The sequence below is a fragment of the Sciurus carolinensis genome, chromosome 4 (genome assembly GCF_902686445.1).
Source record: "Sciurus carolinensis chromosome 4, mSciCar1.2, whole genome shotgun sequence".
Taxonomy (NCBI): Eukaryota; Metazoa; Chordata; class Mammalia; order Rodentia; family Sciuridae; genus Sciurus; species Sciurus carolinensis.
The window spans coordinates 100157992-100218939 of NC_062216.1; the positions used below are offsets into that span (position 1 = coordinate 100157992).

Below are 60948 nucleotides of genomic sequence, written 5' to 3' on the forward strand. Positions count from 1 at the left end.
CCTAACAGGACATTGATGAGGGGTCCTTGCACCAGATCTCCCAGCCAGACTGGCCAAGGCTTTACCAGGCCTGTTTCAGAGTTCAACCTGTGTTCTCCTTGGGTTTTCTCCTCCCCCACTTTCTTTCACAGGTTTTTATCCCTCGTGAGCATTTCGAATCTCAGATTACATTTTAGCATCTAATTCCAGCTAACCCAATCTGCAATAGTGGAATGAGAGACAAGTGCAGAGACAAGAGAGTTGCTCCAAACCACAAAGCAGAGAGATTTAGACACTTGAGCTCCCCAAAGGAATGCCATATCTCTACTTCTTTCTCTGGTCTGAAAGATGATCTTCCTATGGTTTCATGGGACACAAAGGTTCTGCCAGTGTACAGTTCTCCCTGAATGCTATTGATGGAATCTCACAGAATTAACACACTCAGAATTTGGGAAACTATTTGAATTCAATGAATTCTGACAATTGTGTTATTCCATTTGTATCTTTTGTTTAAAAGCCTTGCAGCACCCATTTGTGTTAATAATATTGCTATTCTGTCCTATATTGCTGTCCTATATTGCAGACTGGGTAAAGCACCCTCCCACTGTTCTATCAGACTGATGGTTGTTCAGGGCCCCTGAAAATATAGTAGAGGACATTACTGCCCTCTGGTGGAAATACTGCAGACTATTCTAGAATGTCTCCCAAAGCATGGAATTTTCATAGATGGGTTCACAATTTCCACTCCTCTCTGCTTACCTGTCTTTGTCACAAACAGCGTCAGCAATCTACAGTTCTTGAACGCAATCTGCTAAGACCTGGACCTCAGCACCCAGTGTGCATAAGAACAAAGCTTTCAACCACTTTTTCTGATAAGAAATCAAACGTGCAAAAAGTGGAGCATGTTTAAAAACAAGTTTTATGGACAACTAGTTCCACTTTAACTCTTCAAACAGATTATGTTTTCTAGTGATATGTTAATAGACAAATATTTTACTTACTATTGCTTTTTCTCTTTCCTACTGGATAGTCTCATTAAAATAGGGAATATGAACAAGTGATTTATGTTTCTGTGTTAAGTAAGCGGCTCAGTGCATGCATATATTCTCTTTGTGTGTGGATGAAATAGCATCGAAGGTAATATTAGTAATTCAAGTTTTAAAAACTGTTGTTTTCTTCTGTTTAATCTGCTTTCTTCTATAAAGAGAAGAATGCTAAGGAACCATCCTTTGAGCTAAATAGAAATTGTTTGTTAAAATGGTAAAATTGGACGATAAGGTAAGGAGTCAAACTTGGTTTCAAACTTTACTGCAGTCTTTAGCTTCTCTGAGCCTCCACTTCTTCATCTGCAAAATGGGGAAAACTATACTTTAAGGAGTTGTGGTGAGGATTAGATGAGATAATATATTAGAACTTAAGCACAGTTCCTGATGTATATTAAATACAAATAAGCTAGCTATTATTGCTATTGTTATTCCTAATCAAGTAGAAAAGAAAGAAGGATTTGTTCTAAATTAGTCCCCAAATTAAACCCTCTTGCTTTCCTATTACAAGCTCCAAAATAGGTCATTTTCCATGAAGATCCCTAGCTCGCTTCAGTTCTTCTGAAAAACACTGGTGTTGCCAAGTCTCAGGGACACATGCCTATTCTTACTTTCAAGCATCATCTCAAGTTTGACCTCTCAGAAGACTTTCCTGACCTCTGCATCTCCCTTCCACTGGTCATGAACGTTGGTTTCCAACCACACCATTCACACTGTGGTCCATCTCTTTCTAACAGAAAATAGTTTCAGAGTATATAGGGTGACCATCTATTCTCAGCACCCATTGCATGAGTAAATAACATTTCCTATTAAGTTAAGATATTCCCTAAACCTGGACAACTAGGTGACAAAGCCCCCTAAAAGGTTCAAATATGAAGTTGAAGAGAACTTTGCTTCTTCTGAGTCTTAGAGCCTCCTCATTCCACAAAAGAAGGATGTATGAATGGCATGACCTCATGCAAAAATGACCAGGTAGGATACAAGTGAACCTTAAAGGGCACTACCTTTGGAACGGAGATTCATTCTCCTGAAAGTCTGAGAATTTGCCTCGCCAGATTATATACCTTGATTTACTTGAGAAAACAGCATATGTATATCACACCAATTTTATCACATGTTTACAGATGATATGGTTAGCTACAATCATCACTTCTCATAGTTTATCACCATAAGCACTGTATCAGTTTTATGACAGTTTTACTCTTCAAAGAACTAAAAATAAAATTGAATTGAATAAACATTTAAAGTACTTTATTGTGATAATAGTAATAATAAAACCATAGACTTAAAGATTTATCATTATTTAGCTTTTTAGTCATATAGACAATAGATATTTATTAGTGAAATATAGTAACCTTTCAAAGAGTTTTAGGTGACCATTTCTAGAGCACTAGTAATAACAGGGGAGAAAACTAACACAGAAGAAAAAAGTGACAAGCAAAACTGTCCTTGTTCTCTCTTCCTTTACAGAAAATAACTCTCTTAATCCCTGTTCCTTTGCTTTGTTCACATAATAAATAAAATATTTTTCCCAAATGACCTTAATGGACCGAAAGATTTTTCTTATTTATTTGTTCTAAGGAAATAAATAATCGACATAGTGCAAAACACATTTGACTCAACAGCCATAAAAGAACAGACCTACCATTTTGAGTAGTTTGTATGTGTCAAGGATTATGCCAAGAATTTTATAATTTTCTTTTATTTAATCCTGAGAACAGGATCACTACTGCTATATTCATTTCATTATATTGAGGAAGATAGCAAGGCCCAAAGCTACATCATAAGTCTTGATTTTAAATCCAATCTTTGAATTGCTAATGTAGAGTCTCCCAGAGTTCAAATATGTGCCAATCCACAAACCAAAAATAACCAACGACCAGTACTACTGCCCATTGCCGTGAGTGACTCGTTTCCAAACAACTGAAGTGTACCTTTCCCATTGCTTTAATTTGAATATTTCAGAAAGAAAAAAATTCAGAAAAGACCTAGTTAAAAAAAAAATAGAAAGAAGAAAGAAAGAAAAGTTTTTCAAGTCTCAGTTTTAATTATTTCTTGAAACAGCTTTAATTTAAGATCACCATATTTTAAAAAACAATGTTCAAGATGCAGACAAAGATGGAAATTGAAATAGAGTTCCCATATCCCCCAGATCCTACCTGAAGTCGTCAGATTTTGCAAACAAAAATATAGGTTGCCCAGTTAAATTTGAATTTCAGGTAAATGAGAAACAATTTTTAGTATCAACATGTCCTGTGCATACATACATATTTATACTAAAAAAATCATTCCTTGGTTACCTGAAATTCAAATTAAACTAGAATCCTGCATTTTACCTGGCAACCCAACTTCTATCCCCCCCTCTCCCACATCAAGTCACTCAGCCAAAATCTCCACATGTAATTAAGGTTCATTTGGCAATGTCTCACCTAATGACTCTCAGTTCTTTCCCCATCAGTGATAAAGGAGACAGTCTGAGGAATATTTACAAATATAATCTCGGTCTATTAGTTGACTCATCCAGCAGAACTAATACACGGAAAGAGGTGGGAATCCCTGTACTTCATTAATAACCACAGTAAGGAGAAAAACAATTTTTGTGGTATTCAAACCTATGTGCTCTATTGCCATATTTCATAGTAATTATAATAAAATACAGCCTATTTTTCATCTTACCAGAAAACAAAGAAAAAAACCTTTGGTGGACAGCCTAAACTACTCATATTTTTAAAAGCAGTCTTTTAAACAAAAATATCAATAAAAGTTTCTAAAACCTTTATTTGCAGTTTTTCCCTGTGCTAAAAGATGTCATTTTATTGTGCAGTAGTGAAATGGGCATCCTGAATCTTCTCTAGCTCTATTGAATAAGAACACAAAAACACTCATCAATTCTCATTTTTTCAAAATGACCAAAATTCATGATTTGTTTATTGAAGGAAAAGCAATTTTGGTTTTGGAAGACAACATTAATATAAATTTATATATATCTCTGACTGGTAAACAATTCCCAAAGGAATCAAATTTCTTAGGTAAATGTCAAGCATGCTCTCTAAAACACTATTAATCAAATTATATAACTAAATGTATGCTGTGCTTTGACATATTGAATTTTGAACCATTTTACAAGTCAAACTTTACCCTTATAGAATATGAATGAGTTAATCAGTGTGAATGCAAAATCACAAGACCATTTTAGTGTGTTTTAATGTAATTAAGAACCCTGGTCACATATCACTTTTCATGCTCATATGTGGTCCATGCTGCCTAGGAAAGGGAGCATAGTAGGAACATGGGAGAATCTGTCAGGTTCCTGTCAGCAAGTAGGCTAGGATGGTAACCATGGCAGGTCTTATATGCTCTATAATTTAAAATAATTCAGCACAAGTGATGTGATGTTCTTAGTTTAAATGGCACTCTAGGGGCAATTTGTTACCCTAATCAGGAAGTCATACTCCAGGACCGTTCAGTAAGCCTTTAATCAGAAGCATTCACACTCTGGAAGTTACTACCGCATGCTTTTCTGCTAGCATTATTGCAGATCAATATCAAAACCTAGTTAATTAGCATAATGAATGCTAGGAAAAATTCTGGTGAAAATTTGTGGGCTGTTAGTAATAGGTGTTCAAATCAGTTTTCAGTGATAAATTCAAAATAAATGAATTCAATACAATTAATTACATCTATTTAAACCTTCAAATAAATGTGAATTTCTAACAAGCTCTTCACTTTTGGAAAAGCTCTCAAAGATTGATTCTATAACAGAGCTGGGTCCAGTCACATAAAGGATTGTGGTTGCCTGATGCCGATTATAAATCTGGCATCTGCCTTCAGAATATTGTCACATTTACTTTGAGTAAATATTTCATGCTAGGTCTTGTTAGATTATACAAAAGAACAGAGATAAATTCATTAAGGGTACAAAAAGATGGTGTGTTTTGTTTTATATCTGCTTATTAATAAATGTTTGCTTAACAGATGTCTATATACATGACAGATTTGATCTGAGACTTGCTTTCTTTAAGTTGATAGGGAGATTTTGAGGTGACCACTTATAAATATTGGTAACTACCATTATTTATGAAGGAGTTGCACTTGATTAATTACTCAGGTCAAGTCATAGCAATGGACATGCACTGGGGGAGGAACTGTGGACTAGATTTTCTGGAATACAAGAATATCCTAGTCCAAACTACTGGTTTATTTCTTTCCAACAAGATCTGATTGGACTATAACTAAAATGTACCCTAGCCTCTGCTGACCTTCCCCAATGGCAAAACAAACACAAACAAAAACAGAGAGGAAAAGCAAAACACTAAACTATAAAGTCAATGTGTATTCAATTTGCCCGAAGGCAATAGAGAATGAGACAATGTAATAGGAACATGTGAAATGTTTTCATAAAAGGATCATCACTTCTTTCTGTAACTTTTTGCTTACTATTTCATAGGGTCTTGGCCTTTTCTCTCTTGTGTACATGGACTTTGTAAACTCTTTCTCTTAATATTTCTTCATATTCTGTATTTCCTTATTTTAAAAAGAATAGGCAGGAGTGGGATCAGGGAGGGGAAAACTTCAGTTGTCCAAACCAAACAGTAAGGTTTTGCTTAGTGCTATGATTTGGACATGGTGAGAGTGTATCCCCCAAGATTCATGTGTTGAAATTTAATTCCCATTGTGGGGTGTGAAGAGGGTGGAAAACTAATACAATTATGTGTTTAGAGGTGGAGTCTGTGGAAGGTGATTAGGACTAGATAAGGACATCAGGGTGGAGCCTCCCTGATGGCATACTAGTGACCTTGTAAGAAAAGGGAGAGAGACCCACACACATACTCCCTAGCTCTCAACATGTGAAGGCTGCACCACCTTGGAACTCTGCACCTAAAGAACCATGAATCAAAATGAACTTCTTTCTGTTGGAAATTACCTAGTCTGTTCTATTGGGTTACTGGCAACAGAAAATGGATTCATGCACTCAAATGAAAAGAGCAACATGATTAGGAAGAGCCTCGGCATTTTCCAGTATTCTTCTCCCAAACATCATTTCACCCTTTAGAGGACTTCCCCTTCCTGCAGTTCCCCTTTAGGGAGCTGAGGGAAAAAGGAAAATTTTACTACCAGCTCCCTTCAATCTTGTTCTTAACTGAATTATATCTGCTTGGAAAGGAATGGGCCTCTCTACCACTGTTCCATATCCCAACCCCAAGAGGAAGAAGAAAGAAGCACCCTTTGCCTTGGTCGCAGAGGACAAGGGTGGAGGGAATTCTTCTAGAATGAGTTCTCCTTTGCTTTTCTCAGTGGAATCTCAGGTGGGTGAAGAGAAGAGTATATCATAACTCTCTTCCCTTACCTAGAAGTCATAATTTATATACTGATGATTGACACGTTTAATTCTCCTGCCCCAAACCAGTTGAAGTGCAAATCACCATACCCAATTAACTGACAGACGTCTTTCCCAGCTTAGAGTCTTTCAGTGATTTCTCATGGTTCTGCATAGTATTGAGTAAAATTTGAATTCTATAGCTCATCCCTGGAATCCCTATATAACCTGGCCCCTAACTGCCATTCTGGTCCTAGACTCCATTCTACTTCCTTTTGCTTCCTCTCCCATCATAACATGGTCCTCCTTGGCCCAGCCATGATTTTTTTCAGTACCTAAAAATCATATTGATGCCGACCTCTTTGCCATCATGGATGGCTTTGTTTCCTGTTTGGAATGCCTTTGCTTTTTTATTGCCCCTTGTTTTATATAATATCTGTACAACTCCAGATAATGAACCTTTGATTCTCAACCTCGGACATTTGTAGTAACTCCAGATTTGTGGGAAATATGTAATAGCTATGTTAACTCTAATTCTTTAATCTTTATTTTACCATGTGGTTAAAAATAAGGGAATGGTTAAAAGGCGGGCACAAAGAGTCATCAAATATAGTTCATTGTCTTCCCACCTTACCCATAAATGTGAGAGAGTAAGTGTCTTTACCATCCCAGCCACCCCTTCAATGTAGCTCTATCACCACCCTAACTTCCATGAACTGTGAAATAAAATCTCAAACCCCCCTCACCTAATCAGAGGATGAGAAACTGAGAGTGGCCTTAAAGACCATCTAATCTAATTCCTTCAACTTAATTAATTTTTCCCTTAACATTGTCTTAGGGAGAAAATGCAAATTTAATAGTAAATATTGTTTTACTTGAAAGTTGGACAATCACGAAAAAAATAAAAAATTCTTGGAAATCTCATTTTCTTTGGCAAAAAGATATAATTCATTGTTTTATAAATGATACCATTTTAAAACAAAAGTTTTATCTTAGAGTTCATTACTTTCTCTTTGTCTCTCTCCCCTGATAGCACCCCTTAGGTAAAGTAGCCGAGATCAAGATCAAGTTATAGAAGTTCTTGCTATCCAGAAGGGTCATGTCATAAAGATTTTTGTTTGTTTTAAGGAGCTGTGTATAAAGAAAGATGAGCACTAAGACACACAGATACCCAGAAGGCTATACTATTCCTAGATTGTTGCTCAGGTCTTACAAATGTTCCATGTTTCCAGATATCCTTTCATTTCTAGCATCAATAGCACATTTTCAGGCAATGTTCTTTCTCTGATAAGTCTATCAGATCTAAGCGGCAGTTGATTTCCAAATTGCTGGGTGAGTATATGTTGAAGGAGGAAAGAAGAGAAAAAGAAATAATTGAACTAAGCACTCACACTGGGAAGGAATTTATATCAAGACTTTTCAGGTTATGATCAAACTAGCTGAAAATTACATTTCTCCCTTTTGAAATGAGGTCTTGCCATTTTTTATTGTGGATTATGCGATATGTTCATTAAGCACTTTTCATGGATAAAGTAAAGAACTAGTGTGTCTATGTGAGTGTGCACACACTTGCACACACGTAATGGCTACCACATGCATAAGTCACTCCTGAGTGTAAATGGTAAACTCTGGTGTACTCGGAGAGTCCCAGAACCGGGCCTCTGAGAAGGGAGGGGTGACCTAGGTAATTTACTTGTACCTGAACTCATTCAGACTTACCCATAGGGTTACAGGAACCGCCTGCTCATAAATGGCAGCAAAGAACAGGGGAAGCTTGAGAGATGGGCTTCCTTGCCACTCTGCTCACTTTCATCTCCCCACACATACACAAACACAACTACACCCTTAACACACAAGGACTTGTGAAGCAATAGGTTCCATTAGCACTCTGGACTTGGTTCTCAAAAGCTTTTTGCACATTAACATTAGAAACCGCTTCTACTTCATTCAACATTTTAACCCAGGTATCTACTACAATATCCACTAGTCAGTGAAGATTTATTGAATAAAAGAATGAGTGATTGAGGGAAAATCAGTTGCCATATCAGGTTTCTAATCCTTTGCTTTATTCCCCCTTTTTTAGGAAGCAATATTCACTAAGAATTTGTTAGTTTGAAGAGTCACTTGTATTTTTAAGCCTTGTTTTTAAAAGAATAATACACATTCATTGTAAAAAAGAAATTCAAGCAAAACAAAAAATACAAAAAAGTTCAAAAATAACTGGAAATTCCACAAACCAGGACTATTGGTGGGTATTTTCTCAGACATTTCCTTATAGAAACACATAAATGAAACACTATATATATGTATATAGATATATTTTTTCATGTCTATAAATATGTAGTATATTAATGATCATTTTTCTAAATATATTTATGATAATATATCAAATAGAATTATATTAAAGTATATAATCTTGTCTAAACATTGCTTTGTGAAAATATATAAATATGTAATATATAAAATATTTAAATATATAAATATTAAAGTTATTTTACATCAAAACATTTTATATATTTGTTACCTATTTTTCTTCCTTAACAGGATGTATTTACATGTCAGTAAATATGATTTGCATAGCATACGTTTTTAGAGCACACTTTCTACCCTAACATTTACTTGTCTGACTTACCTATGATTGATTTTAACCTCTGAGATCAAGTGTCCTCTCTAGGAAATGGGTCAATAGTAACACATATCTCATATATTTTTCTTTAATCAAGTGAGATAATTCATAAATTATCTTTAACATTATGTCTCCAAGTTTTCATCAAAAACAGTTAGCTTTCAATTTTTGAAGGAATTAGTGGCATCACAATAATCTTCCAGATTGGTTTTCAAATTGGAATTTTAATTTTTACAGATTTGAAATCTCAGTTATCAGCATTTACATGAGATAATTCAAATCTTATACCTAATAATATAACTAGAAAATAGAAAGCTTTGACAATAGTACTAAATATGATGTCATTTTGAAATTAGGATTTGAGGCTAAAAACAAGAGATGACCAATTTAAACTAGAGATAGGAAGATAAGGAAATTCTTGATTCATGTAATTTTCTTTCTTGCTTTCCCATTTATGTCTTCATTCTCAGGGAGGATGAGATAATGCGACTGGATTTAGATTATCCTTTCAGGTAACCATCCTAGTAAACAGAGGATCCAATGCAATTATGGTTATAGAACTAGTCAGAAGGAGGTGTCCAGTTAGCTTAAGTCTTCTGTCAGTCTCCTGGACTGATGTATGTGAGCACCCATAGGACAAAATCAGAGTCTAACCTAACCCATGTGAAAGGACTAGAAAGGAGGGAGAGATAGTTCCCCAAAGAGGTGTGGGCAGGCAGAAAGACACCACTTCAGGGTGTCTCCCCATTGCTACTGTACCTTAAAACTGACTGCAGCATCATGAGAATCTGAGTATACCATTTTAATAAAATTGGAAATAAAGTAGGCAAAAGCTACGTGGCACTTGCCATGTGTCTCACACTGCTCTGAGAGTTTGCTTATAGTGACTCACATCAGCTTTTCCACAACAAGAGGTAAGCTTCCGTTTCTTCAATGGGAAAACCGAACCACAAAGAGACTATAGCCAAACCAGAATTTGAATCCAGATATTCTGACTCCATAGCACATGCCCTTAACCATTATGCTCTCTATTATTCCTTCTCAGAGGTTGACAGGAAACTCTTAGATGAAATAATCCAGGGTAAAATTGAGTTAGATTGGAGTAGTAGCTGTGCTGATTCTCTTCAATTGCCACTTCAGGTAGTGGACTCTGGGTATCACCTTCTCTGCATTCCTCCCTCTCCTCCCTGCTTTTGCTCCTTCCCCCAAGAAGTCACTTCTTACCGGTGCTGGCCTCCAGACACTTTGCCATTCCTTGTGGATATCCCTAATTTTGTCCCATAGCTTTGTAGATTCCCTTTATTAAGTTCCTCAGTGCTGAGTTTATGGGACCATCTCTTTCTCATCTGTTTCCTGACTGATACAATAGACAAAATTCTGTTGTGATTTATTTGAGTCTGAAAGAGGAAATCTATTACAGAGCTCAAATATACCTTTTCTCCCTGAATGAGAAAAGAAAGGAGGAAACTAATTTTAAGAATCTAAAGATCAATTTGTCACAAGAATTATTTTACAACTTTGGAGTAGGTTCTTTGGTACTGATAAACACTTTTTTTTAAATACATAGTCTTTTCTTTCATATAGTTGCCACATGTACAAATCAATTTAAGTTATATTAATCATGATATCTAGACTTCTGATACTATTTTATGGTCATATGAAGGAATTAAATGGACTCTTGCTTCAAAATTTTGTGTTTTGGTGAACCAAAAGATAAAGACAGTTATAGGAAGAATTTGGGAAACTGACTTAAAGAAGTTGGTCATGAACAATTCTTGGGTTTGTGCAGAGTGCTCTAATTATCCACCCAAAATTTGTACTTCTCTTCCACAGAGTTATTCATTAGTGGAGGGAGTTAGTGGAGGTATTTTCTTGGCTGAAGACTACATTTGTTCAGCTCTCTGACTTTAAGTACAATCATGTAACTGAGTTTTAGTCAATGGATATAGATGGAGATAATGTTTGCCAAACCCTTAAACCACCCACATGATTCCTCTTTCTGTTCACTGGATGTTGGTGCTCAGCACAACCTTGAAAGCTATGCTTTCTAACATCTTGGGTTCCTAAATGACTGGTTATAGAGGCAGAAGTTCTCTCTCCCTCCTGTGTCTACCATTTATGTTTTCTATGAGTAAGAATAAATTTATACCATGTTACCTCACTGAAATTTCTAAGTTAATCTGTCACATCAGTTCGTATCATTAATTACCCTTAACTCATAGATGTTCCTTTTTAGAAAACAATGGTGGTTGCCTAGGAATGAACTCCTGCTTCACAACCTTGCTACTAGGATACAAGGAAAGCAAGTCTCAGACCAAATTCTGCCACAATTATTAAAACAATATTGCTCAGCAGCAGGAACAAAAACAATTGATAGAATGTTTTGTAAACTCAACAGAGTCCCAGATTTTTGACCCTACCATCTTTCTTAAAGGTTTACTCACTACGTTATGGAACAGGATTCTTTTTCTCTTAGAGTCAGCATTGATAGCCAGAAATCCTCTACACCAATGTCTGGACACAGGGCCATTTAAAGACTTCAGAATTCCTGAAGGTCTAGTTTGCAGGGCTGGTTTTACTGTATTACTACTTTCTATGCATAAGTTTAAAAAATATTTTAGCCAATCTTCAGGTCTTGAATACACTTAACTTCACTAATTTGTAGCATTTACCTTCCTAATTATCAAGTCATCAACTTCACCACTAAAAATCCATTCTGACTTTATTGTGCTAATTAGCAAAGCTTCAAAAGCTTTTGAGCAAGTTAGAAAGGACAGATCTGTTTGGGTTAACACTTCTAAGTGAGGTCTTTGAGTTGCCATGCTAGCTGATCACTCTTGGATTGAGCCTTTGCATTTTCAATGACTTATAGCTTAACCTGAGTATTCTACACTATACCCATTAGACAAATAAAAGAGTTTTGAAGTAGTGTGCTGATATCTAAACAGTAATATTATCACACCTGAAGATGGGGTGCGAGTCTGAAGTCAGGGTCTGCCCTAGATCCTCTAACACACTGTACTTACTCAACCATAATATTATAAGACTGTACTGCAATTGTTTAATTACCATTTTCCTTACCAAACTGGAAGGAAAAATACTATGTCTGTGGTGTTAATCACCATTCTTTACCAGGACATAGCATTTGAGTCACTCCACAAATACTGGTTGAATTTTTGAATGAAATTTCTATAAACTCAATTTGCACAGATATGTCTTCAGACTAAGAAAGGGAGTGTATTAGATTCCCCAGAGGAATAGAACCAAGCAAATGTATGTATAAGATGGAATTTGTTAGATTGGTTTACACAAGCAGAGGTTGACTAGTCCCACAATGGCCATCAGTAGGCTAGAGACCTGAGGAAACCAGTAGCAGTTCAGCCTAAGAAGCTGAAAGCCACATAGGGACCAATGATGTAGCTCCAGAAGAGGCTAAAGGCCTGGGAGCCCCCAGGAGAGTCAATAGTGCAAGTCCACCTTCAAAGCCTGAAGAATCTGGAGTGTGGTGTTGGTGTACGGGTGATGTCAGCAGTAGCATGCAGCCCTCTTGCCAGCAAGTTTCCCCCTTTTTCCACTTGTGGTTCTATCTCTGTCCCCAGCCTACTATTCTATGCCACCTACATTCAGAGTGGTTTACTCCCCACTCAGTTCACTGAGACTCACATACCACTTGCCTCCGGAAATACCCTCATAGACACACCCAGAAGTGGGCAATTTTCTGCACATTTCTTAATCCAGTCAAGTTGACAATCAAAACTAACCATCACAGGGGAAATCTAGGAGACCATGCACATACTTTCCCTAAAATCTCTCTTCCTTATTACTTTTCTTCTAAAAGGCAATATAGTAAAAGAAGGATTCCAGTCAATTGTCTAAGGTAAGTATTCTTGGAACGATGGAAGAATGAATGTGCAAATGTACCTGCCTCTGTATTCTGACAGCACTCCCCTTTAACCTTTACTGAAGTACAGCTGCAAATTTTACCAAGAGCACAAGTGCAAAGAAAGAGTTGAGGTGATGTGGCGTTGACCTTTAGTTTTCAAGTTCCCATTTCCTGTGGTCTGGGGTTTCTGCTGGTGTCCTCATCCCTCAGCAGTTCTATATCCTTTCTAGTGGAGTAAAAAATAAAAATTTCTCAATCCACTGCATTCCAGTTGCTGACCAAGGGAGCCAGGACCGTGACCTCAGGCCCACTAATGTAAGTCTTTCTCCTCTTCAAATATATTTAGTCCACTCTATCTCCATTAATATTGGATGGAGTGCTGTGCCCAACGCACAAATTCTCTTGTAGACCCACAGCCACCCTCAGGCTATGCCTGGGAAAATGTTCCATTATTTCTATCGTTCTTGATTTATCAGTAGCTATTTGAAGTTTCTACTACATCAAACCCATTCAAAGTTGGACCTGTGAGAAGAAAAATTCTGACATGGTATCTGTCCTCTTGCTCCCCTGCCAGAAAAAAGACTAGCTTTTTCACAAGGATATCCTGAGTCTTTTCTGACATATGTTTCTTTCTAAACTAACTTCTCCTGGACACATTTTTTTTGCACCACTGCTGAGGAAAATCTTGTAAAACTAAAGTGGGCAAAAGATTAATGAACATCCCTTCAGCAGAATGCTGGATCTATATGTTTGTTCATACTCTAATTTTGGTAATTTTGCAGCTCTGTGAATTGAAGAAAACCCAGAATAATTATTCTTTTTCATAGAATTACAAAAAGATCATCCTGTTATTCCAACCATCACATTTTATTGTCCTCCAGGATAGTATAAGCTTTGTAACTGTGAACAAATTTCTTTCATTATCTCTGGTTACCTATATTGTCTTCAGTTTATCCTTTGAACCAGTTAAAGCAGATTACTGTTTATTATTTAAGAAGTCAGTAAGTTAAATGAGCCTATATTATATAAAATCTTTGGCCTCTGTCTAGTTTATATCTGCATATGGATCATGATTTAGTATTTGAAAATAATATTTTAGTATCAACACTCACTTTTTGTCATATATGTCAGCAACCTCAGTATCAGTGCCTCTCTTCCTCGACCCCAGACTCAGTGAGTGGCTAAGGTCAAACAAAGCTGAATGTACAGCTTTGTGGTCTCTCCATTACCCGTTACTCTTTATGACATTTTGTAAATTCTAGCCTTCATCTTTTCTCTCTCATTATGTCTATCTCCTGAACTTTAAATTTTCCCTGAAAAATCTAAATTTCTAAACCAAAGCATCACATTATAAACCCTCACAGAACACAACTATTATTTGTCAGTTAAAGTTTTTTAAACAACTAATTTTCTGACAACTACTGGAGTGATCAATTTAACATGCATATCAGATTTGACCCTCTGCTTAAAGTACTCCATTGTTTCCTCTCTGCTCCAGGATAAGCAGGTTTGGAGGCATGGATTACAGAGCTTTCCCTAGTCTGCTTTTTTTGCCTCCCTCCAGAGCTTTTTCTCTTCTGAGACCAATAAGACTGAATCCCTTTCATTTTCTTGAGAACAAACAAAGCCCTAAATTGCCCTCTGTATGACTTTTACCATACTCTATTTCAAATAGCTGTTTTATTTGCTTAGGTCCCTGGAAATCTTCTATAAATGTCAGAAATGTGGAACTGAATCCATTTTTGTATTTGTTGTCTATTGCTGTGTTAGAAATGATCACAAATGTGCCAGTTTAAAATATACAAGTATTATGCCACAGTTGCTGTGGGTCACGAGTACAGGTGTAGCTTAACAGGATTCTCCCCTCTGGGTCTCACAGGCTGCCATCAAGGTATCTGCCACCTGATTAGGAAAGGAAAGACCTGCTCTCAAGCTCCTTCAGTTTGTAACAATTCACTCTCTTGAGTACCAGAATTCACACTGCCTTGCTGCTTCCAAGCCACTAAAGGAGAGTGAACCTCTGATAGTCTGTCTGCTTGCATGGCATAGTGTTATATACTGTTAACAATTATGACCATAGGAACAAAAACCCATCACCATATTTTATTTATGAGAAGCATGTCTTTTAAGGGGGCTTATTTCTATAGGCAAGTTTTTGATTGAAGATTGTGTGAGGTAAGGGTGATGGAAGGAGTGTGGGAGAGTGACTTAGATTTTGATTTTGTTTCTGGACATTTTCCTTCTATACTTCCCGGGGACTGGTATTCAGCATATAGCTAACAAGAAGTTCCTTTGGCTCTAAGTGAACCTCTATATGAGGTGTGAGTGTGAGTTTGTGTGTGTGTGTGTGTGTGTGTGTGTGTGTGTGTGTGTGATTTTGATTTAGCAACTGACCAGCACCATAGGCTGCACCACCTTCTCAATCTGTCACATGAGGAGTTTGGTTTGGGTAGGGGGAGGTCTAGCTACACACTTCTTCATTCACCTGACGCATTTGCCAGTCTGTTGGGGTGCCAAATTGAATTCAAGGATATTCTTACAGCTCCCCCACATTCCAGAACCTGGCTTTTTTAAAGAAAATGTTTTCAATGAATTCCTAAGGTTATGCAAACCACTTTTGGACCTCTGAAGAGTGTAATTTCTATTCTCAGCTACCTGCTTCAATGTGTCTCTACTAGGAAGCCCTTCTTCATGGGTTATTGAATTCAATTATTAGAGCAGGGTATGGATGCTTTTGCTCTACTTTTAACTAGAAGTAATGTGAAGGATTTTTCTAAACTCAAATGGCTACCCTGCCCTGATTTACATGCAACAGTCTTCTCCTAAATCTCACGTAGCCTTTTCAAGATCTGATCACAACCCATGAGCTGCATCTCTTTCTACTCCCCCAAATAGAGGCTAGCTCCAAATATACAGAATTTATTTTAATTTATACATTTATATTCTACCTCAATTTTAAGAGATATTTAAATATAGAACTACTTGCAGATTCTGGATATGTGATACTATTCCTGTTTCCTGTCCTAGGCACACATTTCTGCTTACTGTATATTTCAGTGTATATTCCTCCTGCCTTTCACTACTTCAGGCCTCAGCTCAAGCATCAGTATCTCTGAGAATTCTTTCATTACAGCCCCTCAACTAAGGTTAATCTACCTTAAAAATAGGTTCTTTTAAAGTAGCTATCAGTTTATGTATTTGTCTATCTTAACAGTGAGCTTCTTTAAGAAGGTAATTTTTTCAGTATAATTTGTTATCAACAGGGTCTGGAATAGCGCCTGATGGTAAAAAAAGTTTGTTGAATTATTGTCTCCATAAAGGTTTACAAAACATTTCACAGTGTAAAGGTTGATTTTTATGGAATGCTTTAGAAACCTCACTGGATTATTAAATTAGTAATTCATCAAAAAGAGCTATCATTCAACCCATAATACATATTTCATTCATAAGGGCATTGTGGGATTTTGTTAAATAATTTGATAGGAGGAAAACACATTTATCTAAACCATCTTCTGACTTATTACCTTTGAGTAAGGGAATTAAATTAATCTGGAATTATTTTCACATTGTACCCATATTGCGTTCATTGTAAAAGTGCTAAATGATGACTTGTTCTGCCCAAGACCACTTTCTGCCTTCTTCTATTCATGGTTACATTTTTCTTTGGCAGTAACATCTCCCTACCTGAACCATGTTATTCCATTGGGGATGGCCAGTAACATAGTTCTACCCCCATTCTCCTTGTCCTAGGGAGGGTCCATGTCACAGCACAGAGCATCACTAACCTGCACTCAAATGACTCAGCAGGTTGAGTCACCAGCCTTTCTCAGGATTCTCTGGCAGCAACTGTGTGGGATACATCTGTTCTTCTGGATCATGATTTGGAAAATGTGGAAAAGCCCAAGAAGATGTAACCCACAAACAGAAAGAATAGGTAGACAATAACCAGAGTAGTACATCTGTTCTCACTTCTGGCCTCCAAGATCCAGGTCCTTGTCCTCCTTCTTTTCCTTCTACAAATCTACTGTGCTGCTGTAAAAAATATCCCATTTTTTGCTTTGGCTATTACATGTTAGATTTCCATCACCAGCAGTTAAATATCTTCCTGAAAGGCTGTTAGAGCAGCAACAATGGAATGATTTTCTAAGCTGTTACTTCTTTAGTCTGCCACATCCTCTTCCTTTCAGCTCTATGGAGACAGTTTCTAATAGACCTATGTCCTCCTCCCATCCAAAGCAAAGATTCACAAAGTTTAAGAGTTCAAGAATATAAACCAAGACTGAAGTATGTACAAGGACTTCAAAAGTGAATAGACAGTAGAATGAATTGGACATAATTTTTCTATGTTCATATACGAATACATGACCAGTGTAACTCCACATCATGTATAACCACAAGAATTGGAAGTTATACTCCATGTATGTAGGATATGTCAAAATATATTCTACTAATATATTCTACTATCATGTATAACTAAAAAAGAACAAATAAAAAAATTCTATATTAAACTAAAAAACAAAGAAGTGAACAGATGCATTCCCAAACTGAAAAATACCTTCACATGCAAGCAAAAATATAGTTAAGGATAAATATTTATATTATAGCATCTTCATTTTACAAAATTACATAACAATTGGTTCCTTTGATAGTGATTTTCTTTTTTTGTGTTTGTGTTTTTCAAGGAATATTTAATAAAGCAGATAACATGCTTCTCTAACATGTAATTTTATGTCACTAAGTAAAACAAAACATCCTGTTCACTGGCTGAAAAGGACCTGCTTTACACATGTACACTCAGTGCAATTTAAAAAATACTGTAATTATAATTTCACACCATAATTTCAATTCTGCCCAATCTTTTTTTTTTTTTTTTTTTTTTTTTTTTCATATGGGAGAAGAAAATTCCTTGAACAATCATTTGAGCCTTGAACAAAAATCCACAGCTATATCCCTCAGGGTCATTCCATAGTCTTCAAGATTCGGACAACACAGGGAGGCTTAAATTGATCCTTGTAAAGAGGACATTCCAGCTCGCATGATTTCATCAACCAGGAGAATGTTGATGGCAATCACCGTGAAGTGAAGAAGCTGTTTCTTCACACAATAGTTATCCCATATGCCCACTCTGCGGCAACTCTCGGCTCACCTGTGTTAAGTCCATGTCTACAAGTTGACCTGATTCTGAATGTTCTGCTTGAATTTTAACTAATGTTTCTTGAAGGTCAAAACCACAGTTCTGAGCAAGAACCTTGGGGATAATGAGCAATGCATCAGCAAATGCCTGGACTCCAAGTTGGGCCCTGCCCTTTATGCTGGACTTGTATTTAATCAGGGCTTCTGCCATGGCCACTTCCACTGCACCAGCTCCTGGAACCACACAGCCATGGTTGATGACATTTTTGACGGCTCTCAGGCCATCTCGAATGGCATCTTAGATATGAGTGATTACGTGCTTATTTGTTCCTTTGACTAATAATGTGACAGAATGGGGATTGTTATACTTCTCAATAAAGGTGAACTTCTCTCCTCCCAATGTATACTCATAGATAGATCCTGCACGTGCCAAGCAGTCAGGACTTAGGTCATCAAGAGAATTAATTCAGAGCTATCTCACCACAAGCAAGAGTCAACTTCTCCATATTTCTCCGTTTTGCTCTGCGCAGGGCTACTATGCCTTCTTTTGCAAGTGCTTCCAAAGAAAAGGAGTCAATTCCTTTCTGACTAATAATGACAAAACCTTTATCTGAATCACCACAAACTTTCTTTTTAAGTTCTATTATTTTTTTCACTCTATCTTCAATAAATTTTCTTTCAGGTGCTACTACTTTCTCTCTCTCTTCTGCACTCTGGTGAAAAAAAAAATCAGAATTCACTTCTGTTTTCTCATACTCCAGTAACACATTGCATGTGAGGATGTAAGCATTCTCCACTCTCCTCTTCATGGTCCCAAATAAGCCCTCCGATCAAGCTTGTGTTTATTTCCAGTTTACGTTTCCATGATCTCAACCATGAATAGGTCAATAGGCTCATCTTTTTTTTTTTTTTTTTTTTTTTTTTTCTAATGGCCAAAATGGAGTCCACTACAGCTTCTGTCAGGACGTCTGTCTGCAAGTTCAGCATGAACTTCCGTAGGGAGAGATGTTCTGGCCACATCTATAAGTGTTTCCCTGTCCATCTCTCTGCTTTGATTTGTTCTAAAAACTGAAGGGCCTTTTCCTTACACTTCAAAACCTTCAGTAATTATTCTAGGATGAAGACCCTCAGAAATGTAGAGATCTGCCTGTTTGAGCATCTCTCCGATGATGAGGACGTTGGACGTAGTGCCATCACCAGTGATGTCATCCTGGGCTGTTGCTACTTTTGCTATCTAAGAGGCTGTTGGGTGCTGACTTTGCATTTCGTGCAGCAGCACCTTGCTGTGCTTGGTGAGCTTGATGTCCCCGGCGCCCAGCACCAGCATCTTCATGGTGCCCTTGGACTCCAGTTAGTACGCGGCACGTCCTGCAGCCCGCGGGCCGTGCTGTTGTTCACTGCCAGTGCCGCCTGCGCGCTGGGACATTTAAAGTGAAATTTGGCTAATTGAAACTTTTCAGAAATAACTTACACATATCAAATACACAAGGAAGAATATACATGAATTTCTAGGTAAGAGAATTTGCCTTTCCTCATATTATGCAGGTGAAACCATGTTCTACAGATTCTCGACTGTCTCTGCGTGATCATGCAGCCAAAATTAAAACAAAAGCAGAGATGTCACAGAACACATTTAAGCCATAAAACAATTTCATGGGCAAATTTTTCACCAAAAAATACTACAATATTTCTAAATTTTTACCATTTACATAAAAATGTAATCTTTCAGAACAATTCTAAATAGGTGGGAAAATTGAACATCCCATTTCAAAATGTAACCTTATTTATAATTTGCCTATTTACATACTTTTTTCTTTCTCATTATCAGTGACAAAGTTCTGCCAGGATTTATGTATATAGTGTTTTTTTCATGTGTTTAACAGAATATAAATAAGTAGAAAGAGAAGTACATGCATTCAATGAATAAAAAATGACAAAGATAAATCAGAAATAACTCCATCAAAAAATCAAAATGTCTTTCTGTGAAGATATAAAAAAATTTCTCAGCACTAAATGGATGAATATCACTAAAAGTAATTAACAACTTAGCACAGAATATAGGCAGCTGCACAAGTTTGAAAGTACAAGTCAAAAGATAATATTAACACAAACTCTTTGACATTCTTTGTTAGAAGATCGAAGTCAATTTCATTTTAAGAACATTACCAATAAAACTGTCTTATCTCATTTTTTCATTATAATATGAAAATAGGCTTTTGGATTCAGGAACCTACTTCATTTAAATGCTAGACCAGTGGGCAAGAATTTGACCAATATTCTCTAATTTTATAATATGCAAACCACTTGAGCAAATTTTTGTGAAAATTATGGGTGCTTTATATGGTACTCCATTTGTTGTATTTTTTTACAAAAAAGCAGGTATCTGGTAGTACAATTTTAAAGATATTTTTGATAAAGACATAAATCCATCAACAACATAATGAAGAGTAAATAGTATACAAAGAGTTAAATATATATTAAATACTAGTTATTTTAATTAAGTTAGTAATAGGTACAAGCATACTAAATTATAATTTACATGTAGGTATTTTTCTTTATTCACTCATGCCCATCTGATAAAGAGCCAATTGCAAGCAGTACATGCATTGGTTACTGAAATGGAAAAGAACCGAAGAAACGCCATTTTATTTTGACCCAACTCCATTGTATGCTTGCTTATAATGTTTTCTTTTCAGCCTCCTGAAGCTGTATCTATATTTACAGTATAGTAGGAACTTCCCACATCCCTATGGCCCTGATGTATAACACAATGACTCTAAAATGTGTAATCAAAACAATTTTCTCATGTAATCAAAATATCTGTCTCAACAAGGTCTTTCTGACCTACATGTGCCTCAATTGTTTTTGTGGTTTTGCCTTTATAAACTCTGTACTTCCAGAATTCAGGTGCTCGCAATTCTTTAAAGAATTAGCCTGCTCCCAGCAGCTCGCCTGGCATGTTCATTAAAGGACCTTTTTTTCCCTTTAAATTTGGCTCAATATGCATGGTGGTTTTGTTGTGCCCAGAGGCTCGAGACCCCACAAAGACCACTAGAGACCATGATCAATGCAAGCAACAAAGAGTCATTTATTAGCAAACTCGAGCCTGGTCCTCCGCGCACTCGGTAACCAGTGACGCTAAGAGGCCCCAGCCCTCGTTTAGCAGGGTTTATATAATGAAAGGCAAGCAGTTTTACAGTGTTCTTTCTAATTGGTTAACATATAAAATTGTAAAGCATGTTATCTTAAGTTCTGGGTCACCCTGACCTCCGAGAGGAGGGTTGTCGTTAGCAAGGTTTGCTCTTGGGTCAGCCCCCTGGCCTTCACAGATAAGATACGAGTCAAAAATTCTTTGCCACTTTTAGGAGGGGTTGAGGACAGTTTGGGAAGTGCCTCTGTTTACACAGAGCTTTGTGTTTACACAGGTGCGGGCTCCCTCTATCTTTTCAGTTATAATTCTTGTGCACTCTGTAACAGTTACAGAATACCATAAGGACTCACAGGACTTTAGTGTGTATTCCCAAAAGGCTTTCATAAAGGTAAAGAATATGCTCCAGCAGAGGAAACAAGCCTAGGCAATTGGAAGTCTTTGCGATTTCCAACCACAACTCTCCAGGGTCCCTTTTTCAAACTCAGAGGTCATACCCTGATTTCAGAGTGGTGCAGTATTACAGTGGGGTCTTCTTCAACGATGTTGGTCCCATAGCCTGAGTAGGCTGTAAAACCACCCTAGCTGTAAAATTTCAATCCACACATCCCTGTACAAAGTAGACAAGCTAGTGCCAATGCCTCCAGGGCAGTTTTGAACATTGAACAGCACAATATAAATCACTAGTATTTGTCATATCTTATCTCAGTACCAGATTTTTGGGCTCTACGAGAGATAAGCATAGATTTGTTTTGATCCAGCTATAAAATGAGCCATTCCTACACAGTTTACACAGACTATTATCATAATAATCAGGGTTACTTTCTTTGGAGTTTAACTAATATCTTCACTAGTATATTCATTTGTACCTCTTATGACAGAGGCTTAAACATCTTTTAAATTGTGAACTTTCTGAAATCTTAAAGTGAATGTTCTATAAAACAAGATATTGAGGATTCAAAATAAGCATAAAATAAAGTAAGAGGTAACACCAAAAATATACTATTTGAATTTTTCTAAATTAATGTACATGTCCTCTCCTTATAAAATACAATAAATTAAAAAACAAAGTCAGTTGGGGAGATAATTATGTAATAAGTATAGTGCTGAACATGTAGAGGTTAGCTTCTTATCGACAATTTCTGCCATTGGCTGTTGAGTGCAGATAAACCAAAACTAACCATTTATCATTGACACATTTGAGTATTTCATTGTTACCCAATATGTTCCCGTTTCAGCTCTTTCTACACTTGCCCTAGGATAAGCTGAAAAGCTAACATTCATGGGAGATACATGGGAAAGCAAATTATTCTATACATTCAGTATCCTGATTCTGCCCATCACAATTACATTTGTAGAAGTGCAAGATTGTGTTTAACAAAAAAGACACGGAGAATCACAATAAGGCATTCCACCACTGGGTGTAGTAATGAGCCAAAAGGGACAGTCTGAGTCAGTGGTTGCAGTCTGGCTAACCTTTAAAAAACAAGGCCAACAACCTAGGGAACTTTTAAAAATGCTGATGGTCAAGCAGGCCATGGCACTGCACTCAGCAAGAGACAGCAGGCATATAATTACCATGCAAATGGAGTCCCAGGGAGCAGTGCAACACAGCAGGCCTAGCCCGGGTGCCATTATTAAATTTCTGGGAATGGTGATAGGGCTTTTGTGCTTTTCTGAAAGATGATTCTAACACAGAGAGAGCTGAGAACTGCTGGTCTAAACCGTTTTTTCCCATAAGCTAATTATATGCCTTTGAGACTCATGTTGAGATTATTATTGTTTTCAATATCTGCCTGCTGAGCAGAAATCTTTCTTCTCCATTAACAACCTGAAGAATTTATCTTTTCCCAATATGTCTAACAATCTCACCCCTGTAAGGCAAGAACATTTGCCTTTGTTCCTAATATTTACTTACTATGTTCTACCATCCCCAAAGTTTGCAGAAACAAGTTGAAACACACATTTTTTGCGTGTGATTTTAATTAGCCAATAATGAAACAGCCATAAAACAGCAATTTTCATACTCCTAAAAACCGTTTAAGCTGTTTTTCAGGGCACAGGTACACAACTTTAGAACCTGACCTAAAATGACCTCCAGAGCCTGGTTTTAAATACCATGGTCACCTGCTTTAAAAGAAAGAAAAATGGCCACAGGAGTGGGCAAATTACTAGTGGTGAAGGGAAGTTCAAAAATTCTCTCTAGAGACTCAATATTTGAAGCTGGTGAAACAAACTGGCAATAGACAAATTAACAGGGGAAAACCCATAACAAATTTATTTGATCATAGTTTTACATAACACAGGAGGCTTTAGAGTGAAGACTCAGAGATCCAGGGTGAACCGTTCATTTTTATACTTAGGTTTGATGAAGCATAAACAGCCCTGAGGAACAGTAATTATATAAAAAAAGGTATGACATAGGTAATGGAAAGAGATGGAGAGGTGAAACTGAAGCCAGAATTGGGGACAGGCAGTTAGTATAGAAATATGGGATTAGGTCAAATCAAGGAAATGGAAGTCATGAAAACCATCTGCCTCTGGAAGTTGGAAACTGCCCCTGGGAGAATGGAATGTCAAGAATCTCTGGAACCCATTGATTACCAAATTGTCAGGGACTACAGGCAAGGAGCTGTTAGTTAATGCCCCCTGGGACCTTGCCTGGCTGAATCACTTTGACCCTCCCCCTGCCCATCTGCTTCTCACTTTTTGCATCTCACCTGCCAAACTGGGCTTAGTCACCTAGGTAGGAAGTAAGGATAAGGGGGGAAAGAACTGGAGAACAAAGGAGACCCTAACCTACAAAAGATGTAGGGTGTGCTCACTTCTCCAGGGAGAAGTCTGTAGTATACCTTTAAATAAAACCTAGTTAATATGCTTGCTTTGGTGTGCTTCTCTGATGTTATACTTCAACACCTGAGGAAGCGGAACTCTTCACTGGTAAATGGCGGTATCAAAACTTAGCAAGACCTGTTTATGTAGACTCTTGACCCTTTAGAGATATCACTTCCTCCTGGCTATGGGGCAGGAAACTTTCTGGATGGAGAACCTTATGATCTATAATTAAACTAGATATGTCAGAATTTCTTCATGGCCAGTTCTTACATAGAAATTTGGAGGGAAAGTTAGTGTAGTATTTTCAGGTTTTATAGCTGGCTTCAGGGAAACAGGATTCTTATTTCCACTCATTGGTTATTTCCCTAGTTCCTAATTGTATAATTTGAATGATATTTCAGCAATTAAAAGAACCTCCATGGTGGCTCCTTGACCATGTAGCAAAATCTATTATGAAAGGAGGATCCATATGGAAACCACTCAATTCACTAACCTACCATAAGAATAAACAAAAGTGATAACCACAATACTTGGGGAATTACAGAGAATTGTGCCATCATAAAAACTTAGAAGTTGCCACTTTGTAACTTTCATTCTCTGTTAATTATTCAATTTAACACATGCAGAATGTGTATATCTATATGAGAATGGCAACAAATTATCCTATGTGAAATTAGGTGGTGACTCCAGTTGCCAATGTAGTCTTCTTACTGTTGCAAATTAACACATTGCCAAGCAACTGACATGCAGTTACTCACCTAAAGAGTGCATATTTCTCCTTTTGAATATATGCTGAATAACAAAATAACAAAAGGCTCACATTCATCTACCAGAAGTGGTGGTATACTTTTACACACACATCCACATGTGATGTAGTTCAGCTATGTAAACTATTCATAATGGCACTATCTAATCCTAAGAGCCATGGTTGAAACAGATTTGCAGGACTTCAAAGCTTCCCTTTTCATGTTACCACATTCCCTACTTGGTCAAATTTATTCACATTACTTGCTTCATGAAGAGATTTTAATTGTGATCCCTGAAGAATATATGATCAGAGGCAAGAATCTAATAGGTGAAAGTGAAGTACTCTTCTTATACAACTTGCCTGAAGAGAAAGATTAAGGGAAGACTATAAAAATGTTAAACAACAAGACTACAAGCAAGGACCCTGACCAACCAACCCCCTCACTAAAATTCAGGGGAACATTAGAAGCAAGAGAAGAGAGAAATTAATTCCAGCTAAACTCAGAACCTGTTGCAGAAACAAGATCTGAAACCTACATTTCCAGTTTATTTTATATTTAGCACATAATATTATGTGATTTGTTTTTTATTACAGAATGAACTTTACTATACTGGTTCTGATTGAATAATATTCTGTTTCTCAGTTGTTGGCGAGGATGTGGGGAGAAAGGTACACTCATGCATTGCTGGTGGGGTTGCAAATTAGTGCAGCCACTCTGGAAAGCAGTGTGGAGATTCCTTAGAAAACTTGGAATGGAACCACCATTTGACCCAGCTATCCCACTCCTTGGCCTATACCCAAAGGACTTAAAATCAGCATACTACAGGGATACAGCCACATCAATGTTCATAGCTGCTCAATTCACAATAGCCAGATTGTGGAACCAACCTAGATGTCCTTCAATTGATGAATAGATAAAGAAACTGTGGTATATATATACAATGGAATATTACTCAGCCATAAAGAATGATAAAATTATGGCATTTGCAGGCAAATGGATGAAATTGGAAAATATCATGCTAAGTGAGATAAGCCAATCTCAAAAACCCAAAGGACGAATGATATCACTAATAAGTGGATGATGACACATAATGGGGGGTGGGAGGGGTTAGTGTTAGGGTTAGAGTTAGGGTTAGGGAGGGGGCAAGAATGGAGGAAGGAAGGACTGTATAGAGGGAAAAGAGGGGTGGGAGGGGTGGGGGAGAAGGGAAAAAATAACAGAATAAATCAAACAACATTAAAAAAAAAATTCTGTTTCTCACAGATAACCCTAAATTTTTCTTCCTCAAACTGAAAAGTCATTTGTATTAATCTTATCCTCCAAGCCATTTAACAACTTTGTATCTACACTTTCATGACAGTCTTCAGAGGAATAAGTTTATAAACACATAAAACACCTTCATTCTTTCTATCTTCCTTAAACATAAAGATAAGTGATGGCACAAATGAAACATTCACAAATAACACACAACAATAAATTCACAAATAACAATTTAAAACATGGGAGGTCCTTAGATAAGATGCCTAAAAATATATTTCTGTTCAAAATTTCTATTGATTAATAAAGTTTTAGGCAGGAGTAATGCAATGTACAAAGCTGCTCTCCCTGACCTTTCCAGTGCAGCCATTTTCCCCGCCTCCCAACCACTTGTCAATCTGTGAACATCCTAGCTAGCTGTTAGTTCATCAGTCAGTTTGCAAGTATCCTCCTCCGATATTGGTCCCCTGTTAGCCCGGCGGAATTCAATTGCTTTACTGTAGCTACTCCGCCATCTTTTCTCATCCTTCTGTCTCTCCTCCTCACTTTCTCTATCCTCCTGGCTTTCACACTCTCTAGCGCACACCCTTTCTTGTTCTCTTTCTTTTCCTCTCATTTTCTCTCTTACCCTGCAGGGAGACACTCTGTTTGCTTAATAAACTCCCTTATGTGATTTCCCATGTCCAGCGTGGTTTCCGTGGAATCCCTTACAAGTAATGTCATGAATATGAATAAAAAGTCTCAGCTTCAATATTTGTATTGACCTTCTCGGGGCACTCGTGCAAAGTTAGTCAATGAAACAAAGAAAAAAGTAGGAAAGGCACTCAAGGATTTCTCCTACTCATGAGTGGATAAGCATGAAAGGCAATCACATAAGGTTTTGTAAGCTACATTAAGGAGTTGAAATTATAGGTACTGAAGATATAGAACCATAGCAATATAGCATGAGTTACCTTCATTATATTTTCATTTTAGAAGTAGCTCTCTACTAATAGCATGAAAAACAGAAGAAAAGTTAGAGATAGGAAGAGCAATGTAAGATCTATTACATGAGTAAAATGTTTGGGGGTCTAAATCATGTCTGGAGAAATGGGCATGCAAAAAGGGGCCATAAGTTTGCTACATGGAATAGCTACTGTAGAATATCTTCATGTTTTAAATGTATTATTCCTAATTATCAAGATGCTGCCATTTAAAAAATTCTGAAATAGAGTCAATAAACTATAGATAATAAGAGCATTAGTAGTTTCAGAAATCCTCTATTGACCATTTTTAAGATTTAGCTACCTAGAACCCTCAATCTGAAACTAGTTTGTAATAAGGAAAAAAAGAACAAGTAATTTTTTAAGGGCCTCTGAGTAGCCAAATTAAATGTCAATTAAATGTCACAAAGTTTACTTAGTGTTAAAATTTGGATGAGTGACCCCTACCGGCTTAAAGGATTTTGGCAATTCTTGTAAGTAGACTAAATAAATTTGGCATTATGAGATAGACATGAGAATTTCGAGGATGGAAATTGAATGCTACACTTTGGATAAGAGACCCCCAAAGGTCCATGTTTTATAGGCTTGGTCCTCAGATTATGGCACTATTAGGTGGTTACAGAACCTTTAGGAGGTGGTCCTAGTGAAAGGAAGTTAAGATATTGGAAGTATGCCCTTGAAGGGGATCTTGGGACCCTGATACCTCCTCTCCCTCTCTATTTGCTTCCTGGCCACCATGAGATGAATAGCCCTCCTCTGACAAGCACTTCCACCGTGATATCTGTGCCACTATAGGCCCAAAGCAACAGCAAGAAGCAACCATGGACAAATACCTCTGATATCATGAGCCAAAATAAACCTTTACTCCTTTTAAGTTGATTCTCTTAGGTATTTTGTCACAGTAACAGAAAGCTGACTAACATACTTAGTAAACTATCTATATTTAAAGGAAACATTTGCAGGTTTCCTTTAGGGCCTACTAATAATCTTTTACAGCCTTTTTTCTCCCCCGAGAACTTTGGCTACCTGGATTCCATATCCTATTAAAATAAGAAGTTAGAATCCCAAAACTCTGAAACTTACAGGGGAGGGTAAACAAAGAGTGAATTATATATGGCAGTAAGGAGGATAGAAACAGCAAAATAAAGAACACATGACCCATTGAAAGGGAACAGACACTTGGATGGCTATTCAGCAGCATCTAACCATAGTCAAATTGAAATGAAAGCTAAGTACTATACAGTTTTTGATTATTCAAAAGGAGTTAGATGCTTACATTTTAAAGAAAATACATCAAATTTCAAACACACAATAAAATTAAATTATATCACCACTGGGTAAGCCAAATAGGACATCTTTATTATGTATTTGAGAGCTGTATGCGTAGGCCCACAAAGTACCAAAGCTTTCTATAATTGTCTCATATCAGAACAAAGCATCTTAATCCTTTTAATAAGCCTAAGAATATCAATAAACTGCATCATTTCACAATTATTTATATTTATGATGAATACCTAATTAAAGAAAATGTAAATTAATGTGATTTGTTTACTAAGGCTGAGGATTATGTAATATATTTGAGAAAATTTCACATTAATTAGGATTAAAGTTTTAAAACAGTAATGTTTTAAGCTATTTCAAAACCTTGGCTGTCTAGAATGACATTTACCTGAAATATTAATCAACAGAATTCTCCTTTATGGTCTTATGCCATTTAGTTGACATACAGTTTGACATACATAGATATATATTTAAATTGTCGATGAATAGTAGTGTAAAAATAAAACGATCATGCTGTCTGCCTCATGCTGTCATATTTACTCCTTATAAAATCATCATTCATGGGACAACTCCTGGAATATTGGTAAAAACTACCTATAGTCATGGGAAACTGTCCTAAGAACCTACAGCAAATGAAAAAAAAAATATTATTCAATAAAATCTAAATCTTAGTAAATAAACAGCAAAAATCTATGCCATTTGAGTCATGATCTATTTCATTTCAACCTGCCCAGTACCAGCTCAGCAGGTACTGGAAACCCTACCCTAGGCAGGTACATCCACAAACATAACTTACTCTGTCTCCTTGGTTCATCCCTAAGATTATTATCCCTAAGATAAACCTAGATATTATTATATCTAGGTTTATCCTAGATATACTTATCTAGGATAATTATCTAGGATTCATTATTCCTAAGGTAAACCAAGAGCATTTCTCACCCCCCCACGCCTCACCTTAATGTTGCAGAAACTCAATTCCAGGCAAAAGCAGATGAGAAATATTGAGTTCTCTTTCTCCACTTAGCAGCTCCTTCTAAAGAGGAACCCCTAACCCAGGCAGGTAACACTGAGAACACTGGGATCTGGGATCCTAATCACCCTCTGGTCCTAGAGAGCACAGCTCTCTCTCTCTCTCTCTCTCTCTCTCTCTCTCTCTCTCTCTCTGCATCCTGGTTACCATGTCCCAAGTAGCTTTTCTCTGCCACGACCATATTTTCTGCCTCATCTCAGGCCCTGAGCTATGAGGTTTGCAGACCATGGACTGAACCTCTGAGACCATGATCCAAAATAAACTTTTCCTCCTCTATGTTGTTCTTTTGGTCGCAGCAATGGAAAAGCTAACAAAACCACTGGATTCACAATTATCAAACTGTAGAGCAATATATGATCCCAGTGCATTTTCAAAGTCAATACATGTAATCAGCTGGCAATTAGTATTAACTAAGAACTGAGTGTGATAAGAGAATCCAAGGTCAACAGAGAAATCTATAGAAGGAGAGACAAAGAGAACCCTTTCATCACAGAGAGATCGTGCACCAGCTCCAAGACTGAACCCCATGAGGAACAACACTCAGGCTGCACACTGCAGGTAAAATACACTTCATGGAAACAGTCCAGACAAGTCTCTAAACAAATAAACAAGCAAATGTCCCCAAACACAAGCTCCAAAAGGGTGATCAGTGGCCAGAGTTGCTACAATATATGATATAAAGAGTCCAATTTTCCATCAAAAATTTGCAGGATATGCAAAGAACAAGAAAGTGTGGCAGATACACACACAAAAAAGTAGGCAACAGAAACTGCCTTGAAGGGGGCCATATGGTAGATTCAGCACATGAAGAATTCAAAGCTGCCACTATAAATATTTTTCAGAAACTATACTTAAACAAGTAGAGGAGTGTATGGTGACAATGTCTCATCAAATTGAGAATATCAATAAAGAGACATAAATTATTTGTTAGAGAATCATATGGAAATTCTGGGGTTGAAAAGTACAAAAATTTAAATTAAATATTTGCTAGAGAGACCCAATAGTAGATGTCAGCTGACAGAAGAAAGAAATTAGAACACTTGAGAGAGATTAAGAAATGCTGTGTAATCTAAGGGAGAGAAAAAAGGACAAAGAAAAATAAAAAGCCTCAAAATGTAGGACATCATTAAGGGTATATATAATGGGACTGTCAGAAAGAGGACAGAAAGAACACAGCAATATTTTTTCAAAGAAAAAAAAAAGGTTAAAAATCCCAAATGTGATGAAAAGCATTAGTTTATATATATCCACAAAGCTCAAAGGACTCCAATTAAGATAAATACAAAGAAATTCACACCCAGAAATATCATAGCAAAATTTTGAGTGCCAAAGACAAAAAGAAAATCAAGAGCAGCAAGAATAAAATGAAGGCACACAAAAGAACCTCATTAAAATTATCAACTGACTTTCACCAGGAACGATGGAGACCAGAAGGGAGAAAGACATATTCAAAGTGCTGAAATAACAAAAATTAACTGTCAACCAAGAAACTCCTATCCTGCAAAAACTATCTTTCTAGACTGATAGAAATATAGAGACATTCACAGATGAAGCTACATGGAGAGAATTTCTAACCAACAGACCAATCTCACTAGACATACTGAAAGAACTTCTTTGGATTGAAAGCAAAAAATACCAGTCACTTGAATCCACACTTAAACTCTAAGAAGGCAAGTCAAATTGACTGTGTAATTTTAATACAGCAAAAATATTTCTTCCCCTTACTTCTCTTAACTGATTTGAAAACAGTTGTAACCATACACTTCAAAATTAAAAACACTGATAACACTAAATACTGATCAGGATGTGGAGCAATAGGAACTCTGATTTATTGCAGGTGGGAAAGCAAACCAGTATATTCACCTTGGAAAATAGTTGGGTAGTTTTTTATGTAACTAAATATATTCATTGTCAATTTTTACATTCCTTTTCTTTGGAAAAATGACCAACAACATCTCCAAGCTGTTTCCTGCTGAAAGAGGGTGAAGTTGGGAAGAGTAACCCAAACTTTTTGTTTTCAATCAGGTGGGGCATGGACAGTTAAGGGTAATCAGCATCAGAGCAGTCCAGAGGTCCATGGTAGGAAATGGCAGATGACTGGACAGGGCATACATAGGGCAGAGATCATGCTAAGACAACAATAAGCAAGCCATCAAAGCATTCTTCTTTTTATTTTTTTTTTGTAAAAAAATAGCACAAAAGCAATTAGTGTTTCAACCAGTCTCTGAAAACCATGAAGACAGTAATTCATAATCATATCAGTGAAAAAGAGATTCAGTCAATCCATGTAGGAAGTTAGGAAGATTTGTAGGTCCATGACATCAGGCTCAAATTGACTCAGGACAAATTTGTGATCATTATTATTAGGCACTCCCACACAAGAACCCTTCCTTTACAGCTTCCAGCTTTACTTATCTTGGTAGAGCTGACACAAGTGTACATCTTAAGTTATATTTTAAAAAGCTATTGTCTTTCCTTTTTATGTCCATGTAGGATGGTGCTTTGGCTGTACTCTCCTGCCAGGTGTTTAAGACCAAGTTGGTCAAAACCAATTTGTTTTGAAAGGCTTTCAAGATGGCGGACTAGAGGGTGACTGCATTTCATGTTGCTCCAGGACTCAGGATTCAAGAAGAGGAGGTATTGAGAGACTTGGGACCAACTCAGAGCCTCCAGGTGAATCTTTCCCACTGGGCAAGGCTACCCAGATGGGACAGTAGTCCCAGAACACAGGGAACTTTGTGGAGTACAGTTGTCCAGTGAGACTCCCCTGCTAGAGTTGTGAACCCGGACAACCGGGAGCATTGTAGAGGAGAGTCGCTCAGCGAGAGGCTTCTGAGCAGAACAAGGGTCCCAGGACCAGCAGCAGGACTGGACCACAGGCAGCTTCTCAGACGAGGGGCCCCCAAAGAGAGACTTTGGCTCAGGGTGAGGCTCCCCAGCCCAGATGGCAGTTCCAGACCCCAGGGAATGTCCGAGAGAAGGGCTGCCCAGGGGGTAGTTCTGGACTGAAGGAAACTTCTCAGAGGAGAAGTGCACAGTGAGACTTCCCCATCGGGTGAGTATTCCCCACCAGGCAACACTTTCCCACCTGGGCAGTAAAACCAGAGACACAGGCCCAGACCAGCCATGCCCCAGCCTGCAGTCTAGTCCCCCTTTTGACTGACCATTAGTCAATAAGTGGAGGTGCCTCTGCCCACTAGCAGGGAATATACCCCACCTGAAGCACACCACCCCTAGAGGGACAGCTTCCTTGTGTATCACTGCAATATCAAGTTCTTCTAAGACTTCAGACTACTGAAGGCTAGGAGGTGAGTTATTGGAAATCTACAGGGACACTACAAGTCAATAGAGGAAATCTGCAATCTCAGAGTTTCACTACTAGAGGGGTAGATACCTGACCAATATGAGAAAACAAGGGAAGAAAATGTCCCAAACAAACCTAGATGCTATATCAATAAAACCCAATGACAGCATGGCAGAAGAAATGTCAGAAAGGGAGTTCAGAATGTACATAATTAAAATAATCAGAGAAGCAAATGAAGAAATGAAAGAGCAAATGCAGACTTTGAATGATTGTACCAATCAACAGTTAAAAGAACAAATGAGGGAAGCAAAATATCATTTCAATAAAGAGTTAGAGATACTGAAAAAAAAAAAAAAAGAAATCCTTGAAATGAAGGAAATGATAAACCAAATTAAAAACTCCATAGAAAGAATAAACAATAGGATAGAACACCTGGAAGACAGAACTTCAGACATTGAAGACAAAATATTTAATCTTGAAAACAAAGTTGATCAAACAGAGAAGATGTTAAGAAATCATGAACAGAATCTACAAGACTTCTGGGATATCATGAAAAGGCCAAATTTAAGAATTATTGGGATTGAGGAAGGCACAAAGAAACAAACCAAAGGAATGAAAATTCTATTCAATGAAATAATATCAGAAAATATCCCAAATCTGAAGAATGAAATGGAAAATCAAGTTCAAGAGGCTTACAGGACTCAAAATATACAAAATTAAAATAGACCCACACCAAGCCACATTATAATGAAAATACCTAACATACAAAATAAAGACAGAATTTTAAAGGTTGTGAGAAAAAAGAATCAAATTACATTCAGGGGGACACCAATATGGATATCAGCAGATTTTTCAACCCAGACCCTAAAAGCTAGAAGGGCTGGAAACATTTTTCAAGCTCTGAAAGAAAATGGATGCCAACCAAGAATCTTATACCCAGCAAAGCTTACCTTCAGATTTGACAATGAAATAAAATCCTTCCATGATAAACAGCACTAAAAGAACTCACAAAAAGAAAGCTGGTACTGCAGAATATTCTCAGCAAAATATTCCACGAGGAAGAGATGAAAAACAATGATGTAAATCAGCAAAGGGAGGAACTATCCTAAAGGAATTGTCAAATAAAGGAGAAACCAAGTCATGTCAAAAAACAAAAATGAGTCAAATGACCAGGAATACAAATCATATCTCAATAATAACCCTGAAATAGGTAGATCAATGGTACAGAATAGAGGACACAGACACAAACCCAAATCAATACAATTTTTTCATACTAGACAAAGGTGCCAAAAATAGGCAATGGAGAAAAGATAGCCTCTTCAACAAATGGTGCTGGGAAAACTGGAAATCCATATGCAACAGAATGAAACTAAACCCCTATCTCTCACCCTGCACAAAAATCAACTCACAATTAATCAAGGACCTTGAAATGAGACCAGAGATCCTGCATCTTATAGAAGAAAAATAGGTCCAAATCTTCAACATGTCAGCTTAGGATCAGACTTCCTCAACAGGACTCCCATAGCACAAGAAATAAAAGCAAGAATCAATAACTGGGATAGATTCAAACTAAATAGCTTTCTCTCAGCAAAGGAAACTATCATCAGTGTGGAAAGAGAGCCTACAGAGTGGGAGAAAATCTTTGCCACTCATACTTCAGATAGAGCACTAATTTCCAGAATCTATAAAGAACTCAAAAAACTCTACACCAAGAATACAAATAACCCAATCAACAAATGGGCTAAGGAAATGAACAGACACTTCACAGAAGAAGATCTACAAACAATCAACAGACATATGAAAAAATGTTCCACATCTCTAGTAATAAGAGAAATGCAAATCAAAATTACCCTAAGATTCCATCTCACCCCAATTAGAATGGCAATTATCAAAATACAAGCAACAATAGTTTTGGCGAGAATGTGGGGAAAAAGTATACTCATACATCGCTGGTAGGGTTGCAAATTAGTGCAGCCACTCTGGAAAGCAGCGTGGAGTTTCCTTAGAAAACTTGGAATGGACCCAGCATTTGACCCAGCTATCCCACTCCTTGGCCTATACCCAAAGGACTTAAAATCAGCATACTACAGAGATATAGCTACATCAATGTTCATAACTGCTCAATTCACAATAGCCAGATTGTGGAACCACCCTCGATGCCCTTCAGTTGATGAATGGATAAAGAAATTGTGGTATATATATGCAATGGAATATTACTCAGTCGTAAAGGATGATAAAATTATGGCATTTGTAGACAAATGGATGAAATTGGAGAATATAATGCTAAGTAAGATAAGCCAATCTCAAAAAACCAAAGGACAAATGATCTCACTGATAAGCATATGAAGATACATAATGGGGGGGTGGGAGGGAGGAAAGAATGTAGGAAAGAGGGACTGTATAGAGGGAAAAGAAGGGTGGGAGGGATTGGGGGGAAGAAAAAAATAGCAGAATGAATCAAACACACTTACCCTATGTAAATGTATGATTACACAAATGGTATGCATCTACTTTATGTACAAATAGAGAAACAAGATGTATCCCATTGTTTACAATAAAATAAATTTTTTAAAAAAACTTTGTTTCTATGTACCCTAAGAGTTACCTGCAATTCCTCAGAGATCATTTTTGGGAATACTTGTGCAGTCTCTTGGCTAACTTAGCTTTCCTCTACCAATGGTGCCATCGGCCAGGATGGATCAGAATCTTGTCCTCATGAACATTTCCCTCTCCAATGACCCTCCTCTTTGCAGAATATGCACTGGTTGATTTCCTGTTTTCTAGGGTCTTCTGGATCTCCCTGATCCACAGATTGAATGACTCACTGCAGTTGCAGGGCCCTTGGAGGGGTACTGTCATTCTCTGAGTCCTGGATGACTTGAGAGTGCAAGGACCAAATATTGACTGGTTTTCCCTTGGCCCTTTTACTTCTTTTACTGGTCTTCAAATTTTTGGTTTTAAACATCCAGCAGGCCAGTTTCACCAGCCTTAAAGTGGGAGAAATGGGTTATAATATCAATATCTATAAATTTACATTTATACTTTCCATTAAATTGGGATAAGTCAGTCTTATATCCTGTCTATCCTTTAAGTGATGGCTTATTGTCTCCAATTAATTGAGGTTATTCTGTTAAAAGTAGTACATCTGCAAAACACTAACAGACAACAGTTAAATAGTTTTACAAGGAAAATAAAGAATGAACACTAACATATTTTTCGTATCTATTTAGTTTCTACAAAGATCCATATATTTATCAACTCAGGTACATAAAAGTTTTACTTTTGTAAAACTTTTATAAACCTAAATACCTTTTTAAATAAATTCTTTAATTTGTTCTAATTAGTTGTAAATGACAGTAGAATGTATTTATACATTTTAATAGATCATATACAAATGGAATGTAATTTCTCATTTTTCTGATTATACATATTGTAGGATCACATTGGTCATGCAATCGTATATGTACATGAAATAATAATGTTTGACTCTACTATCCTTCTTACCCCATACCCCTTCCCCTACTTTCACTCTCCTCTACCTAATATAAAGTAACTCTATTCTTCCCTATATTATCCCCCCCTTATTGTGAATTAGCATCCACATATCAGAGAAAATATTTGGCCTTTGGTTTTGGGGGTTTAGCTCATTTTGATCAGTATGGTATTCTCTAAGTCCATCCATTTACAATCAAATGCCATAATTTTATTCTTCCTTAAAGCTGAGTAATATTCCATCATATATATGTATATATATATATGATATTACATTTAAAAAAGTTATACACATACACACCACATTTCCTTTATTCATTCATCTGTTGAAGGGCATCTAGGTTGGTTCTATAGTTTGGCTATTATTGAGTTGAGTTGTTATAAACATTGATGTAACTGAATCACTGTAATATGCTGATTTTACGTCCTTTGAGTATAAACCAAGGAGTGGGATAACTGGGTCAAATGGTGGTTCCATTCCAAGTTTTCTGGGGAATCTTCATACTGCTTTCCATAATGGTTGCACCATTTTGCATTATCACCAGCAATGTATGAGTGTACCTTTTTCCCCACATCCTTGTCAATACTTATTGTTGCTTGTATTCTTGATAATTATCATTCTGATTGGAGGGAGATGAAATCTTAGAGTAGTTTTGATTTGCATTTCTCTGATTGCTTGAACATTTTTTTTTATATATTTGTTGATCAATTGTATACTTGTGAAGTGTCTGTTCAGTTCGTTTGGAAAAATAAGAGACCCAGAATAGCCAAAGCAATCCTAAATACCTTTATTTACCCAAATCTTACTTAAGTTTTCTATTATATCCCCTGTTTACTTTGAGATCACTGTAATCTTTACAACAAAAAAATCCTTTGGAAGCACTTTAAATAAGCTTAATTCTAACCTTCTTCAGAGCCTCTGTAACACAGAGAAGGATAAGAGACAGAGCCTTAAGTCAGATGAGGCTGACCCCTTGAGGAATCTTTAAAAAAGTGTTTTATTTCTGAATCTGATCTTTACCCCTTTTAAAAGTATCATTCCACAAATTTCTCACATATTATTTCCTGAGTCTATCTGAATATCAGTTAACAAAATACAACATCACATCTAAAACATAATCCAACAGAGAGCTCTTAACTTTCCTTTTGTGGAAAAGTTGGCAGAAGGATTTCATATTCCACTTTGTCAACCTTTTAACAAATCAGGCTCTCCTTATTGCCTTCCAAAACTACATTCAAATCCCCTCCCCAGAGTAAAGAGTAACATAAAATTTTATATGTAACTTATAAAACATTAAATGACATAAATAAATACCAACCAATTTTGTTATTTCTATATAAATCTGAAGGGGACTGTTGCTACAGCTGATTTTAGTTTGGAGAACACCTTGGGAAAGTGCTCTCCTAAGTTTCACATTTAACTAAGTTTACCTTTTAAAGTAAAATTTAGAATACATAGTGTACAGTAAAAATAATCATATGTCTGCATGGGTTAGCAAAACTAGCAAAAATGAAAAGAGAGCATTACATCTCATACATTTAGGAAACAGTGTTAGGGATCATAAATAGACTTTGTCAAAGCAAACAGATATAAGGCAGGTCTTCAGATGACAGTGTGACCCTTCTATGTCAGATACAATGTATAAAAGAGCACTTATTGGTTATCTTGCCTGTAAACTTACATAAACACCCATTTTATAAACTTTCACACGACACATAGAAAAGGCTAAAACAAATATAGTTCTCAGATGCATACCTATACCAAGTCACATACATTTAGGGTGTCAACTATATTTTTATAACCTAAAATAAGTTGTTTATCTAACCAGTTATAAAGTAACCATTTAAAAGACTTTAAAGCAGGTATAAACCCTAATTCCCTAAGTGATAAAACCTAACAGATACAAGAAAATTATCTTGATAGCTAAGAACAGATCAATGTTTCAGACTTGACTACATTAAAGTTTGAATAACTGACTGACAGTGCTAATTATAGTCAATTTAACCACATACCCAATCTTTCTGGAATTTATCTCCACAAACTTTCTGCAACATACTTAGACATTCTTTTTTTTTTTTTTTTTTTTTTTTTGTGGTGCTGGGGATCGAACCCAGGGCCTTGTGCTTACAACACAAGCACTCTACCAACTGAGCTATCTCCCCAGCCCCCTCATACTTAGACATTCTAAAACTCGTTTACATCCTTAGTTTTGTCCTCTCTCTCAACTTGGACTTTATCATAAGAATATTACTTTACCTAAAATAAATTAATTAATTAATTAATTAATTAAATACTTTCTCATCCAGAAACATTTCTTTTACCTTCTAATTTTCCATACTCAAATATGTTTCCATACCTATAACTTTCTTTTATCATTTCTAGTTTTGGGCCCTTTCTTAAATTCATATTCTGAAACAATATTTACGAATGTTAACTGTATATTTAATTTACACAACAAATTTCATCCCAGGAGAGGGTTGGAAAATCTAACATATACAAAAACTGTGTCTCAATCTTTTTTCTCCCAGGTTTCATTCAAGGTGTTAGAATATTTTTGAGCCTGAGTGTCACCCTTATCATTATCACAATGCCATCAATTTTTAGTGAGTTCCCCACTGTTGATTGTACCCAGAGGCTCACTTTGGGCCTTTTTCTTATGCTAGGCATATTGCTATTCAATGGGGGAGGCCCTTTCCATCCTTTTCTTTAGGCTTCCTTGAGGATCTTTTGCAGAGATGCTGCCTACAAAACACAGGTTGGCTTTAGTTTCTGTTTTTTTCTTTCCTGGTGCAGTTGTTTATTCTGCCAGTATCTCCATGCATGTAGTTTGAAGGGATACTGTTATAGCAAGAATTGCTTTGTCCCAGTGATGAATATCCCCTGGTCAAATGGGGTGTCCTGTCAGGTCTTAAAAGGAGAGACCACTCCTGTTCCCAGGTCATAAACTAACAATGCTGAAAACTACTGCCACAGTCTTTGTGACCAGCAGCCTCCATCCTCCATGGGCAAAAGGGGACAGAAGTCAGGGTAGAGGGCATGTTCTTTTCGCCCATTTTTCTGCAGCCCAGGCAGTTTTTATGGATTTTTTTTTCCGTCTTAGGGCTGCGTCCTTCAGATAATCTGTGCCTGCCCAGGCCAGACTTAGAAACAGTGCTGGGACTGCCAGCACTGGGTTTCAAAGACTGAAATCTTTTTTAACCCTTTCTTCTGGTATCCTGCTATCCTTGGACACCAGACGCAGTGCTTTTTTGGCACCTTACATTTATTTCCTGAAAGTTCAGACCCCTTATTATGCAACTATAAATGCCTGTACATGCAGACTCTTTTCCATATACTTTACCACTGAGAACAAGTTCAACTGCAAGATTGTATGATAATCCAGAAAAAGCATTCAAAGGACAGATGTGTTACAATAAACCATCTTTTTCTTAGATAGGTTTATACCTATAGGTGGTCCTTTCAGCTAAGATCTCTGTTCTCAAGAGACTACCAGTAAGATCAATGCAGCATGATCTGTGTCTTAAAGGACCAGTAGCAGATTTTTAAAAAAGCATAACCAGAAAGAATCCCTGAAACCACAGCTGATAGATGGGAATATTTAAAACAGAGACACTTGCACATACAAAGTTCTTCCAAACCAAACCCAACTATGAGATTGTCTAATAATTCAGAAAGTTATTCAAAAGCTAAATTGTTGGAGTAAAACATTATCTTAGGCTTATATCTATAGATAGCCCTTTCTTTAATCACTTCACCTCTGACAGACCAACTCCAATTGCAAGATTGTAAAAAAAAAATAAAACACAAAGACAGACAACCAGAGAGAAGCCCCAAACGATGGCCAACAGATGGAAACCTTTAAAACAGACCAACCAAAATCTTTTCCCAAGAGCTGACCTATAGAGTCAATGCAGTATGTTCTCTCTTGAGAACAGAGATCTTAACTGAATGGACCACCTATAGGTATTGGCCAGGTCTTAAAAGGAGCAGTAACAGATATAAACAAAAAAGACAGACAACCAGAGGGAATTCCTGAACCCAAGGCCAACAAACAGATGAGAACCTAGAACAGACCAGAAGGGAGCAAATATCCCTAGGTTCTCAAGACCCACTTAACCATGACTCCTATACCAGTGGTGCCACAGATGTCCCCACAAGAAGGACCAGATGTTCCTACAAAGAGTAACGAGATGTGTGAAATCGAGGGTCTCAGCATGCACTCTGGGGGACTTACCAGATGGCCAAGGACGTTGCAGCTTTACTGAATTCAGTTTCCTTTTTCTCAAAGTGGACCATAATGGAGCAACCTGCATCACTCAGGGGGAGAAGGCTGGAGTTTCTCACCGCAAAAGGAGCTTTGGCAGCTGCTAGGATGGTCCTGCAGGATCTCCCTTTACTCACAGGAATAGCTACCCAGTTCAACACAAGGCAAACTCATCTGTCTCCTAACTCTCCAGCATTTGGCTCTCAATAAGTTCACCAGCCACCGTGCATCCTCAGCATGGAAGTGAGGTTGCTGGGAAAGCCACGCCTGCCTAAGAAAACTGGAGCAGGGTCTGCTCTCGGATCCCATCTGGGTTGCCTAATTCATTATCAAAAGCTTGGCTCTTTTCCCCAATGCCAAGGAGGATACAGTTTTGAGAAAAAGGGAAAAGGTTTATTGTTTTGTTAGTAAAGGAGAAACACAGGGGACTCCTGTCCCAGAGGCTGTGATTCTCTTAGGTAACTAAATATATTCTTATCATATGATCAAACTAGCATTTGATAGTTTGGGCATTTACCCAAGTTACATGAAAACTGAGGTCCATACAAAACCCTGCACACTGGTGTTCATGGAAGGCTTGTTCATAATTTTCAACACTTGGAAGCAACCAAGATGTTCTTTAGTAGATAAATGAACAAACTGCAGTATGTCTAGACAATGGAATATTATTCACCCATAAAAAGAAATGAACTAATAAACCATGAAAAGATATGTAGAAAATTTAAATGCATTTTGCTAAGTAAAAGAAGCCAGTCTGAAAAAGCTACACACCATATGATTCTTCCCTTGCTTCTCTTAACCAGTTTTAAAAGTTACATTCATGCATTCTATCTTCCTGTAGATAGAGATGAGCTATCTCGACTCCAATCTAAAGCCTATCCCTCCACTTCTGTACTCATTCCTCTCTGTTCTAGGCAAGGACATGGCTCAAGCAGTTCTTCATTTTCATCCTAAAAACTGATTTAACTAATTTAAACTAATGCTGAAAAAAGCAAATAATAAGAGAGTTTTACTCAATTTTTTTTTTTTTTCTGCTGTTACCGAAAGATGTGAAAAGAACAATTAAAGGAGGAAAAGTCTATTTGGGGTTTCTGAGTTCTCAGTCCATAGATGGCTGATTCCATAGCTCTGGGCCCAAGGTGAAGCAGACCATAACAGTGGAAGAGTGTAGTAGAGGAAAGTGGCTCAGGATATAGCAGCAGGAAGCAGAGGGAGAGCTGTCCTTTCCAGGGACAAAATATAAACCCCCAAAGGCGTGGCCCCAAGGACAGTCTCTTCAAGCCACACCCTACCTGCTTACAGTAATCACCCAGTTAATCCCTATTAGGGGATTAATTCACTGATTAGGTTAATACTCTCATAACCCAGTCATTTCACCTCTAAACCTTCCTGCATTGTCTCATACATGGGCTTTGGGGGGATAACTTGTATCTAAACCATAACATATAGTAAAAGAATCAGTGGTTGTCATATGTTAGGGAAGAAGGAAGAAGGACCAAAGGAGCACAGAGGACTTTTAGAGCAGTGAACCTATTTTGCCTGATACTATACTGAAGGACACATTGTTGTCAGAACCCACAGAATACTGAAAACCAAGAGTGAACTTGATTGTAAACTATGTACTTTGGGTGAAAATGATGTGTCACGTAGGAGAAAGCAGAGGAAAGCTTCCCACACCCTAGTCACCATACCTAGGCCTGCCTTCCTGTAAAGGGATCATGCACACATTCTACCTTCCTTTTAATATAGATGAACCATCTTGACTCCAAGCTAAAACCAATCCCTCCATTCTCTACTAACTCTCCTCTCTTTCCTAGGCAAGCACATGACTCCAGCAATTCTTCCCTTTTTATCCTATATCACCATTTTATCCTGTGTAGCAGATTATTTCTTTTAGCATCTAAATATGCAGCTATTTATGCTGGTTTATTAGTAAGTACTATAAGAGTCTAACTATCATTAGAATTTATGTTTTAAGAGGTTTTTAATTATGTATAAGGAATAAAAATATATAGGGGAGGAAAAAATCCATGCCCAATAGAAGTCATTTCAATGCAATTTTAAAATTATCATCCCTTGGACATTTACTTCATCACTTAATTGTATAATAAATATCTATCTGCATGTAGGTAGAAAATTTAGCTCTGTAAAACAAATCTAACAAAAAAATTAAATTTCACCAACTAGTAAATAAGAAAACACACTATTCACAGCTAAGACACAGAAATATTCAAAAATGAAAAATAAAAGGTATTTTAAAACTAAATCTTACAGGAAAACAAATGCAAGCCTTTAACTCACTGACTTGCCTTGGCCAGGTAGTTTCATTGTTCCACTGGCACCTCACATGTATTTTTAGCGTCATATTCCAATCAGTTATTGAGTTGTCACCATGACAAGCTCTGACCATGTCTCTTTATATTATTTCATTAATGAATACTTCATCAAAAATATTTATTAAGTGCCTATATATTCTAGCTATGGTTCACATAAGAAGAAACAAAATAAATACATTGTATGTTCCAGAGAAAGCCAATAAACAAACTATTAGATAGGAGTTTAGAGTCAAGATGGCAAAGGCAGGATACAAGAAAAATGGCTGGAGAGCTGAGTGCAGGGGCTCACGCCTGTAATCCCAGTGGCTTGGGAGTCTGAAGCAGGAGGATCTCAAGTTCAAAGTCAACCTCAGCAGCATAGCAAGGCCCTAAGCAACTTAATGAGACCTGTCTCAAATAAAAAATAAAAAGGACTGGAGGTGTGACTCAGTGGTTAAGCACTCTGGGTTCAATCCCTGGTGTACCAAGGGGGAAAAAAAGAAAGAAAAATAAAAAACGACTGGAGCAAAAGGTGAGATGAGTCATCATGCGGTTTACAAAAAGTATCATTACCATGACAACTCCTGCCACTGAGGGATTATCACCCATGGCAACTCCTACTACAGGTTCAGTATTCTAATTAGGTGAAAATAAAATGACCAATGGAGGCAAATGGGCAGTATTCTAATTAGGTATCATACAGTGACCAATGAGAAAAATTGAGGTAGAATCTTCAGTCAGGTCCCTGTGGGAAGGAAACTCCTCAGAACTCAGCATACAAAATAAAAATCCCAGGGCCTGGATCCTCTCTGCCTCTCTGCCTTCTCTGCTTTACAAAGTGTACTCATTCTATTTTACAGACCATTATTTTCACCTTCAATTAATCTATGATTTGTCTGTCACTTCTGAATGTCTTGCTCAATTCTTTGTTCAGGATACCAAGAGCTTGGACTCCAACTGAACATCCCACCAGGAACAAAACCCCAATCCATAATAAAGAAAAGCAGACACTTGGTACCATGTAGGACTGTGCATGTTACAGTGACTACATTAGATTAGAATGTCAGGAAAGGACTCTTTGAGATATTAATCTAAAAGCTAAAACCTGAAACTCATCAAGGAGGAATTCCATGTTGTGGACAGAAAACTGAGGTTTAAGAAGTCATTGAACTTGACAATGTCACAGAGTTAGTAATATGGAGTTAAATTTTTTGGGTATTATTGATAGTGCATTAACTCTGGAATCAGCATTATTTGCAACTGAAAAATTAATTTCTCCTCAAGGTGGGAATGAGTCTGATCTTTCATTCTTCCTAGGAAATAAAGAAATCAATCTTACCCCTCCATCCCTATCATATATTGAATGTATAACATGTTTTTTAACAAACGTAGATAATATCACTATAAAACACACACCAAAATAGAGGGTCTCCAAATTAATCATGATAAGAAGGTATTTTGACCTTATGATGGCACAAAAGCATTATATGTTCATTAGAATACAGATCTCAAATTTTGATCTTGTCCTGGGCTAGCCACAAGTGGTATAATAGTTTATCATGAAAGTAGAGAGAATGCAAAGCCAAAGCTCTAGTTGCTACCCAGTCACATGGGTCAACAACAGATACTCTGTAGTGTACTGTGTTGCTGAGCTATCCATGTTTGATGGGTTAGGTGTATTAAATAAATGCATTTGACTTGCAATATTTTCAATTTAGATGGACTTATCAGAACCCATCATGAGTTGAAGCGCATCTGTATTTATATACCTGTTACATACATAATGACTCCTACAATAATGATTATAAAACTTCATGGTGTGTGAAAATTAGCTGGAGGGCAAGTTAGAAGTACAGCTGGTGAGCCCTAAAGTTATAGATTCAGATTCAGATTTGGAGAAGAAAAGGTGTGGCACCAAATACGCATTTTTTTTTTTTTTTTACCAACACTCCAAGATGATTTTGTTGCAATGACCAACAGACCACATCTTGAGAAAACTTCCATTACAGTTTATTTCAGCAATTGTTAAACTGCAGTGTACATCAGAATCACCTGAAGAACCTCTTAAAACAAATTGCTGGCCCACACCAGAATTTTGGATCAGCAGGTCCAGAGTGGTGTTGAGCATTTGTGTTCCTAACAAGTTCTCAGACCATGCTGATGCAGATGACCCAGAAATCGATCACTTGGAGAACCACTTGTGCATTTAACAGAAAAGCTTCTCAAATAATTATGAAATAGGGTACTGCTTTATGGAATTCTTTATAATTTCCTTTAAAATTCTTATAACAAATAAAGAATAAGATTCATACTATATCTTATAATTTGAAATAAAATAACCTTGTAATAGCATGATTTGCATTACAGCCTGTGGACTCACTGATCTTGACAGCTGATGGGGGACAAAGGGGTAAGGTGTCCTGTAAGAGTAGTAATTAAATGCATAGCACAGCGTTCTGATTATTGTTATATGGACCTGTTGGGCACATAATTGTTTGACATCCTTAAAAATCCTGCTTCCGTAGGTCTGTTTTCTCCCTCAAGAACTGTGCAAAACAAATACATCTACATGTCTCTTCTACCACGTCTTAAAACTGCTGAGCTCTAAATCAGGCTATTGATCTGATGCAGAGAAGCAACTTCACTTTAAAACTTTTGTTGATACAAACTACCTCTTATTTGTCAAACTGTTAAAGCTAGTCTATACGTTAAATAAAAGAAAGTTATATGAGCAACTGTGTTCAGTTTGAAAAAATCTATCTCCCTCAGATGACTCTTTTATTCTGTATTCCCTCCATATCTGTACTGTACTATTGTGCACATACTTTTCTTTACAATTTATATCCTAGGATTTTTTTTTGTATGTGTATGTCCATAAATCAATCAAAAATTCTTCCAAAGTAGAATCTCTTCTCCTCACAGCATTATTTTATTACTATAGGGAATATTCAGGAAGAAACACTCGAACAAAGCCATGTTCCAAGGACAATATTGAAAAATGCTTTCATTTTGATGAATCACTTGCTACATTTATCTTCTTTGGAAAAAATTAATATAAATTTAAAATAAGACATTAGGATGTTTGGAAAATCCATAAAGTGCAAGTAATTATTATTTAATGAAGTTACTGTTGATTAGACAGTATTATAGCTTGTAAAGAGATGGAACAAATGCTTTTAAAAAAAATTACTGTGAAAGGCCAGGCATGGTGGTGCACACCTGTAATTCCAGCAACTCTGGAGACTGAGGCAGGATTGCAAATTCGAGGTCTGCCTCATCAACTTGATGAAGTCCTAAACAGCTTAGTGAGAACCTGTCTCAAAATAAAAAAAACAGCTTAGTGAGACCCTGTCTCAAAATAAAAAACAAAAAGGGGTGGGAATGTGTCTTAATGATAAGGCATTTATGGGTTCGATGCCCAGTACCAAAACAACAAGAACCACAAAAAATGCTGTGAAGGAATGGAAAGAATGAGTAGGAACCCATGTCTAAACTGCTCCTTCAACAAAAGGAGCGGTATCAATTGGTATTCAATTCCCCATCTTTTAACATTCACAAAACACCCCAGTCCATCATAATCTTTTCCTTCCTTCCATACAAATCTGCCAATGTAATTACTCACAAACATTTACTGTTGTTTCTTCTTCTTCTTCTTTTTTTTTTTTTTTTTTTTAACAGGATACCTTTCAGCCAGATTTTAGTTTTCTGAAAATGGGTCTTCAGTTGCATATTCTACAGAACATACTATAGTACAAATGATCAAATTTTCAGTTCATAAACATTCCCAGTAGTCACCAAGACTACTGTTTCAGTTTTAAGATTTAAATTACCAGTTGTTTGCAGATAACTGAAATTGGAGATGAAAAAAATCAATATAAATTTATTTTTTTTATTGTAATAAGAACACTTAACATGAGATCTACCCTCTTAACAAATATACCATACCCTTCAGGAAGGGTATGACACAGTATCAGATGTGGGACAGTTTGAGGACAATATGAAAAGCCTGAGAGGGAGATGCAGCAGCAGACCTAGAGACTGGGTTAGGCCCCCGTGAACTTTAGCAAATACCGAAACAGACCTCCCATTCCAAACTCACTGGCCTTTGCATGGGAGTAACTGCAGGACTGCTGTGGTGTCTGCTAGGAGTTGAACTCAAATCTCAAATCTGCTGCCCGCGAACTGGCCACTGGGTGGGTGTCCAAGTGGGAGCCGGGCCTCCCCTACCTGCCCTGCCTGGCCGCAGCGAGGGCAGGAGGAGCTGCTTTGTTAGTGACAGACCTGTCCTACTTCCATGCACCCAGGATGCATGGGGGTGCAACATGTGCAGTCAGAGGCCAGCCAGGATGCTGGAGAGGGCGGATCTGACCCTAAAGGCCACAAGCGAGGCCATCCCTGAACCCTTCAGGGATGTTCAGAGATCCCTTGGCCCCGTTACTACAGTCCAGGAGGGAACTCCTTTTGTGCGTCGTTTTCCCTGTCAGTCCCCACCTCCTTGCTGTGACCTCCATGCTGCAACCTTCTTTTCAAAAAGGAATGGGAAAGAAAGTCTCCAGCTTGCTGTGCCTCTTGCTTTTTGTGGCTTCAGCCGGCCACCATGGGTCTGGGAAAAGGACCCATGTGCTGGACAGTGCCCAGCCGAGTACAGTCATCTTCCGCGCACGCGTGGACTGGACCTGACTGGTGTCTGCGTCCTGGGCAGTGGAGGGCGCCCACACCAGGGCGCAAAGGGGAGTCGGGAATCTGTCACTTACAACATCTGTACCCTGCGCACCTTCTTCCAGCAGGAAGCGCTTGCTTTCGCAGTTTGGAAGTCTTTAAAACAGTCAAGTTATGTACTAACATTAACTCCACTCGGTCAGCTGCTGCTGTCCACCTCGCTGCTCCACCCCACACGGAAAACCATCTTCCCCTTCTCTCTATTTCCCCCACATCCCCACTCAATCTAGTTATTTTTCCTTTGCATGTTGAAAGTGAAGCGATAATAGTTCTGACACTAGGCTCAAGAGACAAGCTGTATAAACCCCAATCCCATTCTATAGGCTTGAATCCATTGTTGATTGATCATGAGATGCTGTGAAAATTATTTTCTGTCTCATTTTTCTGACCTACAAGGAAAACAACAGTACTGACCTCCTTTTTCCCATTATTTTTTTTTTTTTTAATTGGTGCATTGTAATTGTGCACAGGTTGGGGTTTGGTCTTGCTTATTCAAACATGCATACAATATAGCAATGTAATGTGGCTCTTATCATTTTCCACTACAATCCCCACCTCTTAAAGATTTGGGAAATAGGACAAATTGCCTGGTACATAGTATACCATCAGAGTTCTTCTCACAAAAATATAATATATCACAATTGAAAGAGCTTTAAAATATGATTTTTTTGTTATATTGCCGAATTGTCTATTAGGGATGGATGTTGAGGCTGGGCAACCAGGGTTGCAATGTACTTTCACAATTATGAGATGTGACTTTAGGTCAGTCACTTCACCTTTCTGTACCTCAACTACTTCATCTGTAAAATAAGGTAATAATAGTTGTGAAAAAGGACTAAACGAATTAACGTTTGTAATTAATTTAGAAAGCTAACACATGTATAAACTTTTAGAAAATGTAAAACTTATCTTTTAACAAGGTAACTTACATAACTCAAATTCTATGCAAATCCATCAGAAACTTTGCCATTTACAAACATGTCTAGCCACATCTGCACTGTACTCTAAACATTCTCATAATTTTCTTTCAACAAGCAAGTACACGTTGAACATGATGGTACTGAAGTTTTCAGTAATTGCAATTAATTGTAGGGGGAAATACTGAATATCAAATTATACTAGTTGAAAAGTTAAGATGTTACTGCAGTGTTATTTTTTTCAGATAGTACTTATACAATTTACATTTCATGTCCCTGAGAAATCTATTTGATATATGTAGAACTTCTTCCTGAGCCTCATATTCACAGAAAGTATTTTTATTTCTTTCTCAATTTTATTTCAGTCCATTGAGGTTTACATTTATAATGAAATGTTTTAGGCAAACAAAAATATGAAAAATAGAACAAAGGATATCTGTGCCCAGTATCCAATTTAAGGAAAAAAGTATTACCATGAAGCCACTGTGGTCTTCCTGGGTGGCCTCCTCCAACTCACTGGCATCCTAGCCAGTGAAAATATTACTTTGATTCTTCAGTTTACCAAACTCAAGCATTTTTTTTATACTTTTGCTGCACCTGTGTATGTCTTATGCCATGGTCTGAATGCTTATGCCCCTCCAAAATTCATGTTGAATGCTGAAATCCTTTTCCCTCCCACAAGTAAAATCCTAATCCCCAAGTATTAGTAGGTGAGGCCTTTGTGATATGATTAGGTCAAAGGGTTCTTATGAATGGGATTAGAAAATCCCATTATTTAGTAGGTTGAAGAGAGGAGAGACCCCTCACCCTTCCATCATGTGAGGACAAAGAAAAAAAAAAAAAATAGGAGCCCTTGAGTCAGAATTCCAACCCACACCAGGAACAGAATCTGCTGTCACCTTGATCTTGGACTTCCTAAACTCCAAAGTTGTAAAAAGATGCATTCTGGTTATGTCCAAGGTCCAGTCTGTGGTATTTAGTTACAGAAGCCCAAGTAGATTCTCCAAGTATATATTTTGTATGTTTTACTTATTTTGTAATGAAACAGTTCTCCTTCAATCTTTTATGACTTTTCTTTCCTCAGAATTAAATTTTTGAGATTTATTCATGTAGTTAAATATCTATAGTTCATTCTCTTTGGCCACTGTATGTAAGATTTTCTCAAATGAATATATAACACTTCATTCTCTCACTGATTGATGTCTCCACAGTATTTGGTTTTTCATAAATAAAGGCTGTCATGAAAATCTTTGTGTTTGTTTTCTTGGACATATTTGCAAAAATTCCTCAAATATTTCTATAAGAATAGAATTGATGGTTATAAAATAATGTCCATATTTTCTGAATTTGCAAATCACATTACCACCAAGTGGAGATTTTATTATTTTCATTCAAAAAATGTTGCAAGAGCATGTGCTATACGACAGGCATCATGCTTCATATGGGGGACAGGGCAGCCAACACAGCAGGCTTGAACTCTCTAGAAAGGATGTTAAAGAAGATTCATATATTAAGGAAAGTTTTTTGGTAAATGATACCTAAGGTTTTATTTAATTCTTCAGTTTCCTGACTCTGTAAAATCAGATGTGATTCTATTAACCAAAAAGGTTTTGAAACCAAATTATTTTTTCCTTCCTTCAAAAGCACTTAAATATTTAAAATGTAGCCACATAATGAGGCAATGATATAGAACTTAATAAGACAAAGCAATCCAGGGTATTAAGCTCTTTCTCCCTAAGAAAAGCATATGCAATTCAAACAGAAAGACAATGCAATAGGGAGTAAGCAAATAATTGGTCCAAGAAAAATAGCCCCCACTGAAGGATAAGTAGTAATAATTTGAACAGAAGGAAACAATGTAGTTTGTACTAAAAGCTACTGCATGAAATGAAGAAGGAAACAAACTTGATTTTAAAAGGGGGCTGAGGAGGGAGTAATTGAAAAATAAATGGCTCAAACTTGTGCCATAAATTAGATGCTAGTACAAATAATATTTATCCATAAATCCAAGAAATCATTAAAAAGCAGAATTTCTCTGAAGTGAGAAATTAAAGAAATGCTACAGGCATGCAAAAGTAGTTGCAGGGCAGTTACAGCTGGAACTCTGGCTATTCACTATGGGGAGGCCAGCACAGGAAAGGGAGGAAGAGGTATCCCCTTTACTGAGACTTCAAGACCTGGTCCAGAGAAGGAAGTATGAAAGGGCAAATTTTTTTCTCCCATCCCCATATGCCCCTCCTGATCACATCCTTCCACATGATGCATAGATCTATATTTAATGCACTTTCTCACATGCCAAGCAACCGGACATGTGCTACAGATAGAGAAGGGAACAAGACTGATCACATATTTGACCCACAGCTTACATTCTAGTGTAGGAAGCAGATAATCAAAGTAAATGCATAAGTAAATTGATTTTAGCAATAAGAATTACGAAGAGAATGAGCAGTGTGAAGGGACAGTATGAGAGATGGTAGACATGAATAGAGGGAGGTCAGGGAAGGCCTCGCTGATTGACAGGGATTGAGAGAGCTGTGTGAGTAGACCAGTTGTACAAGACCTAAGGAAAATATTTCAAGCTGAGATGTAGAAATATGAGCAAATTCTTGGAGGGCAGAAGAAGCTTGATGTGTTTGAAATACAGAAAGGACATCTCTGGGGAAGTCAGGAAAGATTTTTGTATTTTAATATGGGTGATTCTGTAGGATATTTGTGTGTAGGATAGAATTAATCACCATGAAGCAATGCAGGGAACAGTGTGGACAATAGTGAGCAGCCTCTGTGAAAGAAAGGAAAGACAGGGTCCAGAGCATAGGATTTTGGTTGATTGGAATCAGGAGCCCCTTATTGCATTCGAAGAAGAAGAAAAGCTGAGATTGTAAAATTGCCTGCAGGTCTATGGGTCTGCGGTTGGGGATATGAGGGTGCTCCCCTCTGATGACTTCCTGTGCATCTGAGTTTTGAAAGGCAGAACTGAGGTGGAGACCAGTCTTTTGATGCTTCATCTATCTCTCCTGGCCAGCAGAGTGGTGAGGCAGTGTTTATCAAGGTCTCAATGTTCAATCACCAGCTTTGAGAGGTCAAGAGAAAGAGAGCATTGTACTCATATTGCTGGTACAAAACACAGCAGTTGAATGATGGCACTTTTCTCACAGTGGAAGCTTTTATTATGTCCATTACTGTGCAGTCCTGAAGCTGGGAGCTTCCTAATCAAATAAGGGCAACTTCGCCTTTGGAAGCCCACCCTGACTTCTAGAGCCATTGCTGAAAATTTAATAGGTGACTTTCTTCCATAACTTCCAATGATTCTTCAAGTCTTTTGCTACACAAGAAAAAAATCTTCCCATTTAAATTATTAGTGGGATTTTCTTCCCTGGTCAGTATATTCAGGACCCAAGTTCAGCCATTCACAAGCATAATAAATTTATTTAGAAGGTGTTAGAGTTGGAATAGAGAGGAAGAAAGTTTTCAACAGAAGAATGTAAAGGATGTAGTGGTTTGTGGACAGCACCAAGGAGAAGTACTTACAGCTGGTCCTATGACATGACATGAATCTCAACAGTTATCTGGTTTAAAAGAAGAATTAGGAAAGAAAAATTGGGACAAACAGTATACCTCATCTGCCTCCCAGGCCTAATGTACTAAATTTGTGAAAGAGAAAACAACTGTCAATTGAAAGGCATTAGAAAAAGCTCTCAAAAGGCAAAGGATCAAAGGAGTTTCAGAAAAGGGGCAAAAAATATAGGAGAGTTTGCTGATCTCAGACCTTACAGTTCAAGATAGCTGAGTGAAGGGTTTTAGAGGAGAAGGGTTGGGGATTCGGTCTGAAGAGGGAATACAGAGAAATTCATGAGAATGAGAGTCTTGGGGAGAGTGCATGGCCTGGGCACTTCTGACTCCTCTGGGTGGTACAGATAGACTGATCTGTGAGACAGGAAAACAGTCTTAATCAGGATTTTAAATGAGAAAGGACAATCAGTCTAAGCTCTTAGTCCTGCAGTTTATGATGCTGCAGCTGAGGAAATATAAAGCAAACATTCTTGGTCCAACATCTGAATTTTCCCAAGGCAATAAATGCATTATCACTATTGCTCCTTCTAACTCACCGAAAGAAGACTAGACTCTTTTTAGTCCAGTTTACAAGATCAACACAAGTGAAAGACAACTTGATCTTTTTTCATTCAAGGGGATTTTCATTAACATCATACTAAGTGTCCCAGCCCGCGGGACATCAATGGGAGACGGCGAACCTAAGAGAGAAGGAATGAAAGGGACAAGAGACGCAGGGAGTGACAGCAAGACAGGAATTCTGATCAAGCTGCAAATTTTTATTGTTCTCACGGGTATTTATGCTGAGGGAATGAGGGGTATGACAAGGTGCAGGCTGGTTGGCTGTGTTCTTCTATTGGGCTCCTGATAGGGTGCAAGTTCACGCTGGTGGGAAGGTAAAGTCCCGGAAGAGAAGCAGGGACGGCGCCATAGGCACCATCCTGTCAGAATTATCAGCCAGGAGTGGGGGAGGGGCACTGCTGCTTATTGTAAAGGTCAGAATGTTCTCAGAATGAGAACTTCTTGGTCCCTGACATTTCCCCCTTTCTTATATAAAATTATTGACCATATTTCGATAGTCATATTTTAAGGAAGTGATAGAGCTATGTGGCGAGGTGGGGGCGCGGTTTGCCTGAACAGGTACAGAGCTGGAGTGACAATCCCTCGGGAACTGCGCCTGTCTTAGGTTGTCCGTGGCAGAGCAACATCCTTACCCATCATTGGATAATGAGGCTCTAGCCCTCATTTCCTGTCTTAGGTTGGTATGAGCTCTCACGAATCTTACCCATCATTGGCTGTCCAGTTCAGCTCACAGGGGTGATGGTTTATTAAGATCTAATATTGATCAGATGTTGCACCATCGCGATCCATCATCTCCAGTCGATGGTAATGAACCTGAATAGGTTTCGCCTGTATAGCCTCAATTTGAGCTCTAAGAAAAGCCATGATCTTGTTGAATATCAAAGGACCTATAGATACAATAAGCAGCAAGCAAAGGAGGGGACCTAGGAAGGGAAGGAGATAGGGAAGGAGTCCACTGAATCCAGTCCATAGTGTTTTATCAGCCAGTGCTCGTCGGCGTTTTTCTAAGTCTTCCTGCAGCTGTTTGATCTTGTCCTTAACAATTCCTGACTTGTTGGCATAGAAACAGCATTTTTCCTGCAAAGCCAGACAAATGCCTCCCTGTTCGGCAGTTAGAAGGTCTAAACCTCTCCTATTTTGTAGGACCACTTCTGCTAAGGAATCCACCTGATCTTGAAGATCTTGTATGGTGCTTGAGAGTATCTGTACATCAGAAATCAATTGTCTGGATAATTTTGTATATTGAGTAAGAGAGACCCCAAAACCAGCAGTACCTGAGGCCACTGCTGTAGTTATTCCAAGTCCTGCAAGTAAAGGGATAAAGGTGACAGCACGTTTACCTCGTCCTGCAATGTGATCAATTGTTGGTATAGGAACAGGCTCATCTCCTGGAATAATAACTACGTATGGGAGCAAGGTGGCTAGGACACATAATCCAGTCCAGTTGGCTGGCAGTTGAGTGAAAGCCTTATTACCTCCACAGACAAATACGGTGCCATTAGTGGGGCACAATGGCTGTGAAAATTTGAATGTCTCAGAGCAATCACTAAATGTCATAATCCCTACATTTAAATCCCAGGTATTATTATAGCCAGGTGAGAAAAAGCAAGTAGTATTGGAAAATGTGAATGGCTGTACCAAAATGGTGGAGTCGGTAGACAATTTTCACTGGTAAAATTGGACCACGGTGTATTAGGATAGGTTACATTTTCGGCAATTTTTTCTAGTAAGGGTAGCAGCTGAGTCATTTCTATAATCAATTGGAATAGCTAATGGAGCGGGATATCCTAGCTGCAAGCAAAGTCAACAATCTGCAGTCAAGGGAGAATTGGACCGATTATGCAAGGCGTAAGTGGCCTCAAGAATATCAGGGTCTATCTCAGAAGGTCTATGTTTAGGTAATGCTAGTGGGTGATATAAGAGACTAGGATGCAGTTCCTCGTACATCCGTTGAATTTTCTCATAGACTTCTTTGGCTCTATTAGAATCTTGGGGGCCTCCTCCATCAGATACATGTAGGGGGGCCGTAGTAGACCAACAAACTGTTTGCCCTACTAAGTCTGCAGGACATGAGGCAACACTTAATTTTCCAGGGGTATTAGACCAATCCCCTCCAGTTGATCCTGTATGGGACCTTAATAAGGTGGTAGTAAAATAGATTTTACCCCCTGAGGAACAGGTTTGAGCTGAGGAATGACAAGAACTATGGAAGGAAGTGTGAAAGGTTGTGCAAGAACAGGGTGCAGGTTTGCCATTAACTGGGGGAATAATTTGTGGTTTTGCGATACAAGACCACTGAGTATGTGTCTCCCAAACTGCAATGTGACTGCCACAATCTATCTCTTGGCGTTGTTTCGGGAGATTACCAACATATGATAGCTTGTGATCTGCCTCATCGGTACTCAATATAAATCCTCCCTCACACTTACATGGTTTGTTTCTGAGCTCCAGTAAATACTCACGAGCCTTAGCAGGGTCCTCAAATCCTGCATGGCTGTGGGAGAGCAGTGAACAGGCAGCCATTATCCAGAGAAGCAATGGTGTGCAGTCACAAGGTTTGGCATTCAGGGGATTTTTCGCATAGATTGTCGGCTGCATCTATAAGAGAGAAAGATTCATCCTCAGGGGGAAGGTTTCTGTCCCTGGGTTGTGGTAAATCATTGACCTGTTTGACCAGGCATTCTGGTAACCATCTTGGGGCTGCTTGTTCTTGATCTAAAATGCAAGCTGAGCCTCGTCCCCAAATGAGGACGGGATCTGGGCCTTTCCATTTATTTGTTAAAGGATTGCACCACATAACAGATGGCGAGCAGAATTAGAAGAGGGATGCCAATGTCTGTCCACGGCCGAATGTCCTTCATTGTCTAGGGTAAGAAAGTTAAGAGCAAATAATGCATGATTAAGGCGATCCCTGGGAGTGGTAAATGCAAGGGAAGAGGCCTTAAGGTGGGTAAGCCAGGTTTTTAAGGTGAGGTGTGCACGTTCCACAATGCCTTGACCTTGAGGGTTATATGGAATTCCAGTAGTATGAGAGATTTGAAGAGTGGCACAAAACTGTTTGAACTTGGTACTGGTATATGCAGGGCCATTATCTGTCTTAATATGTGCTGGCTTTCCCATTATGGAAAAGGCTGAGACAAGATGAGAAAGGACATCCTTGGTAGCTTCTCCGGAATGCGGTGATGCAAAAATAAAGCCACTAAAGGTATCTATGGAAACATGTATGTACTTTGTTTTCCCAAATTCAGGAAAGTGAGTAACATCCATCTGCCAAATCTGATTGGGCAGTAATCCTCGAGGGTTAACACCCAGATGTTGAATAGGAAGGGAGACAACACAAGCAGGACACGCTTTTACAATTTCCCTTGCTTGTTGCCTGGTAATTTTACAAAGTAACCGAAGGTTCTGAGAATTTAAGTGGTGAAGGTTATGTAAATCTGTGGCCTCTTGGATGGATCCAATGAGAACTGGGAAAAGGGACCAAGTGGCTGCATCAGCCTGAGCATTACTCCGTGATAGGGGACCGAAGATCAGAATGTGCTCTAATGTATCCTAAGAAAAATGGATGTTTTCTAGCCTGAATTAGTTGTTGAAGCTGGTTAAACAAAAAGGCTGCGTTGGAGGAAGCCGTAATGGTGGGTGAAATCTCCAATAGGGGCACAGAGTGGGCAATGTAAGCACTGTCTGTATAAATATTAACAGGTTTATCAAAAAATGTCATAAAGACTTGTGTTATAGCAAACAATTCTACAAGCTGTGCTGATGGATAAGCAGTGTCAAAGGTGGTGGGCTGATTATCAATGACAAAGGCTGCACGGCCATTGCTGGAGCCATCTGTAAAAACAGTAAGGGCTTGTGGAATAGGAGCCTTCCGAGTAACCTGAGGAAAAATAAATGGATATAATTGAGCAAAATGCAAAAGGGGGTCATTGGGAAGGTGGTTATCAATTATTCCCAAAAAGCCTGATAGAGCAATACCCCATTTATCCCTTGTCTGTAGCAAAAATTGGGTTTGATCCTTAGTGTATGGAATCAGAATGCTATCAGGGTCTTTGCCAAAATGTTGTCGAGAAAGCAAGCAACCTTTAATAATGATAGAAGCTACCTAAGCAGGATAGACAGCAATAACTTTAGAGGATGTGGTGGGTAAATGAACCCAAAGCAAGGGGCAACCTTTATTTTTAAAATGTGGATCCCGCTGCCAGAATAGTACCGTGGATGTATGAGGGGTGTGTAATATAACCAAAACCAAAGGAAGGTTATAAGATATTTGTGTAATAAATTGTTGAGCAATGGCTTCTGTGACTTGAATTAATGCTTGCCGCGCCTCAGGAGTAAGCTCTCGAGGAGAAGAAGGGTCAGAATCTCCCCTTAAAATATCATTAAGAGGCAAAAGCACATAGGTGGGTAGTTTTAAATATGGTCTTAGCCATTGGATATCCCCTAGTAATTTTTGGAAATCGTTAAGAGTGTGGAGATGGTCCTCATGCAATTGTATATTAGGGATTTGAATTTGATTAGTTTGAAGTTTGAGGCCCAAGTAGGTGTAGGGGTCCTGTGTCTGAACCTTATCAGGGGCTATCTTAAGTCCCAAGGCAGTAAGGGCTTTATAGAGATCCAAATAACAATTGTTAAGATCATAGGTATTAGGTGCAGCGATTAACAAATCATCCATATAATGTAACATATAAACTTGTGGCCACCGCTCTCTCACAGGGTCTACTGCTTGAGCAACATATTTTTGGCAAAGACTAGGGCTGTTAGCCATACCCTGGGGAAGGACCTTCCATTGAAATCTTTGCATAGGGCCCTGAAAATTGATGCGGGGAAGGCTGAAAGCAAAATAGGGTCTGTACTCAGGATGTAAAGGAATAGTAAAAAAGCAAACTTTTAAGTCGATGACCATTTTATAATAGTCCCTAGGAATAGCTACTGGTGTAGGGATGCCTGGCTGTAATGCCCCCATCGGGCGCATAACCTTATTGATAGCGCGCAAATCCTGTAAAAGGCGCCATTTGCCTGATTTCTTCTTAATAACAAAAATAGGAGTGTTCCAGGGTGAGGTTGAGGGTTCCACATGGCCGGCTGTCAACTGTTCCTGTACTAACATGGAGGTGGCCTCTAATTTTTCTTGGGTAAGGGGCCACTGATCCACCCACACAGGAGTTTGAGTTTCCCAAATAATTTTGTCTGCATGGGGTACAGGAGGGTCAGGGACCGACACTAAAAATCCAAATACCCAAGTCCAAATTTGTCTGTTTTTTGTATGGGCTGTACAGGCTCAACCTGTCCTTGTCCTAGTCTCCCAAGGCCTGTACCAGGGATAAAGCCCATACGAAGCATTTGATGAGTGACTAAAGAGTCGGGACTAGCAAGAATAACTTTCATTTGGCTTAGAATGTCTCGTCCCCAAAGGTTGACAGGGAGATCAGGAACAACGAAGGGGGTAACAGTTCCTTTATTTCTTGTGTTATCTTTTGTGTCAGTCCAATTAAGCACCCTGGAGCTAACTAAGGGGTTTTTTGATTGCCCTATTCCTTTAAGGTCAGTTAATGATGAGGTGAGGGGCCATTCTGATGGCCAATATTTTTGAGAAATAACTGTGGCGTCCGCACCAGTATCTAGGATCCCTTGGAATTTCTTTCCTTCAATAAATAAGGTAAGAATGGGTCTTTTGTGGGAGATAGGTTGGACCCAATACACATCAGAGGAACCTAAAGAGGCTGTGTTTCGTGGTGAATTTGGGGCGGCAGGAGTGTTTCCTGAATTGAGGGGAAGGAGTATTAATTGTGCAATTCTTGTTCCCGCAGGGATGGCTGCTATTCCATTAATAGCTGTGGCCAGAATTTTAATTTCTCCAGTGTAATCATTATCAATGATGCCAGGGAAGACTTGAACACCTTGTAAGGTGGTAGAAGCTCTCCCAAGAATAAGAGCACACATATGAGGTGGAAGGGGGCCTTCAACCCCAGTGGGTATTATTTGGGGTCCTTGCATAGAGTCTAATATTGTATCGGTGGAGGCACAGAGGTCCAATCCTGCGCTGCCTGGGGTAGCGCGTTGGAGGGAGGTGATTGTGGAGAAGGACAGGGGGCCTGGATTGGGTTGGGAGTCTGAGAGGGAACAAACCTTATTGCCCCTGGGTTGTTGTGGGGGCGGTTGGGGCCAGGGGCTGGCCCCGAGAGGAGTTTCCTGAGAAGTTAGAGGGAATAGGCTGTCCAAGGGCATTAGTCGTGGATCTACACTCCTTGGCCCAGTGGTGACCTTTACCACATTTAGGGCAAAGGGTGAGCAGAGGTGGTTTAGCCCCTGTTTGAGGAGATATGGGTCCTTGACCCAGTCTTCCTGTTGGGCAGTCTCACGCAAAATGGCCAGGTTGTTTGCAAGTAAAGCAAGTACGTGGGCCAGGGTTGTGAAGGGCCTTGGTGAAGGCAGCGCCAATAGCGAGACCCATGGTATGGGCCATTCCTATCCCGGCACACAGTCTAATGAAGTCAGAAAGGTCCCCTTTATCTTTGCGGGGCCGAAGAACATCTTGACATATCGGGTTGGCATTTTCAAAGGCAAGATATTTTACAAAGGAGCTCTCGTTTTCACTTGGTCCGAGTAAGCGCTCCGCAGTTAGATTAAGCCGGGCAACAAAGTCACTGTAAGGTTCGTCAGGACCCTGACGAATTTTTGCTAGGGAGGTGGTGGCCGAGCCCTTTTGAGGGAGCCGTCTCCAAGCATGCAAACCAGCAGTTTGAACCTGTGCTAGGAGCCCAGTAGGAAAGCGCGCCTGTTTAGGGTTAGTATCAAATGGCGCATTACCCACTAGTTTAACATAGATCCAGGATTTAGAGGAAGCCTTTGTTGAATTTTTTTGGGCAGTTTCCCAACAGTATTCCCTAATGTCTGCGTTCCACAACAGGAAGTCACCCGCACTGAGGGCGGCGGGCCAAAAATTTCCAATCATTAGGGGTGAACCATTGTGTACTATGGTTCTCTAGCAAGGCCAGTGTATAAGGTGCAGTAGGGCCATACTGTGTACAAGCCTTTTTAAGTCTTTCAAGAAAGCGGAGGCTCAGCCTTTTATAAGAACCAAGGGCTCCACTCTGTCCAGAGGTGGGCTCCTCCTCATCCCCTGATTCCTGGTCCTCCTCTTGTTTTCTCTCTGGTTCTACCTCTTGTTCCTCCCCTGATTCCTCTTCCTGACTTCCTTTTAAATTCTCTGCCTCAGTTTGGGGGTGCTGATCTGCTTGACTGCGAGTGACTGGAAAGGCAAGAACAGGCTGACCATGTGGCTTCACCTTACGAGTATTAAGGGGTTTGGGGCCAGTTTGTGTTAAGTCCATGCCCAAGGCCAGTGAGCGAAGTTCGGCATCAAGGGCTTTTAGTTCTTTTAAAAGTTGGATTTGTTCCCGCCTATGTTTGAGAGACTCGCATAAAGGGGTTAGATTAGGCAAGGGAAGCGGGGAAAAAGTGTCTGGGGGGGCAATAGGTCCCTGAAGGGCTGGAGCACAAAAGGCAGGGGATATATAAGAGGGAGGTGGATTTTTAAGAGGTGGCAGGTCTGGAGAATGGTATCGAGCTGCTGCCTCCTCCAGGGTAGCCTCATCCTCTGGGGTCAACTCATCATTGGGATTTAAAACCGGATAAATCTTAGGGGACTCCTTTGGTAAGGTGGGGTCTGGGAGGTTCCTGGGGTCTGGGAGGGTCCCAGGGTCCTGAGAAGGCTGAGTAGGGGGCATTTGAATACTAACCGAAGGGCATGCCAAGGGGGGGCGAGAGGTGGATTGCATTGCCTGCTCCCCAATTTTTACAAGTTTAAAGTACACTGTCAAAGGGTGAACTTTTAAGAATCTCATTAATTAAATTCCAATAAGAAAAGGCAGTGACGGGCACCTTTTGAGGTGCCAAAAGTCTCATAATAATCTTTGAGGCAGTCTCCTACTCTGAGCCACCTTTTACCATCAATTGACCCCTCGAGGGGAAACCAAGGACACAAATCCTCTATGTATGAAAAGAATGATCTTAAATCCTTTTTCTTAACACGTGCTCCCCGAGTCTTGAGAGCCTCCTTGAGACCTGTCAGAAACAAATCATGTCACGAAACTGCTTGTCCCATGGTGTGTCACTCACCTTGCGCCGGCCTCACTCTCCTCCTGGATCTGACTCCTGGTCGCGTTTACCGAGGTGATCCCGAATCCCGCTTGGCCAAGGCTTCCCCGGAGGGCGGTGTTCGCTTCTCAGACAAAGGTTCCAATCAACCACATTGGGTGCCAACTGTCCCAGCCTGCGGGACATCAACGCAGGATGGCGAACCTAAGAGAGAAGGAATGAAAGGGACAAGAGACGCAGGGAGTGACAGCAAGACAGGAATTCTGATCAAGCTGCAAATTTTTATTGTTCTCACGGGTATTTATGCTGAGGGAATGAGGGGTATGACAAGGTGCAGGCTGGTTGGCTGTGTTCTTCTATTGGGCTCCTGATAGGGTGCAAGTTCACGCTGGTGGGAAGGTGAAGTCCCGGAAGAGAAGCAGGGACGGCGCCATAGGCACC

At 38.5% G+C, this 60948-nt stretch overlaps 1 pseudogene; it reads right to left on the reverse strand.

The window, feature by feature from the left end:
- Positions 1–17846: 17846 nt before the first annotated feature.
- LOC124982852 (T-complex protein 1 subunit zeta-like) lies at positions 17847–40357 on the reverse strand (annotated as a pseudogene).
- Between the last annotated feature and the right edge of the window lie 20591 nt (positions 40358–60948).